Genomic DNA, 72089 nt, shown 5'->3' on the forward strand with positions numbered 1-72089 from the left:
TCTCAGTGGACAGAGCTGAGCACGCAGTAGGCAAAGGCTTGACTCTCAGATGTAATATATATTCATATTATTATATTAACTCATTTATATTGATTAATTTACTTTATTACAACTATATAAACATAATATATAAATAATATATAATATAGCAATACTATAATAATATTTATATTCCAGTAATATATGTTAATATTGATAATGTATAGGCTAATTTAGTTAGTGACATCACTGGCAAGAAGAGTAATGAAGAGGAAATAAATCAGAAGAGCCCAGAACTTTGAAGATCTTTGAGGGAACGCCTTGCCCATGATGTAAATGGAGAGAAGTATATGGAAGGTGTTGGCTAGGGCTGCCTGCACTTCTCCTTTTAGCCCCTGTTGCTGGGTGAACCAGGGCACCCCAAGTGTGTGGGCAAAGCAGGAGCCCAGAGGCCAGGGCAAATCCACCCTGGCCAAGTCTCTTCCTTCTTTCACCACATCGCAGTGCCCCTGTCCGTGCGCACCTCACCCCCTCATTTACACTCTTTTGAACAAATATTGTCACTTCTCCTACACAATGAACTGTACATGATGCAGGAGAAATGGCACCTACCACATGGTGACACACATCTTAAAGCTGGGGAGAAGGAGAGGGAGAAAGAGAGAAAGAGAGAGAGAGAGAGAAACACCAGTTTTATACTATAATATAAAATATAGGAAAATACAAATTGATGTTAAAACCGTTTATAACAACTTAGCCTTTATTTCCATCTATGACTGCACTATACATTTTAGTAGTCATCTAAGTAATCTGGTTCTAAAATCATAACGTAGGTTTTAAATTTTGAAATAATACAGTTTTCTACGTTACCAAAAATGTACCTTAGAAGCCAGTATTCAAATCATCCAGTGTCTTCTTAGCCAAAGCAGACCTTTTTAGCATCTTCAGAGACCCTGTCATCTTCAGTGCATGTCTATTGAGTGACCTCCCTGTCATAATGTGCCCTGTAGGTTAGGGGGAGTTTCCTGGATCACAGTCAGCCCTTCCCCTGTTGCCAATCAATGCGGGTGTTTATTGTAACTGGTTGCGAGAGAGCTATGTGAGTGGCTCTGGCACCTACACATGCAGGAGCACTTTGTCACCATCAACATCTTTGGCAGGTGTAACTGCAGCTTGTAAGCAGCCTTAGATCCCGACCACCAAGCAGGCCAAGCTGCCCCACTGTCCCTCTTACACCGCTGGTAACCCTCACCGGGATCAGAGTGCACTGGGCCCTCTTGTCCCCTCCTACCCTTCCCCACTCAGAGCCACGGCCAGTGTCCTGGTTCTGGTTCTGGTTTGGGGAGGAAGAAGGTACAGTCCCAGCCCGGGGGAAGTCTGCAGGGGGGACCCCATCTGCTCACACAGCCTGTGGACTTGTCATGGATGTTCGGGTGCATCGTGATGGCTGGAGGAGCCTCAGCGCCTGCCATGTGCGGGTTCTCACCTGCTGAACAAAAACTCAGAATCCCTCCGGGTGCGGGTGTAGCCGAGGGGAAGGTGAGACTCAGATGGGACAATGGTGGAGGAGAGGGATTTCTATGTTCCACAGCACAGACAAAACATTTTCTCAGTTGGAAATATTGATGGCTCAGCACCGGCCCCACCAAGTGGAGGGACTGGTGGATGTCCTGAGCCGGGGTTTCTCAGGGAAATGCGAGGAGATGTTGGGAGGAGGGGAGATGCCCGGAGAGCCTGGGACCTGATGTCCACCCGTATGACTTCAGCGCGGGAGGTGCGGGTTATAAATAGGATTTTCCCCAAGTCAGAGCAGCTGCTTTCCCTGGGCCTGATGTTGGCTCTTTATTATAATAGTGAGATACATGCAGAACAAGAGACCAAGACCTGCAGCCGAGTGTCCTCTAAACCCTTCATTCTCCATCTGGCATAATCTCGCTGATACCGAGCTCTCTCCCACTGAGTTCCAGGCCTGTTCCAGACACTGAGGTGCAGCAGTGGTGATGAAAAAGGAGGGAGTCCCCATTCTCATGCAGGCGACAGACTTGTGGGGGAGATAGAAAAAAATTAAATGGACACAACGTCCGATGGTGATATGTATCTTGGGGAGAAATAGTCAGGAAGGAAGGTTGAGCAAATTTCTGAGTGTGTTCAGTGAACAACAATGGAGAAGGCAGAGTGTTCCAGGCTGAGAGATCAGCAAGTGCAAAGACCCTGAGGCCACAGTGGGCTGCACGTTGAGAGTCTTAGTTACTAGTGTGGATTCTTAGATTTCTCTTGGGTCTGCATTTTGCTTTTATTTGTATTCTTCGTTTCACTTTCTTAGCTCATTAACATAAAAACCTCACCATCAATCTGTTGAATTCAGCATATTCTATTCCAGTGACTCAACGTGAAAACTTTGGTGACTTTGGGTCAACTCAGTGCTTGTCTATTGAGTGGCCTCCCTGGGCCCAGCGCTCTGTGAGGAGTTAGCAGGCTGTGGAATTAACTTGAGGGGTCGCCACCTTGATGACCCCAGTTCATGAGCTTCCTCTGTGTCCTCAGTCTCCTTCCACTCCACCTCCTCCCATCTCGTCTGGGTCATGAGTTCTGATCATGACACTCTCTCACACTTTCATCTTCTATGTCCAGCTCCTTCCAGAGGTCTCTGCCCAAAGGTCCGCCAAGCTTCTCAAAGTCAGTGCAGCCCAAACTGAGTTGCATTTTTTTCTTGGAAGTCCCTTTGCTAAGAAAGCCACTAATGCGCCCCCCAAGCTCCAGGAATGGCTGTTGCCTCACCCGACCCCAGCAGCCCGCACCATGATCCCACTGCTGCAGGACTCCCCACCATCCTCTCTTTCTTTTTAGTCCTGGGATGCACACCAAACTTTCCCTCATCGCAAAGGCCCTTCATGTGGCAGACAAATACACATGGATCACCACATGTGGTCACTGCTGGTAAGGAGCTACAGGATCCCAGAGCAGAGGACAGACATATCTCCCTGAGCCGGTAGAGCACAGGCCAATGCAGCAGCAAAGACCATGAAAGGAGTGAGGCAGGCATCATGCTGCAGCATCTCCCCACTCTTCCCCCAGTGCACCCTGTGTTCCCAAGCCACCATCTTGGTGGGATGCTGTCCTTGTGTGGTGTTAGGGGTATGCCCATTTATTCCTTCATTCTCTTCTTCATTCATCTTGTGTGTTTCCTGCTCAGTGTCACTTTGGCGAGAGGAGAACTCATCCTTCGGGTCCCAGCTCAGATGTTGCCTCATCCATGAAGACATGCTGATGGCCACCCAATCTTGCTGACTTTGGCCCCATGTGCAACACCCCAGGGCTGTGATCATGCTTTGATTACCTCTCCAGCCTGTGAACTCTGCGAGGACACTGGGCGAGACTCAGAGAGGAGCTCGTAAATGTGTGGTGATGACTAAATGACTGAACAGTGAAAGGATTAAACACAGGCCATGTGTAAGTCAAGTTCACCGAAGGTCAGTTTCCTCCTCCTCCTCCTCCTCCTCCTCCTCCCTCATTCAAGGACCAGGAGGCCGAGGGACGTTACTCAGCCTCACCTCCTCTGCCACTTCAGTAGTCTGGAGGTCTGTTATCTTTCATTTCAATTTGTTTACACTTTGAAGACATTTCATGGCTGTACCTCTCAGTATTGAAAAGCTTAAAGGCAGGAGTCCTTCTGTGGTGCCTGAGCCAGGAGAAGACATTATGGGAGCACATGGTGTTGAGGAGGACGTGGCCCGGTGTCTGGGCCCCTGGGCAGTGGGAAGTGGGGAAGCAGAAACAGAGGATGTTTCCACCCCTCCCCCACCAGGACACATTCCTCCCTCTTTGCCTTTAACCAACCTGATTATGATTACCTGGGGTTCAGTGTTTCTCCTTGGTAGATTTACCGGCCACCAGACCTCAGTTCTAAGCTTTCTGCATGGCCTACTTCAAGTCAATAGTGCATTTGGAGCCTCTGTTCCTAACTCTAAGTAAATCTGACAGTTATGCTGGCTGAGGTGGAGCCTGGATGAGTTCCTGACATCTCACTGTAAGATGCTCAACTCTTGCTGTCCCCTGTCACTGCTGTCCCCGTAACCCCAGCTTGCAATATGGTGGTGGAATGTTTTCATAGAGGAATGAAAGAGTGAGTAGGAGAAGGGCAGGTGGTGTCAGGGCGGCATTGAAATACAGGGGACAGGACTTTGCTATTGGCTGGTCCTGACCTTTTGCAACTGGCCACACACCCTGAGTGTGCACAGTCTCCTGGGAAATCAAAAGTCCCAGCCTGAGCGTGTGGTCCACAGAGGGCTGAAGGATGTGACACAAGCAGCCCACTCACAGGAGCCTGGGGAGCCCAGGGCTCAGAGCACACTGGGGAGTGGAGCCTCACTGGCAGTGTGCCCCCCTGGATGCCATCATCGTACACCACAACACTCTGAGGATAAGTGAGCTGTACTTGATTGGGAGACTGTGGGATCCGGGGGATCACGCTTTTGCCACCTCTGTCTCCTTTCATCTCTCTGTCCATTTTCCACCACTACCCCACTCCCTGCACAGGTGTTCTCTTCTTTGGCCGCCAGCATGAAGCACCCATTGGTGGAGTCCTGGTCGGGGTGAGTAATTTATGGGATTGTGAGAAAATACAACAGGACTGCGCTCGTGTCCGTGGGGCTTGGGGGAAGCTGTAGGATGGTGGAGCAAGTTGAGAATCTGCAGGAAAATATGACATAATACTGTGGAACTGTGTGCACAAAATGGTTATGATGGAATTTATATATTCTGTATGTTTCACATTTTAAAAAATGATAGAAAGTGTCTGTGTACGTGTGTATATCTTAATGATATAGAATGTCAAATTCTTATTTCTTTTTATTTATTTATTTATTTTTGGCTGCATTGGCTCTTTTTGGCTGTGTGCGAGCTTTCTCTAGTTGCGGCGAGCGGGGGCTACTCTTCATTGTGATGCGTGGGCTTCTCATTGCGTTGGCTTCTCTTGTTCCAGAGCATGGGCTCTAGGCTTGCAGGCTTCAGTAGTTGTGTTCGCAGGTTCTAGAGTACAGGCTCAGTAATTGTGGTGCATGGGCCCTCAGCACCATGTGGGATCTTCCGGAACCAGGGCTCGAACATGGGTCCTCTGCATTGGCAGGCGGATTCTTAACAACTGCTCCACCAGGGAAGCCCTAGAATGGCAAATCCTTAAGTGAAACAGACGAATGAAGCACAGGCTAAAACACGGATGAGACGCCACAACATGACACTAAGTGTGAGAAGCCAGACAGAGATGTCCAGAATTGTGCAATTCCAATTACTTGAAATATACAGAACAGGCAAATCCATAGACAAAAAGCACACAGGGGGTTGCTGAAGGCCAATGGGGAAGAGTGGGGAGGGGAAGTGGCTGTATAATGAGGTCTGGATTTCTTTCTGAGTTGATGGAATATTCTCAATTAGTACTGATGATGGTTGTACAACTTTCTATGTCAACTCTAAATCACTGAATTGTACACTTATGAAAGGGTGAATTTTATGATATGTGTATCTGTCTCGCTTTAAAAATCATCATGAGTAAATGTGATTTTTATAAGAGAACGTCAAAAAAACATATAATCCTGAGTTGTTTGTTTATTGGTTGGTTCTCACTCTACTAAGCTCTGTAGACATGATGAAAGACCTCCCAAGCGAGACAAGCACTATTTGTTCAGAGCCGGCGCTACAGACTGAGAGGCACAGACACCGCCTCTCACGTTACACTGACCCAAGCACACGCAGAAGTGCTTTCTGGTGGCAAAAAAGAAAGTTGTGATGTGAGGAAGCTGGAGGCGGCGGACAAGAAGAGGGGAAGCCCGCATGACTGCCTAGGACAACATATTTGGCTTTCCTACATTCTGCTCTGAATGCAAAGGATGAATAATGAGGAAGTTTTCAGTCGCTGAGCAAGCACTGACACTTGGGATCTGTTGCTGCACAGATTTGTGTCTGGCTTTCAAGATTGCGTCCTGCAGGGGGTGGGGCAGGACTTCATGATTACAGGGATGAGTTCCCTGACTCCCACGCGTATATAGAAAATTCTGTATCCTGGAAACCCTCTTTCAACATCTTCAAATACTCTTGGGATAAAGAATCTTTAGTCAGTGTTTTCAAAATTAACTGCAAACAGTGGTAATAATTACACTAGTGTTGAGTAACAAAAACAGTGGTAATTTTCATTACCAAAATCTCAGGATTTCTTATTTCATGAATGTCCACATTGTGGTGAGTCTTACACTGAAAACAAAACAAAACAAAACATTAATCCAATGCGTATTTTCTTTGTCCCCAATATCGTTGCCAAGACATCTGGTCGACCTTGCTGCAGGAGCCCCCAGGTGAAACTCCACTGGTGCGAATCTCAGCGCGACGAACCCGCGTCGTGCAAGGGCACAGGCGTACAGCCGCCGCCCTAACTCCTGGGGTCGCACCCAGGCCGCCATCCGTCGCGTTGCTCGGTCCGGTGTGGGCCACCGCGGGTCCAGAGACCGTTCCTAGGATCCAGAGAGAGGGCTTATTCCGTGGGGGGAGCCTCAGACAACCGCTTCCAACCAGGATTGCGCACGGGCTCGTGGCTCCTCCGGACCATCTGCGGACGGCCCAGGCCGCACCCCATTTCCCAAACGTTTGATAGGGGCTCCGACCACCGAGACACAAGTGGGACGGCCGCCGCCTGGAGCGTCCTCCCCGCTCGCCCGCGACACTCCGTGTCGTACCCCGCGGTGAGGGGACCTGCGTGTGCTGTCGACACACAAGCGCTGCGCCGAGGAGAACAGGTGACGGGAACATTGTATATGCAGCCTGACCTGAAGGGAATCCCATCTACGGAGCCCCGTGACCGCTTCGCGTGGAAGATGGAGAAACGAAGGTGGTCGCCGGGGAGCAACTCCACTGCCGCGACGACACCTGGACGGACACGGGTCCCCAAGGCGGCGAGGACGCACCGCCAGACGGCCTGTGGGTCGGGCGTCATGGTCCCACGGGAAGGAGGAAGAGGAGGCCCGCTGTCGCCCTCCCAGTGCTCCTTGTTTCTCCATCCGGGCCGGCTCCACTCCAGCGAGAGACGTAAAAAGTTGGTGAATAAGTTCGGGATCCAGCGGAGAGGCCGAGGAAAGCCAAGCGCCGTCCGAGTACATCCGTGTCGTTCCGCACCTTCGGATGACTCGGAAAAATTGAGAAAGTAAGACCACCAGGACGTGGAGGACGACGTCGGGCACGGACACCGTGTCCTATAACCACGCTCAGTCTTGCGGGCGGAGGGGTACCAGGGCGTGCTGGTAGACCCACCAGGACCACCCCAACCACAGCCCCGAAGCGCAAGGCCGGCCTCACACCACATGACTCTGCTCGGCCAATCTCCGGCTACAGCAGGAAGCGCCCACGCCTCGGCGCCACCGGGACAGTCGCCGCCAGCATTAGCGCCTCCCGGAACTCTGCCTCGCGCCTGGCGGCCGAGTCACAGCCCTCGCGAAAGTCGCCGAAGCTACGGAGGGAAGGGACGATCTCAAAGCGGCCGCTAGGTAGCGGCCGGCAAACGACTAGAACGGACCCGGGAAGGATCCCGATCGCCGGCCGGCGAGGGTGCAGGGCGGGCCGCCCAAACGCCCGAGCTTTTCCCGGGGCGTCCGCCTCGGAGCTAGCCCCCGGCTCGGTACGACGCGGCCCGACCCTGGCAGCAGACAGAAAGGGGGAGGAAGCTGGGAACATGTCGCCGGGTGGCTGCAGCGAAGGATCCCCGAGCACACGGGCGGGTCCCTGCTCCCGGGGCGGACTTAAAGATATTGCGGCGACTCGGACTGTGTGGAGTGAAAAACTGAAACGATGACTGTACTCGGTGAAAACATGTATGAATAATTTTTATTTGTGATTTCATAGTGGAGTCCTTGTGAAGCATTTCTTTAAAAAGTCCAGAAGCCATCAAAGCAATGAATGGTAAACTTGACCACAAATTGATCTTTACATATTCCACAAGCAAAGTCAAAAACAAACGGCTGTGTGGGTAACATCTCTGCAAACTACATGTGTAATAAGAATATTGATATCAGCTTTACTTAATATAAAAACAGAGTATTTCAAAAACATAGACATTAAGAGAATTTAGGTAAATAAATTCCGGTTAGTGCATCCCCACAATGCATTATTATCAATTGGTGTTTGGGTTACTGATATTTTTTAAATGAGGTAGATCTATAGGTACTGACTTAGAAGGATGTTGATAATGAACTATTCAATGAAAATAGCCATTTGTAGAATTTCCAGGGCAGTTAAAAAATAATAATAATAAAGAAAAGAAAAGCCAGCACCAACAACAGGATATACATTTATCTTTTAAAGAATCTGAGTTGGAAAGGCAAAAGAATTAGAATAGCTAAAACAACTCTGAAAAACAAGAATCAAGTCTTCCTTATAGCCTGGTGTCTGGAGCCAGAAAGATGAGTGTCTTCAGAAACAAAGATGGGCCGCACCTCCTGCTTTTCTGCCCCATACTACTACAGCTCCCAGGCAGGAGCTGGCATCCCAGCCCGTAAATGTCTCTGCTCCACCCAGGCCCAGATGCAAGTGGGGACCTTGTGTAAACTTGAGTCTGCAGACCTGGCCTCCTCAGCCTGTTCCCTCATCCTGGGAGACCCTAGACATTCACTCAGGCGCCCCAGTCATCCCCACCAGTGGCTGCTGGCTCGATTCTCCATGGTTTTAGCTCTTCACTTCATGAGCCATGAGTTGCTTTCCCAAGGGAAAGAATTCCCCTTACACAGCAGTTGTGAACCAAGGGGACAACTGAACTTTGCACCTGGACTCATCATACACACTTTGTCCTCACATCTGGTGATGAACACTGATGAGAGTGGAGATGATACAGGCAACACCTCCTGACCCCAAGTTTACTATAAAACTTGTCCAGTCATTCAGAGGCGTGCACATTGCCTCAAAGCTCTCTGACTTTTTAATGACAATATTCCTGAACAAATAATAAATAACATATAATAATATATAGCTTTTATTTATTGGCTTTTGTTATGTGAGAAGCACTTACCTATTAGATCATGTAATCACTCAACTCTCTCAAGAGGTTATGAAACTTATTCACACCTGAAAATTGTGAAGTTCAAAATGGGAAATAATTTGCCCACAATCAAAGCTGATTAGTGGCAGAAGATGGATATTTCTCGCCTTGTGTTGTCTGTAGATTTAATAAAAATTGGTGGAACACAGGGTTTATTTATTAATTCCCAAGTACAAATATTATAATTGCTAGCCCGGAACTCAGAACTTACATTCTGTCATAGAATGTGCTGGTTATTTCACACCACTTATGTGATATTCCTTAATCATGAAAACTGTTGTGTATTCAGAGTGTGCACATCTCTGTGATGCATTTGAAAGACATAGACCAAGTCAGCCCAGAGAAATATTGGACTTGGCCTCAAGAAGGGTTTGAGCTTTTGATACACATAGCTGCCTTATCCCAGTGCAGTCACCCTCAACCATTACCTCTGGATACTCTTGGGCATGGAGAAGCCTGAACCAGAAAGTCCAGCATGTTTTTAGGAATTAGCCACCTTCAAATTGTGGCTATAATCTTCATCAAAAAAGGGAGACCTGGGCTTCCCTGGTGGCTCAGTGGTTGACAGTGCCCCTGCCGATGCACGGGACACGGGTTTGTGCCCCGGTCTGGGAAGATCCCAGATGCCACGGAGCGCCTGGGCCCGTGAGACATGGCCGCTGAGCCTGTGCGTCCGGAGCCTGTGCTCCACAACGGGAGAGACCACAACAGTGAGAAGACCACATACCGCAAAAAAAAAAAAAAAAAAAAAAAAAGGGAGGCCTCTTAGAGCCATCTCAGAGGAACCTGCACAGGGATGTGATGCTGGAGAACAACAGTCATCTGTTCTCTGTGGATGACACTGTCAGCATTTATTTATTTAATAAAAAATCATCCAGAGTAGCTTCCCCAGAGTTCACTCCCCTCCCCACCCTGACACATATACACTCATAAAGCACTTACTAAAACCTGGGCGAAATGATCTTGTTCATTTGTTTACTTCATCTTTGCCATTTCAAAAGATAGTAACTTTCCGATAACTGTAGTATGTCTTTCTTGCGGCTCCATATCTAACACTCAGACCAGTGCTGGGCGCTCACTGCATGGAGGCCTTAAATGGATAAATAAATGCATTAAATATTTTCCAAAAACCATTCTGCTGTGCAAACTCTGGTGGAGTTTAACCCTACAAAGTTACACAGAACAGATATTGTCCCTTTAAAATTCAAGTCATAGGGTTGGCATTGAGTTATAATATTGGATTTTTTTTTTGAAAATAAAGTTTAATCCACTATAGAACAATTGATTCACACTGGTCAGAGGAAAGTGGGAAAAAATGATCCTGCAGTCTGTCAAAGTGCTGGGACCTACACATCAACAGACAGTTCCTTAACATCTGAAGAAATGGTCAGCGTCCTTCTGTTCTGGGGATGGGCTGGTGGTGCTGCCAGAGCTCAGGACGCCCTTCCTTGTGCTGCTCTTTCCTGTTGGCCTTGCTTTCCTCCTGATGTGAACCTGAAGGCCACACGCAGATCCCAAATCAGAACTCCAAATCTATATACATTTTTCCACAAATGGTTTTTGCCTCTACAAGTAGATGTGATTTCCCAGCCGTAATCAGGAGAAGAGGTGTAGAGGAAGAAAGAGGATTCCCAGAGTCCCAGCTCTAGGTGGGTTCCAGGCTCTTGAGATTCTATGTGGAGAGGGGCCTGGTCAGTGAGAGAACAGGACCTGTAATGTCAACTGCAGATTTCCTTGAAGAAGAAGTCTTCTCACACCTTGTAAAGCCAATGCAGAAATACCACTCCAATGGTGTCCTAATTCTTTGAGCACATTAATCTCTATTCATCTAACTTTATGTACATTCCTTGGCTTCTGAGAAAGTGCTCTTTCTGTTACTATTATTCATGTAGCAACTTTTGTTTCAGTCTCTCCCTTTTGTTGATTTACTGTGTCTTAATCTCCTTGACATCCCACCTTCATTTTATTTTTCAGTCATTTTACTCTTAAAAATAGTATACATCATCAATGTTCTATATCATGTATCTAATTGTTGCTATATTCCTCCATTTCACATCTTTTCTCTGTGTTAAAGTCAATACTTGACACATACTTACATTAGCCTTGTGAGCATTTGCAAAATTTTCCTTCCCCTAAGTCACTGTAGCTATTTCTTTTCTCTTTTTCTCAGACATGGAAGGTGACCTTAACAAACATGAAATGATACCAATACAACATGCGTTCAGGAAGGAGCCATTTATCTGCAGGTCAATGGTATGTTTCTTGGGGATGAACTCAGTCGTCACATAAGAGACCTGGTAATGGGATAAAATAGGAGTTCATGACAATCTGCTGATGGATAAAACGCCTGAGCATAAATTCTGTCCCAGTAGAATATTTGGAATACTTTAAATTTTGGAATAACATTTCCCTGAAGACAAACTGGAACTTCAGTTTCAATAAAAGGGGAATTGCCTCCACATAGCTCATGTATATAACGTGTGAAAAATAAAGAAGACTTAAAATTTAATCAGAAAGTTATGCAGGCGAGAGGCTACAAAATAGAAAATCAGTGTGAATTCACCAAGTAACACTGCATGTGAATAGAACGAACATGGGCCGTTTACTTTAAAAGAAGACTACCAGTGAGAGAGCAGACTAGAGCTAGTACGTAGAGAAATGAGTACATGGACGTGCGTGAACATCTGTAACAGCCTCTCCTTTCCTTGCACATAGCAGAGTCTTCACTCTGGAGGAGAGTCCATGGAATGTAATGCATGTGAGGAGATTTCACACGCAACAACGTGAATTTCACAGGTATTAACTCAAACAGGGGAGAATCCCTATAAATGCTATGAATGTGGGAAAGAATTCAACTAGAGCCTTCACCTTTATATACACCAAAAATTCACACAGGAGAAAAATCCTAAACTTGTCACTAATCTGGAAGAGCGTTTGGCCAATATTCCTTTTTTAAGTATCAATAACATAAGGTGAATTATACTGCAGAGAAACCATATAGATCCTATCAATGTGGGAAAGCTTTAGTCAATGCTCTAAACTTAGATGGCATGAGAGAACTCACCGTGGAGGGACCCCTACAAATGTTATGACAGTGAGAAATAGCTCAGCTGGAGTTTTGCCTTTACACACATGAAAAATCACACTGGAGAGAAACCCTAAAAACGAAGTGAATGTGGAAGACCTTCATCAGAGGCCAACTTTCATTCACATATATGAGCTCAAATAGCAGAGAAGTTCTATGTCTGGAATAAATATGGAAGAGCTTTCAGTTGAAACTTGGTTACTTCAAAATCGTGGACTCATTCACACTGGAGAGGAAACCTTGTGAGTGTCATCATGTGGGAAAACATAAGACAAAGCCATGACCTTAGACATCATGTGAGAAGTCACATTGGGAAGAAGCTCTAAATATAATAAATGTGGAAGACCTCTTAGATGCTGCTCTCACATTTATATGTATCAGAGAACTCAAGAAGAGACACTCTATATCTGCAATCAATGAGGTAGAGCCTTCAGCTAGAATTTCTCTTTCTTAAACCACCGGGACACTCAAGTGAAGAGAAACTCTACACCTGTACTCATGGTGGAAGAGCCTCCAGTTGGAGCTCCAGTCTCAGAACACACAGAGGACTCAGAGTCAACATTAATTCAACTAATCCTGTTACTTCAATTTTTAATGTATTATTTCTCTCATAAATTAAAAGAAAATTATAAATTAATTTACTCTTTTACAAGCCTGCTACTCCTGGAGAACTGTGTGTACCTGGACAGAAAAATTCCAAGAACTCAGAGTCAGGCAGTGGTTTATCCCCTATATTAGAATTTTGGAGCCAAAGGATTTTTCTCACAAGAAGGGCAGATACCTATCTCGGTACTGAGAAACTGGCAGGTCATTGCAGACATGGAGCAATCCATTTCCAGATTGTTTTAGAACAGCAGGCTTGAATGTACTAATTCATGGAAACATAAAGCACCGTTCCCAGGATCTAGAGAGAGAGCTTATTCCGTGGGGGAGCCTCAGACAACCACTTCCAACCAGGATTGTGCCCAGACTCAGGGCTCCTCCCGACCACCAGCGGATGGCCCAGGCCGCACCCCGTTTCCCACACGTTTGTTAGGGGCTCTGACCACGGAGACCCAGGTGGGATGGTCGCGGTTCCTGGAGAGCCCTCCCCGCTCGCCCGCGACATTCCATGTCGTCCCCCGCGGTGAGGGGACCTGCTGCGTGTGCTGTCAACACACAAGCGCTGCACCGAGGCAAAAAGGAGACAGGACGCCGGTTGCTGCCAGTGTAGACGCAGCCAGAATGCAGGGGAATCCCATCTACGGAGATCTGTGACTGTTTCCTGTGGAACATGCAGAAAAGAAAGTGGCCCCCGGGGAGCAGCCCCAGTGCCACGACAGCACCTGTACGGACCCAGGCTCCCAAAGCAGCGAGGACGCACCGCTGGATGGCCTGTGGGTTGGGGCGTCATCGTCCCGTGGGCAGGAGGAAGGGAAGGCTCGCGGTCGCCCTCCCAGCGCCTCCTTGTTTCGCCATCCGGCCCGGGCTCCACTCCAGCGAGAGACGTAAAAAATTGGTGAATAAGTTCGGGATACAGTGCGGAGGCCAGGGAAGGCCAAGCGCCGTCCGAGTACATCCCTGTCGTTCCCCACCTCCCGATGACTTGGAAAAACTGAGAAAGTACGACCACTTATATACTGTTGAATTCTTTTTGCTAGTATTTCACTGAGAATTTTTGCATCTATATCAGTAATACTTGACAGTTTTATTTTTTCTTGTAGTGTTCTTATCTAGCTTTGGTATCAGGATAATGCTGGACTCATCAAATGAGTTTGGGAATGTACCTCAAAGTTTTTTAGAAAAGTTTGACATGGATCTGTTTTAATTCGATTTAAATGTTTGGTTGAATTTCCCAATGAAACCATCTGGACCTAGCCATTTTTTTTGGAAATTTTTTATTACTGATACAATCTTTTCACTCATCGTTGGTCTGTTAGGCTTGTCTATTTCCTCATGATTCAGTTTTGGTAGTTTTTATGTTGCTAGGAATTCTTTTCCTCTAGGGTATCAAACTTGATGGTATATATGTGTTGATGGTCACCTCTCATGAGCTGTGGTATTTTTGTTGCATCAGTTGTAATGTCTCCTTTTTCATTTCTGATTTTATTTGAGTATTCTCTTTTATTCTTCATTAGTATAGCTAAAAGGTTAATTTTGTTTTCATTTCAAAAACCACCTCTTGCATTGATGTTTTCTATTGTTTGCATGGTCTCTGTTTTATTTCTATTCTCATATTTCTTATTTCGTTGCTCTGCTACTTGTGAGCTTAGTGGTTTGTTCCTTTGTTTGCTAGTCCCCTGAGAAGTAAGGTTGTTTATTTGTGATCTTTCTTTTTTCATATTGTAGGCATTTGTTGCAATAAACTCTCTTATTACTGTTTTTCTTGCAGCCCATAAGTTTTAGCAAGTTGTGTTTCCATTTGCTTTCAATTTTTTTTTTTAAATTTAAAAGGCATTATTGTAAAGGTGTTGTAATTTTCCCCCCAGTTTTATTGAGATATAATTGAACACAGTACTATTTAAGTTGAAAATGCACATTATAATGATTTCACTTCCATATATTGTGAAATTGTTATTACAGTAAGATTAGTTAACATACATCATCTTATATAGATGCAAGAAAAGAAAAAAAAGGAAAATATATTCTCCTGTGATGAGAGCTCTTAAGATCTACTTGCTGAACATCTTTCAAATATACCATATGGCAGTGTTAACTCTATTCATCATGTTGTATATAACGTTCTCAATACTTACTTACCCTATAACTGCTAGTTGGTACTTTGGGACTTCATCAAATTCTGCCTCTTCCCACTTCCCTCCTCTGGTAACTAAAAATCTGATCTTTTTCTATGAGTGTTTTGTTGTTTTATTTTTTTTTTCCCCACATGTAAGCTTGGTCTGACTTCTTTCACTTAGTATAACGCCCTCAAGGTCCATCCATATTTTCACCAATGACGGGATTTCCTTCTTTCTTATGGCTGAATATTACTCCTTTTTCTAAATATATCACAAAGTTTATATCCACTCATCTGTTGATAGACACACGTTTTTTCCATGTCTTGGCTATTGTAAACACTGCTGCTATGAACATGGAGGTGCAGATATCTCTTCAACATAGTGTTTGTAATTCTTTTAATATATTCCCATAGTTTAAAATGCTGGACCATATGGTAGCCCTATTAAATTTTGAGGATCTTCTCTAGTGTTTTCCATAGAGGCTGAACCAATTTATAAGACAACCAAAAGCATACAAATCATCCATTTTCTCCACATCTTTGCTAGCATTTGCTAGCAGATCTCTTGTCTCTTTGATGAATTCCATTCTAACAGTCCTGAGGTGATATCTCATTGTGGTTTTGATTTAATTTCCCTGATGTGTAGTGACGTTGAATACATTTTCATGTATTTGTTGTACATTCACATATCTTCTTTGGAAAAATGTCTGTTGGGGTCTTTGGCACAGGTTTTAATTGGCTTATTTTGTGCTACTGAGTTCTATAATGTATTTTGGATATCAACCCCTTATTTGGTGTAAGGTTTGAAAATATTATTTTTGATCACATAGGCTCTTTTCATCTTGTTGATTATATATTTTGCTGTGTAGCAGACTTTTAGTTTGATATAGTTCCACTTGCTAATTTTTTAAATTGTTGCTTGTGCTTAAGGTATCATCAAAAATAATATTTAAGACCTGTGTTAAAAAATTTTTTATTGTTTTCTTCTAGGAGTTTTATGGCCTCCCGTCTTTACCTTATCTTATTTCTATTTAATTGTCATGAGTGGTGTTAGACAGGAGTCTAGCTTTATTCTTTTGCATGTAACTATGCAGTTTTCCATGCACTGTTTAATGAACAGATTGTCTCTCCACCGAGTGTTCCTGACTGTCTTATCAAATATTAGTTCACCTTATATGTATAGATTTATATCTGGATTCTCAGTTCTATTCCATTGTTGTGTATGCCTTTTTACATGACAATACCATACTATTTACATTACTATAGTTTATAATACAGTTTGATAACATGGAATGTGATACCTCCAGGTTTGTTGTTTTTTCTCATGATCGCATTGCATATACAAGTTCTTTTGTGATTCCTCATACATTTCTCTGTTGTTTTATTCTACTTTAAAAAATGCCATTGGATTTTGATAGGAATTGCATTAAATCCATAGATGGCTTTAGGTGGTGTGGACATTTTAAAAATATTAATTCTTCCAATCATGAACAAGGGATAACTTTACATTTATTTCTGTCTTTTGCAATTTTTTCATCAATGTATTGTAGCTTGTATTGTAGATATCTTTCAACTCCTTAGATAAATTTATTCCTTATTATTTTATTAGTTTGGATGCTCTTATAAATAGAATGGTTTTCTTTTTTCCGATCATTGTTAGTATATAGAAATATGACTGATTTTTGCATTTTAAATTTTTATTCTGCAACTTTACTGATTATGTTGATTAGTTTTAATAGATTTTTGGTGAAGTTTTTCAGTTTCTATATATAAAATCATGTTATCTTAAAATAGACACATTTTTACCTCTTAATCTCCAATTTTGATGCCTTTTATTTCTCTTCCTTGACTGATTGCCCTGGCTAGGACTTTCATTACTATGCTGAATGAGTGGTGAGAGTAGACTCCCTTGTCTTGTTTCTGATATTAGACAAAAATTTCACACTTTCATTTTTGAGTGTGCTTTGAACTGCGACTTTGTCATATTTGGCCTTTTTTTAAAAAAAATATTTACTTTTGGCTGCATTGTGTCCTTGCTTCTGCATGCGGGTTTTCTCTAGTTGCAGTAAGTGGCAGCTACTCTTTATTGTGGTGCGTGGGCTTCTCATTGCAGTGGCTTCCCTTGTTGCTGAGCATGGGCTCTAGGCATGTGGGCTTCAGTAGTTGTGGCACACAGGCTCAGTAGTTGTGGCTCACGGGCTCTAGAGCGCATGCTTAGTAGTTGTGGCGCATGGGCTTAGTTGCTCCTTAGCATGTGAGATCTTCCCGGACCAGGGCTTGAACCCATGTCCCCTGCATTGGCTGGCAGATTCTTAACCACTGTGCCACCAGGGAAGTCCTGATATTTAGCCTTTATTATGTTGAGTTACATTCATTTTATACCTCACTTAACAAATGCTTTTTCTGTGCCTATTGATATTATATTTTTCCTTTGTTCTATTAATATGATGCATCCCATTTATTTGATTTGCTAGTATTTATTCAGAATTTTTAAATCTATATTCATCAGTGTTATTGGCCTGTAATTGGCAGTGTTCATTTCAGATTATTTTATCAAAGAAATCCTGGCCTCGTAAATTGAGCTTGGGAGTTTTCTCTCCTTATCCATTTTTCTCTTTCTTTTTTGAAGACTTTTAGGATTGGCATTAATGCATTAAATATTTGGTAAAATTTACCAGTGAAGCCATTTGATCTTGAGTTTTTCTTCATTTGAAGAGTTTTCATTACTGATTTAATTTCCATACTACTAATTGCTTCATTTAGATTTTCTCTTTCTTCCTAATTCACTTTTGATGGGTTGTATCTTTCTAAGAATTTTTTCCATTTATCTAGGTTGCCCAGTTTGTTAGCATATAGTAGTTCAAAGTAACATGTTATCCTTCTTATCTCTGTAGTGGTGTTGTAATGTCTTCTCTTTTATTTATAATTTTGTTGATTTGGGTCTTCTCTCCTTTTCCTTGGTTAGTCTAGCTAAAGGTTCGAAATTTTATCTTTTAATGAACCAACTCTTAGTATCACTCTTCTTTTCTATTGTTTTCCTCTTCTCTATCACACTGATTTCTTCTGTAATCTTTATAATTTTCTTGCTTCTGCTAATTTTGGGCTCAGTTTTGTCTTTTTCCACGTCCTTGAACTGAAGAATTAGGTTTTTTATTTGAGATATTTCTCAATTCGGAAGGTAAGAATTTGTTGCAATAAACCTCCCTCTTAACACTCCTTTGCTGCATCCCATAGCTTTTAGTGTACTGTGTTTCCATCTCAGTTTTTCTCCATATACTGTGTTATTTCTTCTTAAATTTATTCTTTGATAAATTAGTTGGTTAGGAGAGTGTTGATCAATTTTTTTGTATTAGTTAGAGTTCCAGTTTTCCTCCTGTTATTGATTTCTAGTTTAATAATATTTTCAGATAATATACTTGGTGTAAATTAAGTCTTCCTGAATTTATTAAGATTTGATATGTGGTCTGTCATATGGTCTTTGTTAGAAATTATTTTTTCTGCACTTGAGAAGACTGTGTATTCAGCGTATGTTGGAGAGAATGTTCTGTATATGACTCTTATGATCATTTGGCTTTTAGTGTTGTTCACATCAACTGATTCTTTTTTTTTAACTGAAATACAGTTGAGTTACAATGTTGTATTAATTTTTGTCGTATAGCAATGTGTCTCAGTTATACACTTATATACGTCTGTTTTATATTCTTTTCCATTATGGTTTATCTCAGGATATTGAATATCCTGTTCCCTGTGCTATGCAGTAGGACATTGTTTTTTATCCATTCTATATGTAAGAGTTTGCAGCTACTAATCCCAAACTCTCAGTCCATCCTTCCCCAACTCCCTCCCCCTTGGTAACCACAAGTCTGTTCTCTATGTCTGTGAGTTTGTTTTGTTTCATAGATAGGTTCATTTGTGTCATATTTTAGATTTCACATATAAGTAATACCATATAGCATTTGTGTTTATCTTTATGGCTTACTTCACTTAGTATGTTAATCTCTACTTGCATCCATGTTGCTGCAAAAGGCATTATTTCATTCTTTTTATGGCTGAGTAATATTCCATTGTATATATGTACCACATCTTCTGTATCCATTCATCTGTTAATGGATATTTAAGTTGCTTGCATGTCTTAGCTATTAGAAACAGTGCTTCTATGAACATTGAGGTGCATGTATCTTTTCGAATTATGGTTTTCTCCAGATATATGCCCAAGAGTGGGATTGCAGGACCATAAGGCAACTTTATTTATAGGAACCTCCATACTGTTCTCCATAGTGGCTGTGTCAATTTATATTCCCACCAACAGTGTAGGAGGGTTCCCTTTTCTCCACACCCCCTCCTGTGTTTCTTATTTGCAGACATTTGATGATGGCCATTCTGCCTGGTGTGAGGTGGTACCTCATTGTAGTTTTAATTTGCATTTCTCTAATAATTAGTGATGATGGGCAACCTTTCATGTGCCTATTGGCCATCTGTATGTCTTCTTGGGAGAAATGTCTCTTTAAGTCTTCTGCCCATTTTTTGATTTGTTTTTTCGTTTCTTTGTTATTGAGTTGTATGAGCTTTTTGTATATTTTGGAAATTAAGCCCTTGTTGGTCACATCATTTGGAAATATTTTCTCCTAGTCTGTATGTTGTCTTTTCATTTTGTTTATGGTTTCTTTTGCTGTAAGAAAACTTATAAGTTTGAGTGGGTCCCATTTGTTTATTTTTGCTTTTATTTCTATTGCCTTGGGAGACTGACCTAAGAAAACACTGGTACAATTTATGACAGAGAATGTTTGGCTATGTTCCCTTTTAGGAGTTTTATGGTGTTATGTGTTATATTTAAGCCTTTAAGCCATTGTGAGTTTATTCTTGTGTATGGTGGGAGAGTGTTCTAATTTAATTGATTTGCATGAACCAACTTTTCCAACACCTCTTGCTGAAGAGACAATCTTTTCCCCCATTGTCTATTCTTCATCAGAGATGAATTGACCATGGTTCTGTGGGTTTATTTCTGGGCTGTCTATTCTGTTCCATTGATCCATATGTCTGTTTTTGTTCCAATACCAGGCTGTTTTGATTAGCATTGTAGCATTGTCTGAAGACTGGGAGGGTTATGCCTCCTGCTTTGTTCTTTTTCCTTAGGATTGCTTTGGCAATTCTGGGTCTTTATGGTTCCATATACATTTTAGGGTTATTTGTTTTAGTTTTGTGAAAAAATGTCATGTGTAATTTGATAGTGATCACATTAAACCTGTAGACTGCTTTGGGTAGTATGGACTTTGTCATTTTAAACAGCTGCAGCCTGTTCTCACTGTCAGTGGAACCAGCTCCCCTCTGGAAGCAGGTGTCCATGCAAGGCTCTTAGAAATAAGACAGACAACACTACCCACGTGGACTCTTCATACACACCTCTGACCAATGCACCTTTGCTTTCTAGAAGTAACCTCCTTAATCAAGTGGGTGGCATCTGGGGATGAGGCAGCAATCATCCTCCAGGAAGAGTCGGTGCCCCTCCTACCACTGAGGAATGAGTGGTCCTGTGCCTCATTCCCACCAAGGGTTCCAGTTTCAGGAGTTTGGGGAGCTTTTGTTTTGCTGCTTTAGTGGATGAGAAATGACACATAACCCATTGTCTCCTTTTCACTTCTCTTCTGATGAGTGAGGCTGAATTTTTGTCACTTTCAGTTATTTCCAGAATGCAGCCACTTTTCCCAGTTCTGGGGGAGACCACTGAACATGCCTTCCTGGGTGTTCCCAGCCACAGACTGTGATCCACATGCAGCGATGAAATTCTTTCTGCAAGTACTAAGTAGCTAGTGACTGGGTTCTGTCCAACAGAATGTAGAAAATCAGGGGAGGTCAGTGTTAAGATTCATTGACAGAACCTCTGTCACTTCTATTTCACTTGCTGCATCCTGTGTTCTCTCTCTGTTTCTGTCTGTCTCTCTCTCCTATCCCTGGACCTGGGGAAGCCTGCATGGGTGTTACTAGGTGCCATATGGAGAGTCCCACATAGGAGAGAACACAGGGAAGTCCCAGGCCTCCAGGCAGAGGCACTAGGCTCTCAGCTCAGACTGCATCCTGCCAGTACCCATCTCAGTGAGTCTTCGAGAAAATCCTCCCTTGTGGAGTGACAGCTGAGACCTCAGCCCCAGCTTCATAGAGACCTTGAGTCGAGGGCACCCAGCTAAGTGCTGTGGGAGCTCAGGAGTAGCTAGGTGTATGTATTTTGTATGTTGGGAAACCCTCCATATGATCTGCAGTAAATCAGACAATCTGTAGCATAGAGCAGGTCTACTCAATGTTATGTAAAAACAACCACAAAGATAATGCATATTAATAAAGGTAAGAAAATGCACTAAAAACAATAATAGTGACAATTATGATGATATTACCAGTACTACTGTTAAAGAGAAAAATAAACATAGAAAGATTGCAGATTTGCGTACAGACTCCTCTAAGTAAATTTCAGGGTACCTATATCAGATGTCCTCTGGGGTATTGTAGAGTCAGAATGCTAGGTTTGCACAAAGAAATTTGTTCTGAGAGGAGAAAACAAGCAGGTGATCCTGGGTCAGCAGGGAGGATGATATGTTGGCACAAACAGTGCAGGGGCTCCCTGGGGGAGTTAGAAAAAGAAATGATTACTTGAGCAGGCAAGTCACCATCTCTATGTCTGCCAGTGCTGCACCAGCTTTTCCTGGACCCCTGAGTGAATTTGGAACATGTCCCTAGGTTCAGGCATGCCAGTGATACTCTCCTTACTCCTCACTTATCACAATGTCAGTTCCTGGGCTGACTTTTCTAATTCGGAGGACTGGACTCCAGGAGGGACACCCTCTCCAGCCTTCCCAGGAGACGTGAGAGTGGTTCCTGGCACAGAGTTGAGGTGGAAAATCCTGTGCTGAGTCTGGCAGGACAAGGGTATCTTCCAGGGCTCTTGCACTGGTCCCTCTTTTTGGTCACTTAAGAGGACTTAAACATTGTACTAGAGGCTCAGGAAAGTCAAGAATGTCCTCCCTGGGGTTCACAGTAACAACTGTCCCTTCCTCCACTGGGTAAGTCTGAGTATCTCAGGAGGCTCTCTGACCCACAAGTACCCATAAGTACAGCAGGAACCAGGAAGCACCATGTGTATGTAAGTCTGTTGAAAACCCTCCACAATACTCTTCAGTAAATTGGATACATTCATGAGCAGAGAAACTTAATAAGAAATGCAATAACAACAATAGTGATAAATAATAATATCGATAGTGATTACTATCATAAAGAAATTAATTGTACTACTACCAATCATAATACTAATAAACTTAAGGACTGAGGGATTACAGACTTCCCTTATTGAATGACAAGTTTCTTGGAGTATTTTGAAATCAGAGTCCGAGTTTAGCACATGCTTTGGAGCCACAGTTGTAGGTTTGCATAGTGAAGGTATAAATAGAGCAAAACTAAACAGCAGCAGGTAAAAGAAATCCATGGGAGGACTTGGGCTGACTTAAGTCTCATATTCCAAGCCCAGAGGAGAGCACTATGTAGAAGAGAAAAGTTGATCCTGGGCTTTCCTGACACATGGATCCAGCAAATCTCATGAGTTCTGATGACTGGTGTCTGCGGCTCTAACCCGGGAAAGAAAAGCAGGACTCCAGATACACCTTCAATACGTGAAAAAAACACGTAAAATGTACATGGAGCTTCAACTCTATCTCTACCCTCACTGCCTGACAATTGACAAAGTGGCAGATCAGGGCTATTGATTGCCTTTTGATGCATCTACAGACTTACTTGGAATTGGGAAGAGAAGATTACTTATGAATTTGCATGTAAAATTTTTATAATAACCTATCCGAAAGTTGAATTACTACTTCCTTGGGAAATTGATAGGTTATTTTACACAACACCTCATATGTTTCCTTTAGTAATATTTGTTCACAGTATATATATTTCTGAATATGTATGAAAGGCACATGCCGTATCAGCCCAGAGGAGCCATTGACGGGGCTTTAGAGATCAGTGACCTTTGAGCTCGTGTTTGTAGAACTCACTCATAAAGAGTAGGACCTGCTGGACACATTGCAGACAAAGATGTACACAGATGTGATGCTGGAGGACGCCCGTTGTCTCATCTTCTGAGTGCGTCTCTCAATATTTATTTACTTCCTTATGCATGTCTTATTGAGATAGGCTCTGCAGCTTCCACATATGCTGCTGCACTCTTGTCCCTGACTCATGCTTCTGTAGCACTTAGAGCAACCTGGAACGAATGTGTTCCTTTACTAATCACAGCACATGTGCCCCTTCATGGAGATACAGTCTCCATTACCACAATCGCACGTACTCCTTACTAGTCTGCCACCAACACACATAATAATGCTGGACACAGATAAGGGCTATTTTATCTAACAGACAAGTGACTTTATGTTGCTAAGTAATTCTTCTGCTCGGGGAACTACCATGAGGTTTGAACACAGCAAAAAACACATAACAGCTTGTATCCCCCTTTCTACATGAACTCCAAGTAATAATCTCATGGGTCTTATGTTTATTGGATTCTGTTAGAAAGCAGTGTTAACCATATTATGAAAACGTTGCTTCCTTCTTGGCTGAGACGTCTAGGCAGCGTGCAGACTGTTTTTCCTCTTGGGCAAGAACAGCAGCAGCCAGAGACTTTTACTGTCTTTGAGTGAAGTGTCGGGTGACAACCTTCAGTGTTTCCCTTCTTCAGCGTGCTCGAACCTGCACTGCCATTGATGCCCTCACACTTGAGCCTTAGCATGTTGTCCTGCACTTGCATTGCATGCACTGTTCTCAACACAGAACTTTAAATCCATTTAGCATTTCCCACATGTATCAGGGCATCAGCTCTGCAAACCAGATGTAATTTCCCAGTTGGAGCAAGAAGAGTAGGTGTGGAGGGAAGAGGAGGGTTTCCCCAGGCTGGGATCCAAGTCAGCTCCAGACACATGTGCTCTGTGTGGGGAGGGAGCAGGACACTTGGAATGTCAACTGGAGGTGGCTCGACTAAAGGATATTTTTAGAAATGTATGTGAAGCCACTGAGTCAAATTATCCAGATTCTGTCATTATGCATCACACATCAATTTCTCTTCACGTTTCCCCCTGTACTTTTCACCTCAGAGAAGCAAAATTCCTGTCCTCGTAGAAGTTAAAATTTCATGTTTTTGTCTCTGCCATGGTCCCTTTAATAATTTTTCCTCTCATATTCCCTGTAGCGTCTGAATATATTTTATTTTTCTTTTACCTAAACACTGAACATCTTATTAACATTTTTCTAAACCATGTTTCTATTCACTGGTGTATTTCTGAAATTCATGTTTTTTCCCCATGTAATGTACTTTTCAACAATTTAATCCCCCTAATGTCACATGTGTCGTTTCTTATTTATTTAATTTAATTATTATTTTTGCCTTATTTCAAGCAAAAATTGTGACCATTAAAAGCAAGAAATGATATTCAGGCAAGTTATTTCCCTGTGGACCAATGTAGCTGTAAGAAAATAGTAAATTTATTCAGATGTGAACTCTGGTCATCCACATGTGAAACCTGGGAATGAGGTAAGTGAGGAATTCAGCAGATTCATAGAACTCAGTTATGGTGCAGTGTAAACACTAGCCCAACATAAAGTGTTCACTTTATAGACTAAATTAGACTAAATTTTGATGATATCTAGTAGAAATGTTACAAAGAGGGGATGTCCATGCAGAAGATTTACATACTATGTGTATGTAACTGACATGGAGATCATTTTAACTGGAGAATATCATTCAATAGACTTACATACACATGATTTTTCACAGCATAGAAAACAATTTTACTGTAATGAATGAAGGAGAGCCCTGAGGGATTTTTAATTCCTTAGTCAACATTGAATCCTCACACTGGATCTATCAATGCTAAAATCAAACTGAAAAGCCAGAGTTCATATCAAAATTCTCAGACATGAAAAACTCTTATCAAGAATGTTTTACCACACATTTCAGCTATGAATTCATAATTTTGGCTAATAACCTCTTATTTTATAAATAAGTAGAATAAAATTATTGATTTGTTAAGTTGTCTTGAAATGATAAATACAAAAGTTTGTAACAATAAGTACTTTTGTAAATAGGTTAGCATTAAGAAATATATATAAACAAAGTTATATGTGACAATTATTATGATCCACTTAATTGTGATTGTCAGTAAGATTATCTGTTGTTTCTCATCAGAAATTTTGCAGGCCAGAAGAAAGTGAAATGATACGCTTAAAGCATGGCGGGAACTACCTACCAACAATTCTATATCTTACAATATTATTCTTCAAACATGAGGAAAATTAGAGACAGTCTCAGGCAAAACCTGAAGGAGTTCAGTACCATAATACCTATCCTTCAAGAAATGCTAAAGGGAGTACTTCAAGTTCAAATGGAAGGACACCAGAAACTTGAGGCCATATGAAAAAATATATTTCTCTTATAAAGGTAAATAAATGGACAAACAGAAGAAAAAATCTTTAATTTTGACTTGTAACTACAATTTTTATTTCTAGGATATTTTTTAAAACCAAAATATTAAAATATAAATGTATTGCTATTGCATGATTTTTTTCCCCTAAAATTCATATGTTAAAAATAAAACCTCCAAATGTGGTGGTATTAGGATGTAGGGCCTTTGGGGGGTGCTCAGGTTATGAGGGCAGAGCCTCCAGGAATAGGATTTGTGTGCTTTTATTTATTTTAAAATATGTATTTATTTACTTATTTGGCTGCATTCGCTCTTAGTTGCAGCACGTGGGATCTTTGTTGTGACGCACAGGCTTCATATCTAGCTGTGGCATGGGGGCTCGGTAGTTGCAGCACACAGGCTCTGTAGTTGTGGCAGACAGGCTCTAGAGCCAGCATACACGCTCAATAGTTGCGGCATATGGGCTTAGTTGCCCTTTGGCATGTGGGATATTAGTTCTCTGAACAGGGATCGAACCCATGTCCCCTGCATTGGAAGGCATATTCTTAACCACTGGTCTACCAGGGAAGTCTCTTGTGTGCTTTTAAAAGAGACCTCAGAGAGCTCTCTAGCCCCTTCCTCCAGGTGATGATATAATGAAAAGTCTATGACTCAGAAAAGACCTTTACCTAACCACCTTGATCTCACACTTCAGCCTCCAGAACCATAAGAAATAAACTTCTGTTTATAAGCTACCCAAGCTGTGGCATTTTGTTATAGCATCCCCAAATAACTAATTCGTACATCTACATTAACAGAAAACAATGTATACATATGTGCCTTGTGACATTAATAATATGTAATTAATGTGTAATGTAATAGGAGATGTAATAGAGATTTTGCATGTGATTAAAATTATGTTGATATCAGTTTAAGCTAGTTTGATAGGATTTTATATGTAATCTCCATGGTGTCCACAAATTTAATATCTATAGAATATACACAGAAGGAAATTAAATGTAAGTCAAGTCAGGGGACTTTCCTGGTGGTCCAGTGGTGAAGACTCAACGCTCCCAATGCAGGGGGCCTGGGCTCAGTCCCTGGTCAGGGAACTAGATCCCACTTGCCACACCTAAGAGTTCGTACGCTGCAAAGAAGATCAAAGTTCCCCCATGCCACAACTAAGACCTGGCACAGCCAAAGAAATTAATTTAAAAATGAGTCAGTACAAAGAGTAAGAACAAAGGACGTCAGTATGTGAGAAAATGTGGGACAGAAAAGCTATATGACATTACAGAAAACAAATTGGCAATTAAATGTCATTTCATATCAGTAATTATATATATATATATATATATATATATATATATATATATAGCTTAAACTCATCAGTTAAAAAACAAAGATGTCCCTAGCCTTTATCCGGCATCCGGGCCTGGAGGGGCTGCTCTGAAGACGGGCGAGCAGCATGGAGGCCCGCGGCGAATCCCAGCCTGACACGAGTTGTTCGTCGTTTTCCTGGGACGGCTCCGGGGTCTCGGTGTCCAGGGAGGTGCTGACGGCGGGCAGTGTCGGCCACGGAGGTATAAGGGACAAGTTGGTCATCAACTCCAAGCCTAATTCCAGAAAGAATTCCACTCTTCAAAAAGTTCGGAAAAAGAGGAGTCCCCTATTGGACCAAGTACAGAGCTTTCTCCCACAGATGGCTCAGGCAAACGAAAAGCTAAGGAAAGAAATGGCAGCTGCACCACCTGGTCATTTCAATATTGAAAATATTGACACTCTCGGAAAAGTTATGCAAATGGTTATGGCCTTGTTTGAGATGAATCAGTCTGATTCAAAAGAGGAGGACAGTTCAGAAGAGAATTCACAAGGCAGTTCAGAGGACAGTTCAGAATTTGAGGATGAAGATGATAGCACCTCTTCTGAAGGTGAAGTCACCATCGATACCATTAAGCTTCCTAATTCAGAAGATGGAAAAGGCAAAATAGAGGTTCTGGACCGTCCTGCCAGTGAAAAAAAAGAAAACAGGGACATAAACAATCTGAGAAACAGGTGATAGTTCCCGCTAATTCTGTGAAAAAGAATGTGGCTTGCTGGTTATTTTGCATTTCAGATACCTATGGTGCCTGTTTGCAAAAATGAATGTATTTTGCTTCTTGGAGAAACAAGCTAGCTTTTAAAGAGTTGGAAGAGATAGCATTTGGGGATCTTCTAAGAGCAGACTGTTTTTGATCTCATGCTAAAGAGATTTAGTTTAGAAAGCTTAACTTTATGTATGGTGATGAGTGAATTTGTTGACATCCTCTTTCATCAACATAGACTTCAGAAATCTCAAACTTATTTTAAAGTAAAAATACAAGTTACCCGTTTGTTTTTGTTTTAAATTGGCCTCTTGGGGCTTCCCTGGTGGTGCAGTGGTTGAGAGTCCGCCTGCCAATGCAGGGGACACGTGTTCATGCCCCGGTCCAGGAGGATCCCATATGCACGGAGCGGCTGGGCCCGTGAGCCATGGCCGCTAAGCCTGCACATCCGGAGCCTGTGATCCACAATGGGAGAGTCCACAGTAGTGAGAGGCCCGCGTACTGAAAAAAACAAAACAAAAAACAAACAAAAACTTATGTTGGGGTTTTTTTTAGGCTATTTTAAAGTCACATTTATTTGTTACCATCAAAATGGGTTCAGTGAGGGAGAATTTTTTTTTTAAACATCTTTATTGGAGTATAGTTTCTACATAATGTGTTGGTTTCTGCTCTGTAACAGAGTGAATCAGCTATATGTATACATGTGTGCCCATGTTCCCTCCCTCTTGCATCTCCCTTCCACCTTCCCTATCCCACCCTGAGGGAGAAATTTTTTACAAAGAAAAGAATTACTTATATTTAGATGCCCTCAGACATATCTACTTTAATTAAAAAAAAAATCCTTTCCAGTTTTAGCTGGAAAACTGGTGCTCTGTTGTTTAATCACTGTCAGTGACTCTGTAGCCTCTTAATGCATGTAAAATTTTCTGGCTGGAAAATTTTGTTTTTTTTGGTTTTCTTTTTCTCATAAAGGAATTTTTTGTTTGTTTCGGCTATTAACATTATTCTTTCCAGTTGCCCACAGTTTTGAAACCTATTCAATTGTAGAGAATAGGGACATCCCAGGAAAATAGGTCACAGTACATAAAATGGTAGTAATAGGTTTTCCCTTTCAAAAGGCAAAATTATCCTGCATTGGAGTTGCCTTTCTGCCACATTCTTGATCTTATTTAACTTGTTTGGGACCTCATCTGCCATGGGACTGGCTTTGCTCAGGATATAGACCTGAGAGTTTAAAGGACTGTCTCCAAGTGCATTGAGCTCATGAGACTTTGTTGCCTAATATTTTAGGGGTTTGTTTTAACTATTTTTTCCTACTCCTCTCATTAGCTTATGACATCTTGTAAATACTCTGAGGATAATTCTCCAAGTTCCTTCTGGTATTTTTCATTGGGAATTGGAAATCGGCTGTGCACTCAAAGTATGCAGAAGTGAACAGATCTGGAAACGAGACTTCTCAGCTGCAAAGGGTATACTTTGTAGCACCAAACACAGCTGTGATGGATTACTGGTGTGACTATTTAAGGATTGTCTTCTACCAGATAATATTCATGCCACATTATGGGAAGAGTTGTATTTGTCTGGTTCACTCCTTAGCTTGGTGCATGGTACACAGTAGGCACCGAATGATGTCGATAAATGTATTTACAGGTATATTGAGGATGTACAGGGCATTTTAAGCCATGCTATCCATGCGGATATGAAAGTGTAACTTCACTGGAAATACAAAGCCAAGTAGAAATAGTCTGATGGTCAGTGAAAGAGACTATTCAGTCTAGAATACATACTAGTGTGTAGAATTATATTTCTCTCCTGCCATGGCCTTCTCATATAATACAACTAGGTATTCTATACAGTTAAAGAAGTCAACTAAATTCAGTTCCTCTGGGCATTCTTATGACATAGGAGGAAAAGGAAAAACAAAAATTTAATATGTGATAGGGATGTCGTTTTAAGTTAAGTGTAAAATGGTTGAATTATTTAATACACAGAGTCAGGGGTGGCTGTTTTTAAACCAATTTGGATACTAAGATAAATTATGTAGGTCTTAAAGATTTAAATATAAAGAAATAAAATAAGTTTCATACTAAAATATAGGTGAGTATTTAATAACATTAAAAGAAACAAAGATGGACAAGATAGACATAAAAAGGGTCCAACTATATGTTGTCTACAAGAGACTCACTCAGAAGTAAGGACATTCATATGCTGAAAGTGAAAATATTGGAAGAGATATTGCATGAGAACACTAAGCAAAGAGAAGAGGAGTGGCTCTTCTGCTTCTGCAGCTGAGGCTGTGGCCCCTACTCTTCAGGGAGTAAACAGAGGCAGGGGCAGGGGCTGGGGCACCCCTCCCACCCTCTGTACCCTGAGCCAGGGAAGTCAGAAGGACTTGGTCCCCCTCCCGAGTTCCATTCTTCCTCCAATGAGAATGGTACTAATCAATAAGGACCAGGCTATAGAGTTGATTCACTTTGTTATAAAGCAGAAATTAACACACCAGTGTAAAGCAATTATACTCTATAAAGATGTTAAGAATAAAGAAAAATAAAGACCTGGGGAAAAGAGATGGTCCCCATGGAGAATGCCTATGTCCTAAGTTTATCTGCTGTCGGGTTGGCTTGAGAAAGGGCAGGAGTTACATGATGTGCTCTCTCCCTTCAAATCCATTAACTTTTTCTTTCTTGATGCACACACACACACACACAAAACCAGTATAAAGCCCGTATATATAGAATGCTAAAGGGTTGGTCTATGAGCTTGGAAAGAGGGAAATAGAACACTTGAGGCCAACTGCAGCAATGTGTTTGTGTCTGTGCATGTGCATTACTAGGTGGAGGGTCCACAGTATCCATCAGATACTTAAGGGAGAACATATCTCCCAAGTGTTCTGGATTTTGTAAATTATCATAGGACAAGAGTCTTCAAGAAAAATCAGGTAGCTCTCTCACACACCACTCATTAAAGTAACAAATATTTATTGAGAGTCTCCAGGATTCCAGCATGTGGAATTTTCTGGAGACTAAGACGTGAAATGTATAAATTGCCACCTTCACCAAGTTTATAGCTCAGTGGAGGCAATAAGAATTAATATCTCACAGTTTTTCTATTTAAGTATGACTCAGGGTTTAAGGTAATTTTTCTGCATTGTGTCCACAGTGTCCCAGGACTGACGCCCTCCTCAAGCTCAGCACCTAGAACAGAGATCTGATTGAGCTAAACTGGTGATGCACCTGCTTCCCAGCAAGGCTGTGGCCTCTAATGGCTGTCTCCTGCTCCTGTGTCCGTGGCCTGATCAGGATATGGGAGACACTTAGGCTGATTCCTCAGTGTGTTGTGTACTTCCACAGCCGAGAACTTGCTGAGCAAAACATAACTTCTTTACTTTTGTGAACACATGGCCTCCAAAAGGCAGAAATATTTAGTGATAATATACTGAGGACATAATTCCTTAGTCATTCCCTGACCTCCACTCTCTGTCACAGAGACATGCAAAACCACGGAATCAGGCTTATGGGTCATGACTTGGCTGTGTCAAGAAGTTCTAGGCCATGTGGGAAGACTCCTCTCTCCTCTGAGATTTCTGCTTCAACCAACGGGGAGCAGCTTCCCTTCAGGTCTGAACTGAAACCCTGTAAGTTCATATATTGAAGTCCAGACACTTGTACCTCAGAATGTGACTGTATTTGGGAATAGGGCCTTAGGAGAGATGATGAAGTTAAAATGGGTCACAAGGGTGAGCCCTAATCCAGAGCTGTGCCCCTATGAGAAGATTAGGACACAGCCATGCACACTCAGCTCATAGAGTTAAGTCCATCTGCGGATGCAGCAAGAATGCAGCCACCTGCGAGCAAGGCCTCAGAAGAAACTGAACCTGTAGACACCTTGATCTTGAACTCAAAGCCTCCAGAGCTGTGAGAAAATTAAGCCTCCCAGTCTGCACTATCTTGTTCTGGCAACCCTAGCAAAACCCTAATACAGCTTTATTTCTCCTCTATCCTCTTTCTTGCAAATAAAACATGAAAATAGCAGCAAAAAACACAGTGTATAAAGTATTTGAAAGAAAAACGCAGGGGAGCCACTGCAGGGGCTGAGGAACTACACAGCCATTGATTACCCTGGTTTTCTTTGTCTGCTACCAAAGTAAGGGAAAATAGTCAAAATCACCATGGAAGGCTTGAGTAGACATTTTAGAGAAGGCATAGCTCTCCCTGGTAAAACAAACTTGACATGTACTCAGTTGGTAGAAATAGTAAATGCATTTTAATCCTTGGAGGTTTAAAAAATTCAATTTCTTGGATTTCTAGAGAGGTTGTAATACATGTACATGGTTGAAGGTCCTGAAAATTGCATTACATTGTGCCCCGCACCGCCTTCCCTCTTTGCCCAGGAGCCCCTGCCCTCCACAGGTAGCCATGTATCTGGTTTCCCACAGCAAACTTCCAGAGTGTCTTTATGTGCATACAAGCAAATATGAATATACATTTCTCCTTGGCACCCTAATTAAAAAGACAAATAGTAGAACACTGGGCACGGTGTTGTTATAGCTTGCTTTTATTCATTTGACAGTATTTTGCAAATTATCCTCTATCAAGACATCGTTTCCTGCATGACAGTGCACTGAATGGATGACGTAGTATAATGCACTTTGCCAATCCACGTTGGGATGCACACTGATATTCAATAATCTGTTTATATTACAAACAATGCAGCAATGCATAATTCTGCTGCTAGCAAATGTGTAGGGTATGTTTCTAAAGGATTTATAACCTAGAGTTTTTTTTTTTTTGTTTTGTTTTTTGCAGTATGCAGGCCTCTCACCGTTGTGGCCTCTCCCATTGCAGAGCACAGGCTCCGGACGCGCAGGCTCAGCGGCCATGGCTCACGGGCCCAGCCGCTCCGCAGCATGTGGGATCTTCCCAGACCAGGGCACGAACCCGCATCCCCTGCATCGGCAGGCGGACTCTCAACCACTGCGCCACCAGGGAAGCCCCCTGGAGTGTTTTTAACAGCATTTGATAAGATACTCTGCTGCTGAATTCTTCTGTGGAGACTAGCAATGAGCCTTTCTCTTTCTGTAAACTGCAACTTATCATATCTATCCCCCCACATATCTTTAAGAATGCTTTCCAGCCTCTTGTACCATTCAGAACCCCTCCATAATCTTCTCAGCACCTCTCTTTATTCTCACACCCGTCACAGCCTTACCTGGCACATACCTGCTGTCTCCACCTTGACCTCTGCCCATTTAGCAGCATTTAGAAATACTGAAAACCCCTCTTTGATCATCTCCAATTAATCAGCTACTGTGTGACTCAACTTTACTCAGTTTTATCACTAATTACAAACAATGGTAATTACAATGCTGTTGAGTAACGACAATAGTAATTTTCAGTTCTGTAGATCTCAGAATTTCTCACTTCACCAGTGTCTACACTAATGGATCTCCAAACAAATTCTCGTCACTGAATTGTTTCTTGCCAGGACAACGCTGTATGGTCTAGTCTTCCTTGCAGCAGCGGACGCCAGGTAACAACCAAATGGAGGAAAAACCACCGGTATAGATCTGGATGGCACGGAAGAGAAGGTGCGCCTCCACTCCTCCAAACTCATCCCCTCTGGCCCACCATAGGTCCCATTTCTCTCTCCGGGTTGTCTCCTCATCCACACGTGCGTTCAGAGGCCATTCCAGTACGAGAGTCTCACGAGGAGCTTCTGACAACCGCGCCCACCCAGGACTGCGCATCGCCTCATGCCTCCACACGACCATCACCAGACGCCCCAGGCAGCTCCCCATTTCCCATTTGTTAGGCTTCTCCGACCACCAAGCCACAGGCGGAACCGTGGCTGCGCCTGGGGCGCCCTACCTCTCGCCCGCGACTTTCCTTGCTCTCACCTGTGGTGAGAGGACCTGGTCCACTCAAGCGCTTCGCCGACGTGGCCAACAGAAGTGGGACGCCGGTCACTCCCGCGTAGACGCAGCTCGGCCTGCAGGGGAATACCGTCTGCGCAGCCCCATGACCGCTTCTCGCGGATTTCGGAGAAAGTAGACGCAGGGGAGGAGCTCCACCACGGCGACAGGACCGGGACGCACCGTTTTCCCAAGGCGGCCAAGAAGCAGCACCGGGCGTCCTATTGGACGGGGCGTGGCGGTCCCGTGGGAAGGAGAACGTGGAGGACGTGAAGGCCGTGGTCCCACTTCCAGTGCCTCCTCGTTATGCCATTCGGGCCCTACCCACTGCGGAGAAAAACATATTTGGGAAGAAGGGCAAACGGGATCAAGAGAGAAGGCCGGCGGAAACTTGTCGGCGTCCACGTCCGTAGGAGACTTTGAACCACTCCCAGGCGACACTTGTAAAGCGGAAGTACGACCACCGGGCCACACGGACGACTCCGGGGATGGATACCCTCTCTTGACCATGTGCTTCAAAGTGGGCGTTTCACGCGCAAGGGACACAAGGGAGTGGTGGTCGAAGCGAGCAGACCCACCACTCAACGACTTCTAGGGAGCGCAGCGCCGGCCTCACACTACACATGTCTGCCCGTCCAAATCCCGCGAGAGCAGCAAGCGCCCATGCCCCGGAGACAGGGACCCAAGCGCGCCAGTAAACAAGCACATCGGGCCCTCCAACGGCCTCAACGCCCGTGCCTGGTGCGTTCACCACGTCCGGAGTGGGACGCTGGTGGACCGAAGTGGCAGAAAATGAACGCACCTAAAGTGACTCAGAAGGACGGACCATCAAGCCTCAAGCGCTCCGGAGGGCTCGCAAGAAGCCCTCCCTACACAACGCGGCGGGTGGCCCAGGTAGGGTCGAGTCCGCTCAGTTCCCGTGGCTGGAGGGCACGGGCGGTTGCTGGTCGACCAAGCCAGGCAACCCTCACAACTCACTAAGGAGCGCGGCAACGATCACAGCCTCGTAAACCTACACACCCAATCTCCAGCGACCGCAGGAGGAGCCCATGCCCCGCGACCACCGGGACAATCGCCACACGGATAGCCGGCGTCCCGGAACGCTGCCTCGCGCCCGGCGTCCGAATGTCAGCCCTCGCGAAGAACGCCGAAGCTCCGGAGACAAGGGACGATATAAAAGCGGCCGCCAGGTGGCGCCCGACCACCGGCTCGAACGTCCCCGGGCCGGATCCCGATCGCCGAACGGCGAGGGTGCAGTGCCGGCCGCCCAAACGCCCGAGCTCGTCTCGGGGAGTCCGTCTCGGAGCTAGCGCCCGGCTCGGCACGACACGGCGCGACCCCGGCAGCAGACGGGAGACGAGGAGCTGGGAGGATGGTGCCGGGAGGCTGCCGCGAAGGAGACGCGCTCTTCACGCTATTCCTGGGCCGCCGGCCGCTGTAAACAAGGAAAATTCTGCAGGGGGATGGACTGCGTGAACTGTAAGCTGAAACCATGAACGTACCAATAGAAAACACGGACGACATTTTATTCTGTAATTGCAGAGTGGAGATGTTACTAAAACATAAAAACCAGAGCCCAGAAGCCATAGAGGAAATGATTGATAACTTGACCACCTAATTGATCTTTACATATTCCACAAGCACAGTCAAATGACAAGAAGTGGGTAGGTGGGAATATTTGTGCAAATACATGTGTACTAAGAATATTGATATCAGTATTACTTAAGAACAGAACATTTAGAAAACAGCCATTGAGAGGGACCAGGTAAGTAAATTTCAAGTACATTCAGACAATACAGTATTATCACTTTGTGGTTTGGTTTATTGATATATTTTTTTTAATGAGCTAGATGTATAGCTATTGACTTGGAAAAAATGTTGATGACAAGCTGTTTAATGAAAATAGCAAGTTTATATATATCTTTTGAAAAGAGTAAATGGAAAAGTAGAGGATTGGAATAGGTAAAGCGACTTTGCAAAACAAGAGTAAATTCCTCCTTACAGCCTGGAGTCAAGAACCAGAACGATGAGTGTGTCAGAAACAAACATGAGCCACACTTCCTGTTTTTCTGCCCCCTCCTTCCGCAGTCCTGGGACAGGCGGCTGGCATCTCAGCCCCTCAATGTCTCTCCTCCACCCACACCCAGAGCTACCTACAGGCAAGAAGAACTTTCACTCTGCAGGCCTGGCCTTCCTATGTCCTCAGCCTGTTTCCTCATATCAGGAACCCTTAGCAATTCACTTGGTTTGCCCAGTCGTCCATGCCAAGTGTTGCTGGTCCCAACCTACACATGTGCAGCCTTTCTCTCCAAAACCTTTGAGCTGATTTCCCAAGGGAAGAATATTCCCCTGGCATAGCAGGTATGAGCCAAGAGGAAAACTGGAAGTTCGCGCCTGGATCCATCATACAAATTTTGTGTGCACTCAACTCCCAAAGACACAAGAGCGACGGAGGGTCCACTGTATTGTTAGCGCAACATGGCCATTCTTTTCTTAAAACACGCAGGCTCAATCAGCAAGTCCAGCTGTGGCACGAAGAAAAAAGAAACACACACGCACACACACATATCGGCAGGTAATCCGTACTCCTGCCAGGTCTGAGGGTGGTGGGAGCAGAAAAGAGATCATTGTTGCCACTTCTTGGGTCCCCTGTGCTGACAAACCCTGGTTTTTGTATTGATGTCACTGGCGGGGAGTGAGGGCTTCGAGCTCCCTAATGTGTCATTTCCTGTCCAGTGCCCTACATTTCATTCTGTCTATCATACACTTTCTCAATACACAGTTACAATTAAGAAAATAATAATCTGCATATGTTACATTCAATTTTCAAGTTTGAACAAAGGTGAAGAACACATAGGGAGGGACCTCCCTGGTGGCGCAGTGGTTGAGAGTCCACCTGCCAATGCAGGAAACATGGGTTTGATCTCTGGTCTGGGAGGATCCCACGTGCCGCGGAACGGCCAAGCCCGTGAGCCACAACTACTGAGCATGCGCGCCTGGAGCCCGTGCTCAGCAATAAGAGGAGACACGGCAATGAGGAATCCGTGCCCCTCAACGAAGAGTAGCCCCCACTCGCAGCAAGTAGAGAAAGCCCGTGCTCAGCAACAAAGACCCAACACAGCCAAAAATAAATAAATAAATAGGAAACTCTTTAAAAAGAAAAGTACACATAGGATAATTGAGTTATTGTGAAGGAAGGAAATTTTATTTGTCTTCTTTTGTAGACTTAAAAATGTTCAAATATAGTCTATAAAAAGTTCAATATTTTAAAAATTAGAAATAGTAAACAATTCCTCATTACTCTTTATTGTCCAGCATCCACCTCCACCCCAGCACCTTTCACATCTGCTCCACCCCCCACCCCCCCACCCCCACCCTGGGTCTGCAAACTTGTTTCTCTCATTACTATCACCTGTGTTCACCACACACCTATGGCTGTTGTAGTCATTCACATGGTAATTAAGGAATTTTTCTTTACTGAGGCTAAGGGCTGTATTTATTGTTTTTAGTGAAAATCTCTCCCATGTCTTCTGTGAAGTCACAGCATTAATGGAGTCTGGAACAAGTGGGTGTGAATGACGGAAGGAGATTATTTCCACATCAGTCTCCCTAACAGGGTGGTGAACATAACTGGCATTAGTATTTCATGGGTGTACTTAGAAGATCCAAGCCAAAAGGAGAAACCTGACCATTTGGCAAAAGACGGACCAATTCAAGAATAAAAATAAGTCTCTTCTCACATGTTGTTTCATTGTAAGGAACTCAGCCAACACTTGTCCGCCTCTGCATACTTATGCAGGGTCAGATGAAAAACTGAGCAGGTAAAGATGAGGAAAGGGAAAGCAACCAAGAGAATCCTGGCATTTAAAGCATTGTTAGGCATTCCAGGCATGAATCCCCAGCCACTCACCTGGGAATGAGCTCTACCACCTAACCCCCAGGCATGTGTAGATATGGTGAACCCCCTCTCTCCAGCGTCAACAATAAGGCAGTGTAGGCTACTGCACATAATCAAGACAGTAATATTTTCATTTACACATAAAACATGAAAATCCTTGGGTGTTGTACTTTTATTAGAGCTACTTTTTCAGAGTTATTTCATTAATGTTCAGTTCCTAGGAGTTACACCAAACTGCAGGAAACCCGCACAATGATCAGTTGGGGAATGTTGACTCCACAGAAAGAACACCACTCTCAAATGTTTCATGAAATAATTCTTGATCAAACGCACCAGGATTTTTTCTCCAACACCCGCCCCAGTGCTTCAGAGGCCCCACCCTCCCTGCTGTGCCCTCTCCCCACACCCCGGATGCCCTTGCCCTTAGTCACCTTGGTTCCTCCCCATGTGGGAATCAAGCAACATGAGGGCCTCAACCCTATTGCTGCCCTCCATGGCCTTGGACCATGTGGCCAGGCCACTTTGGATCTACTTCATGGTGGGGAAAACAATCCAGGGACTCATGTCTTGTTGGAAGGTCTTGTCACACAAATCAGGACTAAAAACCCCTTGCACAGGAAAGCAGCAGGAGTACGCACATCATAAGCCCACTGTTGGGTACCACAATCCACACAGAGCAGACACGCTCATCAAATATAGAGTGAAGTTTAATTTGGGGTGAAATTTAGTCGACACCTTCAGATACATTAGCGAAAGAGTAGGTGGAGTTCTGTCCTACTAAATGTCATGGGGAGAAATATTCTTCACTTCATAATATTTCTATAGGAAAGTATGTGTCAACTGTCAAGTGCTACCTAAGTCAATGTTAATCATTAACTACTGCATAGACAAATACTGATAATGTGTCATGAACAGGGGTGGATCACAGCCCTTTGATCCTGAGATTCTGAAAAGAGAAAACATTCCTTTTGAGACCCTGTGATTGAGATTTACCTACGTTTGCTTATTTATCTTTAGTACAACCCTGTTACTTATAGATTAGTTACCTTTTAACAAGTAACATAAGCTAGGTTCTGAAATTTTGCTTATGTGAGAAGATCATGCAGCTAGAAAATGACAGAGCTAGAATTCAAACGTAGCTCAGGCTGTTTCTGAATCTCAAATTCCTAAATATACTGGTGTTGAGGTGTGGATCCCAGATTCAAATTTCACCTGGATATGTCGCCTATCAAATCAGTGGCTGGAATCCTCCCTGTTATCATAACACTTCCCCTCCAGTCTGTTCACACAATGACTACCGTGCTTAGGTTCTCCCAACACAGGAATCCTCCAGTGCATTGACCCAGCCTCCCGATCATTCCCATGTCTCCTGAGTTTTATGGAACAATTCTCAGGTCCCTCTGACCCCTCAGCACAGCTGATGATCAAGACCCCAATGAGAGATGACAAAAAACTCCTCTTCCTATGGCTGCATCTATCATACGTATCTCCCAATGAGTTTTATAAATATCTGCATCCTACCAGGACATGATCATAAACCATTCTCCCATGCTTTGCACACACTTTGAATGTTCCCCTTGTTTCTTTGAATCCCTGAAATTCTCACCTTTCCTCACTTTCAACAGTGTGTTCACCTCCTACCATGCAGATGAAGTAGAATATTCGAAGAAATGTGTCAGCTCACTGTCATGAAGTCAACACCTATTCCTGAATCTTCACCCATTGGCGATGCTGCTCCTGTTTAAACTGAAAGTCATTTCTACGCCTGGATAAGCCCATTTTTCTCAAATGAATCCCCTTCCCTCCTGTTCTCTGGAGGTTGTTTTATTATTAATTGTAAACTGAAGCTCTTCTACCAGCGAACACCCCTCTCTTCCCAGTCCATTCCCTTTCATCTTTTTCAGTTTCTTCATTCTTGAAACAAAATCTCTGAACCAATTTTTCTCTAGTTCCTGCCCAATGAATTTCCTCTTTCCAAAGTAAACTGAAAGAGCAGTGCAGGATTAGTGACAATCTCTGGGCGCCCCTCCCACAGTTTGATTTACTAGGGTTGATCTCCCTGTTACTGTTGACTTGCGTATACATAAACCTTTATAACATTATAGTTATCTCTCCGTGATTAAATCCAATGAATGTTTCTCAGTATTTTACTTGAACCCAAGCAGAATTGGACTATGACCTCCGTCAGGAAATTTATATTTCCAAGGTCCTCTGACATCACAAACTCCCCACTGCCTTTAAACTAGTCAGTTCCTGCCAGTGTACTGTGCGCAGTTCTCCTCAAACAATACTATTTCAACATCTCAAGACTCCATTCTAGCCCTCTTCTCTCTTTTTACTATATACACCATCTTCGAAAACTGTTATAATTATTCAGTCTTCTCCTGTTACCACTATGATAATAATGCGTAAAAACGAATGCTAGATTTCATTTCTGACGTCTCATCCATAATTGCATGGGAAGCGGACACCTACAATGAAATGTATATCAGACAGAAGCCAGGAACTTCCTCCCCAAATAAAAACTACTACTCCTCTCGTCTGCAGTTTCAGGTAGCGGCTCCACTAATTATTTGGGGCTCAGTCATTGACATAACGTCCCAGAACCACACAAATAGAACCAAGCATCGATTTTATCTCTACAATGAGCGCTCTCGTCTCTGTTCATCTCCTCCCTGATATACACATACATAGTTCCAGCTACATTTATACTGCTTCACTTTCAGGTTAAATGTCAGTGCCTCAGAGATTCCTTCTTTAAATTACTAGCTAAGTAACTCTCCTCTCTCTGTTGTCTTGAATAGAACGTACAGGCAACACACGTAATATTTCGCGATATCTCTACTCATCTTTATTTTTTCTTTTTTTTTTTTCCTGTTTTCCTCTCTGCACCAATTGCAGAAAAGTAAACTGTAGAGTCATAAAGCAAGTTTCTCTTGACTATTACATAAGGATTGTAAATGCACAGAAATTCCATGTACACAGTAACCTAATCTACTCTCAGATGGCCTGTGACCAATGTTCTTTAATCAAATTAAATAACTATCTTTAAATTAATAATTCTTTGAATAATAAATGACTTTGATTCCTCCTGGGGAAAATTTTATTTAGTCATCACCAGAAACAAAATGTGTGGGAAAACTGTGTTTGTGTCTTTACTTAAGTATGCAACTACCACACTTCTGAGTTCAAAGTTTTAGTCTCTTTCTATAGAATCAGGCATAGAATTGTCTGTGGGCTCCTGTTAATAGATCTGATAACCTCATATATTGTATAATCATAAAGAAAGAACGCCTTTAATCTGGATGCCAATCAGGATAAATCTAATCAAGGAACAACTTCCCTAACACAAACTTTTCCTTCTCAACACGTTAACCACTTAGATACATGTAAGGATAGTATAAGAGATTCCTTTAATTTGCTAATATTCTAAAAACCTCCAAAACCAGTCTTGATGCTTTGGCCGGAGATCTCACTGTTTTGTGAATTGTGGCCAGTTCTGGGAAGAGAATTGCAGCTGGAGGATTAGTCTTTATATAAATATGTTTAACCTACAAACAGCCCATCAGGCTGTTGGTTTTGTGTGGCTTTATATAAGGACTGGTGTTGTTTGATGATATCAAACATTCAAGGAAGATATTTTTAGGGTTTTATAGCATTTGTATTTTAATACCAAGGTAAATAATAATTAGATTATAATCAATTACATGAAGTTTCCAGGGAGGCAGGAGAGAAAAGAATACAATTGGAGAAATTGAGCTTGGCCAAGGAAGAGATGATTCCTCATTTCTTACTATGGGCTTGGGAATAAACCGTGAGGAATATTTGTAGATTTTGTGACAGTGAGCTGAAGAATGTCCTCAAATTATCTGATTAATGTGTCTAGTAGAAGGTGGTCCCTTTTGTGAAAAGTGGCGAAAGTACTGAGAATGATTAAAAATCAAAAGATATAGAGAATGTCTGAAATATTTGTGAGGCATAGAATAAGACTTAATCATCTAGATATAGTACAATGGCCAGCGATATTTGAAAGATGTTGGGAGATTTGTGAACCCTACCAGATTTAATATCCTAGTTAGATTCAGTCATGGAAGAAGCAGGTACTTGGAGCCCTCCAAGATTGGAATCTTGACCAGCAAATGTGATGAATTTGGAAGGAATATGGAAAGAGGAATATGGAAATTGTTGGTCTTCATAACTATATGTTGAAATTACTTGATTTGATTAATTTGGAATAAAAATGAAGACGGTTGGCACACATGTTAGGAGAGTGGGGTCAGTGCACTGGAGGTTCTCCTAGCATTTGGGGCGAGGGAGGAAACTGACTAATAACTTGGAATATCATGGGTTAATTACCTTTAAAAACTCTTTGATTTTTATTTCCTAATAAATAAATTTGGGATACTAATATTTCCCTTATAAGAAGGAGTAGCCAAAGCCTTCTTAGTTTGACCGTGGGAAACAAGATTACTCCTCTTTTCTCATAGGCCAGTTCACATTTGCAGCTGGGGTGGTTGTTCACTCCCAGGTAAAGATTTATGGGTTCATGACTCTTAGGTCTGGAAACTCTAGATAGGGTTCAAGTCTCATGGCTTTCTTCTCTTTCCTTGGATTTTCCTGCTCAGAGTAAACAGTGTCTCTGAGACAGAATACTAGCAGCTGAGTTCTTGGCAATGTGTCCCCATGTGAGTGGGGACTTGTTCTTTCTCCTGAAGTGGTAACTCTCTTTCCAGTGGATAGAAGGGGTCACCACTTGGACTGAGTGCTCTAAGTGTATCCTGGTGCAAGTCAAGGCTCTGAGCACTAGTCCTGTCATCTGGCGTCTCTGTGAGTATCGTGGAGTAGGGCAAGGGCTAATACAGCAACCATCTCCTTTCCAACATTTACACTGACGTGCTCCAGACTCCATGAAGGCTGTGATGGTAAAGTGAGCACATGAGAGGTTGTATTTCTCTCCGCTCAGCCATGGGTTTGACGGGGGTGTGACTCACTCCATAAGCGAGTCTGCGATGCAGTGAGCTCTGTCATGTGATGGACACAAGTGGAAGGATGAGCAAGAACAGAAGTTCAAGGTCTGGAAGGGGAGGAGGTGTGTGGACAGGTGAGATCTATACGTCCAGGGTCAGAGATGCTAGCTAGAGGGCTGTTCCGGGCTGAGGGGGCAGGAGAAAGAGAAGAAGCCCTTCAGCAGGACTGGCCCAGAGAGGACAGTGGAGCCAAATTTGCTTTTTTTTCTTTGTTTTTCCAATTTTTAATCTGTTTTCTGAGAATACAATTGACTATTTTGAAAACTCTAAAAAGTCACAACAAAATATGCCCTTTCATTCTTGTTCCAAACCAGCCATTTTCCCCCTGTTTAGGAACCTTTGTTCAGAAACTGGAAGCACTATACAGAAATCATTTTTTCCTTAATTGGTGCATTGAGTAGGATATAGTAGGTAGAGGAACACTTAGAAAACTGTGGCGATATGTGAAGCCCTGGAGAGGCCTGAACCATCGAGAGTCTCCGATTAGTCTCTGAGCAGGGAAGACAGGAGGAATCTACAGGAGAGACCATGATAGTCAAAGTGGTGAGGTCCCAGGAAACGAGGAGGGAAAGAGGGACCTCAACCCACAGGAAAGGTCAGTTGGGGATCATCTTAGAGTTTGGCAACCCCGGGACCACTGGCTTGTAAAGTTGAGCCCGTCTGTCCTCATATCTGGTGATGAATGAATGGTCTCTGTTGAGGTTAGGTACGCAGCAACTGCGGACCCCAAGTTGTATATACAGTCTGTTCACTCACACAAAATGGTGGACATTGTATCAAGGCTCTCTGACATTTTAATGACTCATTCACCTGTAGCTTTTATTTATTGGGTTTTGTTATGTTCAAACATGTCATGTCAGCTCATTTAATCACTCAGCTCTCTTGAGAGGTTATTAAAGTATTTCCCACATGAGAACAGTGAGGTTTGTATTGGGGAATACTTTGCCTGTAGTCACTGCTGATAAGTGGCGGAACATGTATATTGCCTGTCTTGTGCTAAGTCTGTAGATTTAACTGAAAGTAGTGGGGAGCAGGGATATTTATGAATCCCCAAGTACACGTTTTTTAATTGCCAGTCAGCTCACAGTTAACATTCTGTTGTGGACTGTGCAGGTTATTTCACACCACCCCTCATGTGATGGTCCTTTACCATGAAAGTCACTCTGTATTCAGAGTGTGCCCATCTCTGTGATGCACATGAAAGACATATGCCAAGTCAGCCCAGAAGAACATTGGATTTGATGTCAAACAGGTTTGAGCTTTTGATACACACAGCTGACTTTTCTCAGTACTGTCACCCTCGACCATCACCTCTGAACATTTGGGGAAAGTGGGCAGCCTGAACCAGAATGTCCTGCATGATTTTAGGAATCAGTGACTTTCAAGACCTGTGACTGTGAACTTCATCCAGAACTGGGGTAATGTCAATTGCAGGTTTCTTTGAGTGAAATGTCTCTGGAATCTTGTTGAAGTCAATGTGGAAAAATCCCTCCGATGGTGTCACAATTCTGTGAACGTATCAATCTTATTAATCTAACCTTCTGCATATTCCTTGGCCTTAGAGGAAAGGATGGCTCTGTGGCTACTGGTGCTAAACGTCAACGCAGTACCCATTGTTTCAGTCTCTCCCTTTTGGTGCTTTTCCTCATCTTTATCTCGCCAACATCCCATCCATTTTATTTTTCGTTTGTTTTACCCTTAAAGATATATGCTAATTGTCAATATCCTATAATATGTTTCCAATTTCTTATATATTGCTCCATTTCATACTTTTTCTCTCTGTTAAAGATCAACATTTTAAAAATGTTCACAGACAGTAGTTTCAAGAAGAAGCCATTTATCTGAAGGTCAATAGTAAGTTTATGGGGATAAACCCCGCTGTCCACATTAGAGACATGATCTTAGGGTAAGAGGAATTCAGCCCAACCATCTGACTGAAAGTTGACTTAAACCCTGGCCTGGCAGAGGCTTTTGAATAGTTTGCATTTGGAACCATTTTTCCCCCCCAGAAAAACTGTACCTTGAGTTTCAAAAGGGCAGTTGCTTAAATGTAGCTCGTGTATATAGTGTTTGAAAAATAAAGAAGACCGAAAACTTAATCAGAAAACGATGGCAGTGAGAGGCTACAAAATAGAAAAATCTATGTGAATTCAGCAAAGTGAGACTCTATGTGAATATAAGTAACATGGTGGGGGGGGTAGTTAGTGGAGACCATCACTGAGGGAGCAGCCTAGAATTCATGTGTAGAGAACTAAAGAAATGAATTTTATGTGAGCAAACTTTTAACAGTCTTTCCTTTCCTTATCAATAGCAGAGACTTCACACTGGAGAAGAGCCCACTGAATGTAACAAATATGAGGAGATTTCACATAGAATTCAACTATCATGCCACATGAGTGACCTCTCAGAGGACAGAAACCCTATGCTTGCAATCAATTTGGAAGAGCCTTCAGCCTTTATTCATCATTGAATTAACATAAGATAATTTATACTGGAGTGAAACCATGCAGGTCTCATCAATGTGAGAAGGCTTGTAGACAATGCTGTAACCTTAGATGTCATGAGAAAACTCACCCTGAATTGAGCCCCTATATATGTTATAAATGTGGAAGGTAGTTTAGCTGGAGCCTCATATTTAAATACACCAGAAACTCACACTGGAGAGAACACTTAATGAGATAAATGTGGGACACACTTCAGCAGAGCCTTAACTTTTATTCACACTGATGAACTCACAAGGTGAGAAGACCTGTGTCTCAAAACACTGTAAAACCTGGTGCCTCAATTATTCTATTCCATTTATATTTTCTATTAATGTGCCTCTCGTGACTTAAAATTGAATTACAAATACATTTAATTTTTCACAAGAGTCCTAGTCCTAGAGAATTTGTGGACCCGACCATGAAAATTCCAAGAATTCAGTCAGGCAGGGATTTATTCCTGCAACAGAATTTTTTATCCAAAATGTTTTCCCCCCACCTAGAACAGATAGATATGTCAGAATGAAGAAGGTGGAAGATCATTCCAGAAACACAATATTGTAAAGCAACTATACCCCCAATAAATAAAATAAGGTAAGATAAAATAAGATAAATCATTGGAGACATGGAGAGTTCCATTTTCAGATTTGGAGAGTGTAGGGGCTTCCTGATAAGGTCGGGCTCCTCTTCAGGTACATTGCTTTTACTTTGTTGGCCTAAAAACATTCATTATAACCCTAAAGTCCACGGATGTCTAATGGGTGAAAGCATGGTATTGTAGGGGTCTATAAAGCATGGGATGTTACCTGCAACATTTGTGTGTCTGTGCTCCTGTCTGTGTACATGCACACGCACACACACAAACGTGCAAGCAAGGCAGAGAGCATATAGCATCCATCTGATCCTAAAGAGAAAATGTGAGTCTGGAATCAATGGTATAAATGTGTCATCAGGAGAGAGAGCATCTAAGTTACCTCAGTCACTAATTTATCAAATTTTCAATTATTAATGAATATTTACTGAAAGCTTCCAGGATTTCAGAACTTGGCTTGTTATGAGGACTAAATTGTAAATAATACAATGTTCCTATCTTCGTAGAACTCTACATTCTAACGCAGTCAATTCAAATACACTGCAATATAAAATTTCTGATATTGAAAATCAAACATACATAAGGGTTTACAAATTGTGTAACTAAAAAATGTTTGCTACTATTTACAAAGAAAAGTTGCCACTTTAAAAAATAAAATTGAGATTTATAACTGTCATTATAGATCTTTGGAAGGTCAAAAATTTTCAAAAAGACTGGGCTTTTAAAAAATATTTTACAAAATTCTGAACCTTTGAAAAGCTATTCTGCAAGATTTGGGAAGAATAAACATAGATTTCCCTTTCTAACAGCCAAGATAATTGTTCAAAATATTATGAAATAAGTATTTTAAATTAACTGTTCAATTACAAAATACACTTTTGAAAATCAATAATGTTTTTTATTAGAATACAAAAACTGCTGCACATGCCCACTAAAATTCCATTTAGCATCCATTTTAATCGAGATTCAATGGGGCACCATTTTATTTATTCATTTATCTTCTTCCAGTTTTACTGAGATATTACTGACATAGAGCACAGAGTAACTTTACAGTGTATAATGATTTGACTTACATATGCTATGAAATGATTATCACACTAAATTTAGTGAACATTCATCATCTCATATAGATACAAAATTAGCGAAATAGAACAATGTGTTTTTCTTGTGTTGGGAACCCTTATAATTTATTCTCTTAACCAGTTTTATGTGTAGGAGACAGAAGTATTTATTACCTTTAACATGTGCTATATTGCATCCCTGGTACTTCATCTCTCGGCTGGACGCTTGCAGTTTGGGCCACCTTCATCCAGTCCCACCCCTTCCCACGCCTGCCTCTGTTGACCACAAATTGGACTGTTATTGGATGAGTTTGTTTGCTTGTTGGTTGGCTGTTGAAATATAACTGATCTACAACACTATGTTACTTGTTACACAACAGAGTAATTTGGAATTACTATACATTTCAAAATGAGCACCGGGTCTTCTGCTTGGGGAAGGGCCAGGGCACCGTCGCGTCTGAGGCCCTGGGCCCCGCCGCCAAGCTCAGGGACAGGCCCCTGTCTGCGGAGGACAAGGCAGCCTCCGGGTGCCAGAGGATATGCTGGCATCACGCCCCTTCTCTCTGTCCTCTGACCCCACGTTCCCTCGGCGACGGCAGAGACAGCGGGCTGAGATGTACGCCTAGGGAGGGAAGCAGGTGCTGTTCCGGCCCCGCGGGGCAGAGCCCGGCCGGTGGGAAGCCCTCTGCCGGGCCGAGGACCCGCTCTACTGTCCGTGATGCTCCTATGACTGCCGCTTCCCCTGAGCGCAGAGAAGCGGGACAGTCTCCTGGGCCTGCAGGCCGCCACGCTCCTCTCCTCGCAGCCTCCAAGTCTCCTGCCACGCATCCAGCACCTGCGACGTCAGCGAGGGGGGCGGGAGCTCGTGCGGGGATGGACCCAGCCGCAATCGCCGCCCCAGCCCGGAGCCCTGTCGTGTGCTCCGCCCGACACACGGTCGCTCCTTCCCGGACCTGCCGACCGAGCTGCAGGAGGAGCCGTGGAGACACTGACGCCAGAGGGGCCGTCGGGTTTTCTGGGCCGGTCCTGGGACACCGGGCCGCTTCCACTTCTGGCTCCACGTGCTTCCCGGTCTGTAGCTTAATAGCCGAAGGACGCAGCGCCGGGCCGCTTCGCTGGCTGCACGTTGCGCGCAGGGTCGGCACTGGAATAACAGCGCGGTGGTCAACTACACAGTGCACCCCGCGTGCTACTTCTTTGATCTTTGTCTCTGGTGTGAAAGGGCTCAGATTTCCCATCCTGGGCAACAGAAATGTTCTTTATAAATGTTTTGTAGAAGATGTTCTGTCCCCTACCAAAATAAGATATTTGGTGACTTGAACTGTCAGAGTCATCCGCTGATGTTGGCCGTGAGGTTGAAGAGTAGGTCACTGCCGCAACCACATTTGGGTGCACAGAACCCACAACAGCTGTCAGACTCTGGCCATTAGCCCTCAGAGAAGGTAGACCCGTAGCGGCTGGACTCCAAGCCAGGGGTGGGGCTGGAAAGGTGGCTTCTGTCCCTCTGGGAGCCACAGAAGTTAGCGGTGAATTGATGGATGAGGATCTGTGCCCAGCAAATAACTATTGCTCGGCACTCTTTGGTCCCATGCATGCGGCCGGACAGGGAGCACAGGGTCAGGACAGTCTCACTCACTGCTGGTGGCTGGGGACGCCAACAGGAGGGGACCATACATGAGCAGGGGGCGCACCCTGGGGGAGGAGTAAGTCCTCTCCCATCTTGGGCAGATTTTGGTAACTTGTTTTTTGTTTTGATTGTAGTTTTCATATTTTCTGGCGGAGGGCTAGTACAATCAATTCGTTTTGAAATGCTGGTCTCCAAGGAGGGATGTTTGCACTGTAATTCGAGAGAACAAGCCATTGCATCCTACATCCCATTGGCCAAATTCCACACCCAGCTTGTGCTGGTAGGAACTGCAAGCTAAGAGTGGTTTTTATATATATAAATGGCTGAAAATAATTCATAAAAACATTATTTGCAACCCACAAAAATTATATAGCATTCAAATTTCCTTGTCAATAAATAATGTTTTATTGAAACACAGTTATACTCCTTTATTTACGTTTTACTGTAGCTGCTTTTTGGCTACAATGACTGAGATGAGTAGAAATAACAGACATCCTATGACGAATCTAAAATATTTACTCTCTGGTCCTTTACACAAGTTTGCCAACCCCTGCTCTGGAAAAGCGGGAAAAAAATTTTTTTGACACTCATATGCTGGGATTTATACTTTTAAAACAGTTAAACTTTTAGCGAATTTTCTCCCTGGAAACAAACTTTAGGTAGATGTAAATATGTTAAATTACTCTCAGTAATCTCAGTTAGAATAAACACTAATTCACAATTATTCCTGCACTGAGGAAGGGAATCCACCTGCAGATAATTTTATTTTCATCTCAGAAATAATCACAAATTAGTGTAACTAAAACCTAGCACCCACACAAATTAACATCAACTGCATAAACTGCTAGATATTTCTGAGCCTCAAAATAGAACATTGTAAGCCATAAAAGTATTTACTTTAAATTTTGGTTTGGCGACATCTCTTGCCTGTGGCAGTGTTTACCAAAGTTAATTGATCACAGAGAATTTCATCAAGAATCATTTTCTAATAGAAAACTATCAAGAGTTAATGCACTATAATTCACACTGGAGTAAAATAAACCAGAAAACAATCATATTGATGAAACAATGAATATGTAATTTACATAAGAATATAAAAATGTATAACAACAAAAAAAATCACTTATTACCTTATTTTCTGTTATTAAATATAAAAACATATTATGCAACTTCCAGGTATTCTTTCATCTGGTAAGCCATTTCTTTCTTAAAAGGGCATTATTGCATAATGAAATATATAGGTAAATGCATTTTTAGATTTTTATTTTGTATTTAGGAATACATTTAACTTCAAATTTACCAATAGTGTATATAATCGCATTGGGACTCTATACACTACAGAACACCCTGGGAAATTCTAGATTTTATGATAATAATGTGTTATTTTGGATTGCTTTGGGTTATCAAAAAAAATAGAAAGAAATTAAGAGCCCAATATAAAGAGGAAGATAGCAATCCTCTTGTCTGTTATCCTTTAAAATGGTATCCGGTTGAATTTTGAATAAAATGGATAATGAAAGGAATTTTAACAGGCACGTACAGGGAATTTTTATCCTTATAAAAATCGGTACTGATTTTCAAACATATAGTTTTGAATTCTGACAATTTAAAAAATACTTGTTTTGGAATATAGAGAAGAGCAAACCTGGTTCTTAAGACAGGAAACCTAGCTTTGCTCTCCCCAATTCATGTAGAGAAGATTTTCCAAAATTGAGAATTTTGTAAAATATTTTTACTGACCAGTATTTCTAAAAATATATAACTTTTCAAAGTTCCAGAATTGAGACTGTTTTAAATGTCAATTTTATTTTATGAAGTGCCAACTTTTTATTGTAGACCAGTAGTGATATTTTGTGACTATACAATGTATGAACATGTCTTTTTTTTAATGTCAGAAATTTTGTTTTGCAATTTATCCTTATTGCCTGCGTTAGAATATAGAGTTCTATGAAGAGAAAGGCGTTCTGCTATTTATGTTTAATCATCATAACAATCCAGGTTCTGAAATATTGGAAGTTCTCATTAAATATTTAATAATTAAAAGTTTATAAATGAATGAACAGGGTGATTTATCTTATTTTTCTCCTGCATGAATCCTTTATGCTAATAATTCCTGAATCGCATTTTCCCTTTATGATCAGATAGTTGTTACACTGTCCCTCCCTTGAATGGGTGTCTGTGTGTGCGTTCAGATGCATGTACACACAGTAATGTTGCAGGTAACATCATGGGTTTTTAAAAAATTTTTTTTAAGATTTTTGTATTGATGTGGACCATTTTAAAAGTTTTTATTGACTTTGTTACAATATTGTTACTGTTTTATGTTTTGGTTTTTTGGCTGCGAGGCATGTGAGATCTTAGCTCCCCGACCAAGGATCGAACCCGCACTCCCTGCATTGGAAGGTGAAGTCTTAACCTCTGGAATGCTAGGAAAGTCCCCATGATGGGCTTTATAGGCCCTAGAATACCATTTCTCAACCCATTAGACTTCAATGGACCTCTGGGTTATAACGAATGTTTTGGCCAACAAAGAAAAAGAAATTGAACTGAAAAAGGTCCAGAACTCATCAGGCAGCCTGTACACTCTCCCTAGCTAGCTTTCTTGAAGGTTTAATTGACAAAATAGACGTTGTCTCTATGGTGATCTTTCTCCCGGAACATTTTTTAGTACAATTTTTCTACATCAAAGAGTAAAGCTTTAAAGGTAGACTTACCAATGGCTCTGTGAGGGATCTCCTTTGTGTTTACATGATTTACTATATGCACCCCTCAATGTTCTAATACATTCTTAAAGTAGAACTCTTTTTATGTCTTCAAAGATCTTTCACCTTCTCAGTCCTGAAGATATCTATCTGTTCTTTTTGGACAAAACAAACAAAGAAACCCTTGGCTACAAAATGCTATGTAGGGGTTAAACCACCATCTGACTCTGAATTCTTGAGTTCTTCCTGTCCATGTACCCACAATTATTCACCTTTCTTTAAATATAATTAATGTATACATTTTTTAAAGTCATACGAGAAATAGTAAATGAACGTTAAGTAATAGAATTAATTGAAGCAGCAGAGGTTAATCACAAAGTATGTGTGTATTTATTCTTGAAGCCATTCATCCGGAATGCGTATAAGGATATTTGGACCCTAATGTACGAGTTAACACACATCATACTATGTTTTATATTTTCAGTTAACATTCATCGTTGTTTCCTGATTGATCCCAGTCTTTGTAATTATGATTATAATTTTATAAAGTCAGAAAGTGTCTAACTGATCAACAGTGACAGAGTATTAACAGAAAATGGATTCATTCTTACTTATCACAATATTTCATGGTTTTGAATGACACATACCCACTCAGTAGCGCTTATGTATTTGCAAATCCTGATCTACTGAAGCAGGTTTGCTTCGTTTCTTCTTACTTGATACTGAATATTGCTTGCAGCACTTCTCAAAACCCTTCACCATCTACATTTTTATACTGTATATTTAATAATAAGACAATTGCTGAAGGACTGAATTATTGACTCAATTGCATGCTAACACATTCTTTATAGACTATTTTCCCAGTATGAGTTTTCTGATGAATAGCAAGTGAAAGATTTTCTACATTGTCTTTAGAATTGGCATCTCCTCAGTGTGAGCACATTCTTGTTCAGTCAGGAATGAGGAATCACTGAATAATGTCCTTCCTTCATTACACTGAGACTATTTTTTCGGTGTGAACCCTCTCACGTCTAATGACTCCATGACTAATGGAACTGTAGCATTCATTTCATTGGATTTCTTCTACAGCAGTGATTAGATGGCTTACACCAAGAGGGCTCTCCTCGTAGTAAACCTTGGGATGTCTTCTCTACTGTGTCAGGGATGCAGTCCACTCTGAGTTCTCTGTGTATTCTGAGGCTGGAGCTCCAACTGAAGGCTCTTCCACCATGATTACAGGGTCAGGTTTTCTCTCCACATGACTTTCCTGGTGGTTTAAAAGGGATAATTTCTGGCTGAAGGCTCAATATCCTTGATTACAGACACAGGGTTTCTACTCAGTATGAATTCGCTGGTGTTGATAAAAGTGGGAGCTCTGGGTAAAGGCTGCACCACATGGATTCCAGACATAGGGTGGCTCTCCTGTAAGTTTTCTAGTGCGTATAAGCGTGAGAGCTGCGTTTAAAGGCTTTTCCACATTCATTGCATTTGTAGGCTTTCTCATTAGTGTGAATTATCCCCCATGACTAAGGTTATGGCTTTGACTAAGTGTTTTCTCACATAAATGATATTCCTTGTGGTTTCTCTCCTGTGTGAATGTGCTCATGTTATTGAAGCGTTGGAGGGTCACTGAAAGCTCTTCCACAGTCATTCCAAACATAGGGCTTTTCTCCCGTGTGAGTTTATTGGTGTGAATAAAAGTCAGCTCTCTCGCTGCATTACCTTTATAAGGTTCGTATTCTCCAGTGTGAGCTGTTGGTGTATAAATGCGAGGCTTCAGCTGAATTATTTCCCACGTTCAGGACATTTGCAAGAGTCACTCCAGAGTGCACTCTTTCATGTTGTCTAAGGTTGGAGGGTGACTAAAAACCTTCCACATTCTGAGATCTGCATGGTTTCCCTCTAGTATAATTAGCTTATGTTAATTCAGTGGTGAATAACGGCTGAAGTCTCCCATTCAGGCTGAAAGTGTAACACACGTGGAGTTAAGGTTGTTGTATGTGACATGTCCTCATATTCATTGCATTCAGTGGGCTCTTCTCCAGCATGAAATCCCCGCTATTGACAAGGAAAGAGAGGCTGTTAAAAATTGCTCACATAATAATCATTCAGTCATCTCTCTACATGTGACTTCTAGGCAGCTTCTCAGTGATGGTCTTCATTGAAAATCTCCCCATGTTAGTTACATTCACAGGTAATGTTACTTTGCGGAATTCACACAGATTTTCTATCTGGTAAACCCTCACTGGTCATAGCTTTCTGATTAAGATTTAGGTCTTCTTTATGTTTCAAACACTATATCCATGAGGTATGTTTAATCAATTACCTTTTCATTGAAGCCCAGGTTAGTGTTTGACATGTAATGTCAAAAGACATGGGTCCTCAGATTGTTCCATCCTCCATTAAATTGATAGAAAATCTCCTGGCCACATGGCCAAGGACATGGAGGGCAGAGCTAGGGTTGAGGCTCTGATGTTACTGATTCCCACATGGGGAGGAACCAAGGTGACTAAGGGCAAGGGCATCCGGGGTGGTGGTGGGTGCACCAGGGGTGCTAAAGGCCTGTAATTGGTGTTGGAGAACAAATGATGGTGTCTTTCACCAAGAATTATTAAATAAGAATTTTGTGAGAGGTGTCCTTGCTGTGGAGACAGGACTCTCCAGGAGACCATGATAAGGGTTACTTGGGAATTAGTGTTAATCCTAGGAACTGAATATTAATAAACTAATAACTCTGAACAGTAAGTCCAATCAAAGTATAACACCCCATAACTTGCATTGTTTTCTGCAAAATGAGGATATTATATTCTCCCTACATGCCTAGTAGCCAATGCAGCCTTGTTCTTGACCATGGGAGGAAAAAGCGTTCCTTCTGTCTGCGCATGCCTGTGGGTAAGGTGGCAGGGGTCACTCCCAGCTGAGTGGTTGGGGATTGATGCTTGATATATCTAACAATACTCTGAAAGGCTGGGTTCTCATAGCTGTTTTCTCTTTCTTCAGATTTATCTGCTTGATTTCCGGATTGTCCCTGCATAAGGATGCAGAGGAGTGCAGATGGTGGCAGAGTTCCTGATAATGAAACAACAGGTGAGAAAAAAATTATTTTGATTCCTGAATTGATCCATCTTTTGCCAAGTGGTCAGGTTTCTACTTTGGGTCCAGATCTTCTAAGTGCACCCAGGAAATATTAACGCCAGTTATGTTCACCACCCTTTTAGGGATATGGCAGGTCAGGGACCAATGTAGAAACACTCTCTTTCCGAACATTTACTTTCACTTGCTCCAGCCTCCATTAAGGCTGTGACCTCACAGAAGACGGGAGAGGTTTTTACCTTCTCTTTTTTTAAAGGTCATCCCTTGGGCTCAGTGGCCTCCTTCATCATGTTACTGGCTGCAGTGGACTTAGGAATGCGGTGAACACAGGGGATAGAGAATGACTCAGAACAGAAATCTCTACGTCAGTGGGGAGCAAGCGTTTCATCAGGTGAGTCCTGTGTTATAGGTGCTGGGGTGAATGGACGCTTGGTGAGAGATAGCAATAAAGAATCAATTATTTTTCCTAATTTTAAAATGTTTAACTTTCTACAGACTACTCATAAACATTTTGATAGTTTTATAAAGATAAATGTAAGTTCCTTAGCAAAGTTATTCACATAACTCTGTTCCTTTGTGTTGTTAACCTTCATTCAAATTAGAAAGTTGAATGCAATGTCTGCAGATTCTTATTTTCTTAATTGTGACTGTGTATGGAGGAGAAGGGGCATAGTACATAGAACAAAGTGTAGAGCACTGGACAACAAATGACAGTCTGGGGAGCTCCAAGACCTCACTCCCACACAGATACATCAGTAAAACAACCAGGATCTGCCTGAATGACCTGGGATTCTAGCCCAGGGAACCCCAGAGGTGGGAACAATGGGCTTTCTGCTCCCACCATTGCCAGCCCTGGTAAGTGTTCCTATTAGACCCGGGGATGTGTGTGTGTGTGTGTGTGTGTGTGTGTGTGTGTCTGTTTGTTTCTTCTTCCTGACACCCCTGGACTTGCCGAGTGTGCATCACTGTTTCATGAAAACTATGCTCATGTGGTGCTAAAGGGATAAGACCCTCTCAGTCTTGTATCTTCCTGTGTTGGATACATAAAATTTATGTAATAGGTCCAGCTGCAAATGTTCAGTTTTCTCCTTGGCTCCTACCTGCAATGGCATGGGGATGTCTTCTTTGGGAAAGCAGCTCTAGATTCATGGAGAGAAGAGCTGCACAGGTGTAGGGTGGGCAGAGATAATTGGAGCAACCAAGTGAATTGTTAAGGTCTCCTGATAAGGAGGTAACAGGCTGGGCACTAAGGGAACCCAAGTCTTCTGAGTCAGAGTTCTGACTGCAGAATTCTCCACATTAGCGTGAGGAGCACCTCTCCTTCGCGGCAGCCTCCTGCCCAAATCTTCCCAGCCCCGCCCGCTGCTGGGGTCGCGTCATGCCAGGCCGAGCCTAACCAACAGGGAGCTCCTAGGCGGATGGCCCGAGACGATCTCGAGCGTTTGGGCGGTCGGAGCTGATCCCTCGCCGGCCAGCGATCAGAATCCATCACGCTGACGTACGAGCCCGTTGTCGGGAGCCACCTGGCGGACGCTTTTATATTGTCCCTTCCCTCCTGAGCTTTGGCGACCTTCGCGAGGGATGTGACTCGCCCGCCAGGCGCAGGCCAGAGTTCCGGGAGGCCGGCGACGCAGGCAGCGACCATCCCGGTGGTGTGGAGTGGTGGGCGCGTCCTGTCTTACCGGAGATTGAATGTGGAGAGAAGTGTGCTGTGGGGCCGACACTGAGCTCCCTCGAAATTTAGGGGGGAGGTCTGCGCCGGTCGACCAGCACTCCCTGATGCCCCTTGGCCCCCCGATACCTCCTACCCTTCTACGCGCAACCAGGAGAGGATGTCCGTGCCCGACGTCGTACTCCGTGTGGAACGATCCGTCGCTGCGTCCTCGCCGCCTTGGGGGCCCGGCTACAGCCCTGTGTTGTCGAGGCGGTGGGGCTGCTCAACGGGTCCACTTCATTTTCTCCGGCATCCAGGAGAGGCGGTCACGGGGGCGGTTCTTGCCCCGAGGAAGGGGCACGGGATGCGGCTCAACAGACGGGAGCCACCCGCCAGATTGAAACGACGTCTACGCAGGGACCTCCCGTCCCCTCTCCTTGGTCGCCTCGTCAGCGTGGCGCTTGCGTTTCCTACCTGTTCAGGTCCCCTCACCGCCGACTGTTGAGGGCAAGCGTGTAGGGCGCTCATGGAGGGGCGGCAGTTCCTCCTAGGCTTCGGTGGTCCTAAGTCGTAGTCATTTCTATTTGGGAAACAGGGACTGGCCGGGGCATACGTGATGGTCGGGAGGAGACACGAGCCTGGCCGCGGTCCCGGGTGGGCATTGTTGTCGGGAGCTTGTCTGAAGAAGCTCTGCAGACACTGAACGGCCTACAGACGCGCGGGCAGAGGGGAGGACCCTCCAGGGCAAGAAATGGGACCGATGGTGTCCTGGGTCGAGAACGGCTGTCATCGGTGTGGCGGTGCGCCTTCGCCCGTGTGCGATCTGGATACTTCCTGTTGAGGTTCACACGAGTTGCACGTCACTTGGCGTCTGCAGTGGCAAGGTCGACCAGATGGCCAGATTTCGGTATTGAGGCAAGAAAAAAATTGAATGAATTGACACTCTTTTTGTTGTGAGATTCATTACAATTGAACATTAGTGAAATAAAAAATCCTAAGATTTACAGTAAATTCACATTACTGTAATAATTACTATCGTTTGCAGTTTTTTTCACAAAATGTTTATGAACTTTAAAATATATTTAGTACAATTTTTTGTGATACAAGTCTGCTAATGAGAAAAATGGAATTCTTTTGCAAGGGGGATGCCATTTAGCTTATTACATGTTCCTATCATCAAAATTTCAGCTGTTAATGCTCACTTATAAGGAGATTTTGCCTGGTTTGCATATTTCATATTTGAAAATTCTTTTCACACAAATATGTACTACCAAATACTGAAGTTCAGGAGTGTGTGATTTTAATTGAGCATATTCATTTCTTGGAAGGAATTTATAAAATTCTATTTGATTCTTCTATTGATATTTGCCTTTTAGTATGTCATTATATTGTACATTAGTCATTTATAATTCTGTTTGCAGTTAATTTTAAAAACATTGATTCAAGTTTCTCTATCCACAGAGTATCTGATTGCTTGAAGATGATGAAGGAGGGTTTTGGGATGCAGAATTTTCTAAATCCACCTGGAAGCCTGGGAAACTCTCCCTCCAGCCACAAGGCCCTGCCCCACACATGCAGCAACCAATCTGGAAAACCAGACTCCAACCTCTGCAGCAATAGGACCTAAGGGTCAGGACTTGGTCAGTGACTCACAGCTTCGAAATTTTCAGTCCTTTCCATGTAGAACCAAATGTGGGGAAGGCCAAATATGTTCCCCTAAGTAATCACGTAAGACGTCCCTCTTCCTATCAGCTTCTCTCAAGCCTCCCTGCATCACAAGCTCTCGGGAGGACATGGCTTCCTTTTTTTGCCACCACAAAGTGTCCCCACTCTTATGTGTGCCCTGAGTCTCAGCCTGATGTGAGTGGTGGTGGCTGACTCCCATGCTGAATAGACAAGTTCTCAGTAAATAGTGCTTGTTCTCATTTGGGTGTGTGTGTGTGTGTGTGTCTTTTTTCATATCTACAGAGCTTAGGATGGCAGGAAGCAAATAAAACTCATGATAATGTTTCCCATGTTATTTTAAAAATCACATTTATTAATCACCATTTTTTAAGTTGAGACATAATTCACATACCATAAAATTCACCCTTTGAAAAGTGTAGAATTAAGTGATTTATAATCTATTCACAAAATTGTGCAACCATCGGCACTAATACCAGAACATTTAATCACCTCAAAAAGAAACCCCATCCCCATTAGTCTCTTCTATTCCACCAATGCTCAGGCCGTGGTCACCACAAATGTGCTTTCTGTCTCTACGGATATGCCTATTCTCAATATTTCATGTGACTGGAATCATACAATATGTGCCCTTTATGTCTGGCTTCTTATACTGAATATCATGCTTTTGAGGCTCATGTTTTAGAATGTATCAGTAATGTACTCCTTCGTTTGGCCTAAGAATTTTTCTTTTTAATCCATAAGATTTCACGTACATTCACATGGCACCAGGGTTTTTGGAGGTTGTTTTTTTTTTTTTTTTTTTGGAAAATATATATTTTCAATTTTAACCATTTAAAATCTACAGTTGACTAACATTAAGTACTGCTTCCCTGCCTGGCCCCAACATACCCCCACTCACCTGGAGCTTCCAGTAGGCCCAGAGGACACAAGCCCAGCCATGCTGCCCTTCCTTGGAAAACCGAACGTCATCCATCATGACCATGATCCCACTATTAGTGCCCCTCATTGTAGCAAAAAGAACCCCGGACATGGATAGACTCTAGTGAAGAGGTCAGCTGCCCCCAGGCAAATTGTTGTGCTTGGGACAAGGAAGCAGTGCCCTGGGACCTGCAGTCACCCTGGGGTCACATGAGGTACAGTGCTGGTCTCCTGAGGGCATATTCTGCTGAGGTCAAGGACAGGCCCCTATGGAGGAGAACCAGTGAACACTTAGGGACATCTCTTGTCATTCTTTTCTTCCTTCCTTCCTTTCTTTCTCTTTTTCTCTTTCCACCCGGAAGAGGTAAAGCTTGACAAGAAAAAAGTAAATGACTTTCTAGACCATCCATATTTCAGGGCTGCCTCATGGACCTGTCCTTATTTTCTCAATAAAAACCCTCCAAGGAACTAAGATGTTCTATGTGTTCCATGCACGCTCACCTGTGTGCCTGCCCCGCACAGTCCCCCATCTTCCCTTCCCTCTTCCAACACTTCACTCCCCTATGGGGGCTTATTCAATGGCAAAGATTGCTGTGAGTTCCAGCATGGTGTCTGCCTCACCCCCTTCATGACTGTCTTGCTGACTCAATAGCCTTTGTTCTGGCTGTTCGGGAACCCTCATCTGTCCTCTGCTCAGGGACACTGCTCATCATTAGCAACACCCACCTGTATTCCTCACTGTTCAGGCCCTGGGAAATCGGCTGTCCTGACCTGGGACAGCTTTAAATATAAGAAATTGCTACCTTCCACCGCTGGGGTCAGAAGGCTGGGTGTGTGGTCCAAGGCTCTTGGAGGTGTTTTGCATCCTCCCAGAATCTCCTCTCACCTCCCTAAGAAACTCTACTACCAGGACACCTCCAAACAACACCCTCCATTAGGTGCTGAGCTGTCAATATTTCCAGCCCAGAAAGACCACAGCCTGTGCTTTGCAACAGGGAAAACCCTCCCCTCTACCTCCAGTCCATCCAAGTGCCCCCACCATTCCTCAGCTCGCACAGCCCACAGACGGTTTCTGAGTCTGTACAGCAGGGGAAGTCCCATAGGTGTCAGGTCCTGAGTCTCTTAGACCAGCTACCATGTTCCACTCAAACCTACATGACGAGTCCATGGTCCTCTGGTAGTGCAGGGGCCCCTCCCATGTTCCTCTTCTGGCACTGTTGCTGGATCTCCTTCCTCCTTAAGTCAGGGGAAAGAGCTTGGTTTCTCTGGGCCTGCGAGTGGGGAAAGGTAGGAGGAGATGAGCGGGCTAGAGTCCAGTCTATTCTGCATCCTGTGGGCCCATGACTCTGGTGGGTGGAAGCAGAGGGGGTAATGGGACAGCGAGGCTCTTGGCCTGCTTAGTGGCTCGGGATTTAGGGCACATTCAATTGGAGGCTGAACCTAGTGGAGCATGTTGGTCAGCAAGCAATTTCTGCATGTGTAGGAACTGAACCAGTTCACCAAGCTCTCTCAAAACTAATAAACACTCTTACTTCTGGCAACAGGGGAAGGGCAGACGATGTTCCAGGAAACTCCTCTTTAACCTCCTGGGAGCATTCTGACAGGGTCTTTGAAGATACAACAAATGTCTGCTTTGGTTAAGAAGACATTGGGTGATTTGAAGGTACATTCTGGTAATGTAGAAAACTACAGTACTTCAAAATTAAAATCCTATTTTATGATTTAGAATCTACTGTACTTAGATGACTGATAAATTGTTTAATGAAGGCATTGGTAAAAATAAAAGCTGAGAGCTACAGAGATTTTTTGTTTTTGTTTTTGTTTTTGCATTACCTGGGCCTCTCACTTTTGGGGCCTCTCTGGTTGCGGAGCGCAGGCTCCGGAGGCGCAGGCTCAGCGGCCATGGCTCACGGGCCCAGCCGCTCTGCGGCATGTGGGATCTTCCCGGACCAGAGCACAAACCCGTATATCCTGCATCGGCAGGCAGACTCGCAACCACTTCGTCCCCAGGGAATCAGGAGAGCTAAAGAGTTTTAACATTACTTTCTATTTTCATAAATTTTACATTATAGTCTAAAACTGTGGCATGCTTACCTATTTGTCCATCTATCTCTCCTTCTCCCTCTCTCCGTAGTGTCAAGATGTTCGTCGCTATTTGGTAGGTGCCAATTCTTCTGCAACACGCACACTTCATTGTGTAGGAGAAGTGATAACGTTTGTTCACAGGAGTGTAAGTGAGGAGGTGATGCGCGGGCGGGCTGGGCCACTGCAATGTGGTGAAAGAAGGACAGGCATTGTCCACGGGGGCTGGCCCCTGGACCCTAGGCTCCTGCTTTTATCCAGACATCTGGGGCACCCTGATTCACTCTTGACCCAGTAAACAAGGAGCCTAGAATATCTCTGTGAGCAGTCCTGGCCAGGAGCCCTTCACATACTTCTCTCCATTTACATCGTGGGCATGGAGTTCTCTCAAAGATCTTCAAAGTTCTCAGTTCTTCTGATTTCTATAGTCTTCGCTTTTCTTCATGCCAAGGATGTCACTAAATAAATTAGCCTATGTATGATTAATATGAACATATAGTGTTGATATATTAATAAATATTATTATATTAAAATAATATTAGTATATCATATTTAACATTTTATTTACATTATATGTACATTTATTTATATAGTATTATTTTATTATAATAAATTAAATATAAATAAGCTATTAATATGAATATATATTACACCTGTGAGTCAGGATTTGCCTCCTGGGTGCTCAGCTCTTCCCACTGAGCCAGACTGTTTGCCTGAAAAAATGAAGACTTCAGGGCAAAGTGAAATGTGAGGGGGAGGTGGGCAGAGAAGACACAACCTGCAGTCACAGTGAAGAATGAGGTGTGTTCTCAAGACCAGCTTGAAGTGCACATTCTTAGTGAGGAGAGTGGATGCAAACACTGTCGCCCGCCCCGTGCGCCCCATCTGGAGTGGAGAGGGGAGGAAGCCTCCTCCAGGTATTTCTTCACTGGTTCCTCCCACCGGACCCCCTCTCCTCCCCAGTCTCTGCTGTGACACTTGTTTTTTGACATCTGGAGGTGAATTTAACCCTCCCCCACTGTTCTCCTCCCTCCTGTCTCTCTTTTCTTTCCCTTCATTGAGACTCTCAGGCCTGCTATCAGGTTGGCTGGGTGCCACAGCCAGTCGTAAGCACCTTCCCTGCAGCCAGTGAGCTGGCCTTGCCCCATCTTCCTCCTTTTAGAGCTGTGATAACTGGGTACCTGCTGTCACTGGAGACTTTCCCTGCTGTTATTCTCCCCTCGCCAGGTGGTCGGATGTGCAGAAAACTAAAGGCGACTCTGACTTTCCCCGGGTGTGCATGGTAGCACCTATTGTAGTTTGCTAAGGCTAGCCACCTAAGCACAGGCTGTGCGTTGTTTTAAGATATAGCCCAAAAATACAATAAGAAAAAAGCTCCCCTGATAAGGTTGGCGTGACTAAATATATTCAGAACTTCATTGAGCCTATTCTCATACACTCAATTTACTACAGCTTTAGAGGTTTCTAATTTCTACTCAGATTTGCAAAGATTGGTCACTGCGAAATTTATTAGCTGTCATTGTATTCCAGATGGCAGAGTAAACAGGGACTAAAGGTAGAAACACCTGCAAAATACCTAATATGGTCAAAATTGTCCGACTACTTTTAAAATGTTATTGATTAACCATCCAGACAAATGAGAAATGCCAGAGAAAAGTCAAATAGAGACATGTATTCATTCAGCCAAAAAGATGAACGAAGTGAGAGGTGAGGTGAGGAAGCTGGCCCAGTGTGGGCGGTGGGACCAGGCAGCTGTGGCGGCAGCTCTACCACATCCTTCACAGGGCTGCTCTCTCAGCCCCCCAGACGGGCAGCTTTTCTTGGTAAACTCAGTGTAAGGATATCAGCCATTCATCAGGCACTTCTTTGGCTTCACACGTGAGCAGGACCCTTGTAGCTGCAAGGTTTACAAATTAGATCCTCTGTAGTGGCTAGTCTGTGTTCTGTGCTCTCCTCAACTGAGGCTGCTTCTGGTGTCTATCACAGAACCTATAACACGTCCTGAGTGTCCAGGCTTACAGCGGTGCTGCTTGAGACTGGGCTGTGACATATCCATGTCTGGCATGTAGCAGGCATTGAATGAATATTTATTGGGGACAAGGAGGTTAAACTGCACAAGCATCTACTCCTAAGCTGCTTCACACAGCTTGTGACTGCAGCTGAGCTCCAGAGACCTCACTGCCTGTGGTGGGGGCTAAAGCTCTCACAGCTTGTTTCATCTGCATGTTGCTTTCCCCCTGATAATATGATCCTTTTAGCGTCTCCTCCTAGAGTTTTGCATTGACCAAGTGAGAAAGACCAAAGTTGTTCCAGTCTTGTGTCAGGCTTTTAAAGCTCAACTACACTGAAAGCTCATGAGAGGTACAGTATCACGTGGGGGTGACTTTCAACAAGAGTTGTCACAGTGGCACTAACCTCAACAAGTCTATTCACTTTTTGTATAGAGGTTTTAGTCCAATACTCTGCTCAAAAAGTTCAGAAGGCACACTTTGTGATATTTAAGCCCTTTGCTCTTGCTCTAGGGCAAGATTTCTCAACCTGGGGATTAACGACATTCTGAGCTGGATAACTTCTCACTGTGGGAGCTGTCCCGTGAATTCTGTGATGTTGAGCAGCAGCCCTGGCCTCTACCCACTAGCATCTCCTCAGGCGTGACAACCCAGAATGTCTCTAGTTACATCCACTAGTCCTCTGGAGATAGGGGATTGAGGAAAAATTCCTCAGCTGAAAATTTTTTCTCAAGTGGCACCAGTAGATTGCAAGGAGAACAAAAACGACACCAACAAAAGACTCACCAAGACTTGCCCAGTGATGGAATTATGACAAACTAAAGAATAGGCTTTCCTTGTGTAGTATATTCAGGCTATTTTTGGATACTTCTGTGCAGAGCTGACTCGAAGCCCTCCATCCCTTAGTGGTATTTGGCCCAAGGCCCCAAGATGTCTTTACCTAAAGTGTGTTTAATGTCACGTTTGTTTAATATATTCCCCCAGATGTGCCCCTCTGTGTGCCTGCATCAACAGCGTGTATCTACTTAGATTATACAATGTGAGAAAATAGAATCCTCATTATTTCAATAGCCTCCAGGGTAACAACTCACAATGAACCTAAACTAATTTTACTGATAATAGTGAGATTTTGTTACAAGAATATGTAGTAAATATTAGGAAACAATCTATTTTACAATAATAATTCAAAATGAAGTTAAAGAAATTTAATCATCATGACTGTTTACCACCAGAATCAGGTAGTGTAGCATGTTAGGTGGTGCAGCAGGGTGAAGATGACAAGACAAATATCTCTAACGTGTTCCCCACTTACTCATCTCTAATATATAGAGCACCACACAGGGTGCACACAGATGTGCCACCCACACCTCTGGCCCAGAAAACACTCACTGCCCAGCTGCTGGAGTGCCATCAACAGGCAACTTCCAGCCAAGATCCCCTCAGGCAGCGTCACCCATGCATGGGTCCCTCTCAGGGCTACCACACCCAATGGTCAAGTGCAGAGAGGCACTTACAACACCTGTGATGGCCACATATGCTTCAGAGCCCCCATGGGCTGAGCCAAGGCTTCCTCGGGGCCGGACACCTGTTCAACTATGTCATCTGGCCAATACGGCTCCCTCTCTGCCCTGTCACAGAGGTTGACACTTAAGTTGCACTCTGCTTGCCAAAATCCATGTAAACATTCCCTTCCAGAGAAACTGACATGTGACGGTGGGGAAGCAGTGATGAGAGGGAATTGGGAGCTAGACTGCTCCACAGTTGGAAGTAGCAAGGACCCCTCCACGGGCTAGGTGGGGCACCCATAGTGTCTGGAATAGGCGATGGTCCAGGTGTGCAAACTCTCACAGGTGACAGGGTAGTAATTGCTAGTCACCATCGAAACAAGAAGAGGAGCTTCCGGGTAGAAAGAAAACAGAAAAAGTTGAACCCCCCACCCAGACCCAGGATTTTGACAAAGATATTTTCACATATTGAGGTATGGGGACGTCGTCTGGCTTATACAGGAGTTAACTTGAGTGTTATGCATACTAGAATAGCCTGCGTGTGGCCTATCAAACATACATTGTGCTTCTGCTTTAATTATTAAAGAAAAGAGTGCATTGACCAGAAGTAAAGAATGTACATGTTAAAAATAAAGATGAAATGCCTCCCTTCCTGGGACGCCAATCCTGAAGCTCCTTCAATAATAAGCCTCATTTCCCAGGTGCCAAGGCCATGCTGACTCTCTGTGTATGAGCTGATCTGTTTTTTGTTTGTTTGTTTTGTTTTTGTTTTTTCCCTGAAACCTTAAAGGAAAGTATCCCTGACTTGTTTAATGTTCTTTGTTCTGACAATATATAAAACTTTGCTGAAAACCATGCTTACCTGAGACAGGTCATCAGAGCTATTTTAGCGGTTGTCTTCCAGGCTGTAGTCCACAGTTTGGCTCAAATCAGATGCTTTTCTATTCCTATTATAGATTGTTTATTGATTATTTTCATCAACAATTTATTAGTTAAAGTAGCCAGGCTCCAAGTCCCAGACGAGGTTAGTCAACCACTCACCAGAGGTCTGCTAGCCCGTGGGACGTTAGCGCCGTGAGAGGGACCCTAACTTGGTACTGGAATTCAGGAGGATGCCCCTGAGCATTGAAGCCCACACTCTTCTGATCCCTGTGAGCCTGCAGAAATGGCCAACCGTCCCTGTGTAGACCAGGTGCCGCCCGTCCATCCTGTTCTTGCAACGAGAATGAGTGCTTGGTCCCTTCTTACTGCTCAACTTCCACTCTTTCAGCTACCAGCCCTAGGGAGAAAGTGGTAACCCCAAAGAACACCACAAATTGCCTCAGTGCTCATATGAATAGTCGGAGGAAGTAGTTGAAGGAGCAGAAGGAGTGAGATTTCACCAGAGCTGGAAAATTGCATCCAGATGCGTCACCTGTGAGTAACGACCCCAGCTGCCACCATCCCTTTTGCCTTCCAGGTGTAGGGGGTCTGCGGTATCCTTGCTAAGTCTATTTTTCGCCATTCCCGGCCCTTCCCTATCATCACCCCTTCACCTTGAAACATGTTCAAGAAATTTGATTAAAAAGAAAATGTGTTCAGCTACAGCCAGTGGAAAACCTGCTATTATGGGTATTAAGAACAAGTAGAACCATTCCCAGGCATTGAACTATGGCTTCATCCAATCGTGCCTAAGAAGGAACCAGTTAAAAGAGTGGTATGCTATGAACAGAAAGAAATCTTTACAGTGACTGGAGAGTTATTCTATTTAGAAAAAGAGAGGGTCTTTTTATCCAACCCCAAGGTTATTCCACACAGAAAGAGATAAAAAAAGACCCTTTTTCCACACCAACAGGTGGATAAAGGAGCCATCAAATTTGTACTCAAAGGAGTTGATATCTCGTGTCTACACTTAGCTTCTCGAGGAGCTAAGCTTTGCTCCGCTTCAGCAGATAGGATTGTTGCAATTGAGGCAGAAGGAAAACAGCTTGCTCTGGGTGCTGCAGTCGTGAAGATGTCTGCAGATGATGCTGAGAAAGTCAACACAGCAACTGGCATTGAAACATGTATTATATAAAAGGTGGGCTGTGGCACATAAAAGCATATAAGTAAGTCTCAGATGGAATGCACTTGGGCTCCACATGGATGTGGTGCAATATCTGTGTTTGTGTGTGTGTGTGACAGCATGACTACAACGTCCCTGTGATTATGCTGAATAAATTCTACACATGCAGAAAAGAGAACCCAACAAATCAACAACTGTTGCCGCCTTGCTCGGAAAGAGTGCAGACCAGCTGCCCCTGTGTCCTCTCCTGGCCATCAGGCTATAACTCTCCCAAAAGAGCTTCATGACCCAGCCAGTGTGCTGGTGGGACTGTGAGAAGACAAATGGGACTGAATTCTCAGTGTGTCACCTGAGATGCCCTCATGTGAGCGTCTGGATAGGACCGAGCATGGAAGAGTCAAGTGTAGGGGCACTGAACTTGCTGGAGGGTTTTCCTCTCGACATCCCTGCGGAGTCATAGCCCTCTCAGCCCTTCATGGTGGAGAAGGGAAATGATGAGACGCCTTAGCCCCTACACATGGACAGGCAGCTCCCGGCTCTTGCGGACTTCCAAAGCCTCATGCTAAGAACTGACTTGTAATAACTTTGTTTTTGTCATTAATGTACTAGATATTTTTAGTAGCATTAATCTTAAAACGGGTTATTACCACCGATGTCAGTAATGGAATTAGCTGCGCTAGAGATAACCTACAGTTTAACCTAAAGTTTACAACGAAGTTTTCGCCTCAAAGTTTTAAGGAATTCAAGACGAGGCTAGAATAAGACAAGACACCACAGAAACTGCTTGGTGACTGGGCTTTATATTCACTTTAAAGAAAATTATCTCTAAAAACTTAGAAACGTTTAATTATGCATATTGTTATTAGCATGAAGGTGAGAGATAGAAATGAAATATGAACCTAGATATGCTTATAGCAGTGTTATGTGGTTCTGTGGAAAGCTTTCTGCAGTGTTCTCAAATAGCAGTGGAAAACCCCAAAGCAGGAAATCGTGACACCTCAAAGTCATGCTGTTACCCGACAAAAGCAAGCTGCAAGGCAACACACAGTATTTAAGACAAGTAAAAATGAAACTTTATTATCTGTGAGTAAATAAAAGTATATTTGAAAAATTTTTTTTTAAGTTGTCAGAATATATACAAATGAACCATGGATACCTTGATACGTGTGAATGAGAAATTGTACTTTTACTCTGAAGTATTCAGGGGTTTTTTTGTGTGTACTTGGAACTCAGGATGAACTTGAACAAGAGTGTACACTGTTTGTATTTTAAAACACGCGCACACATGCACAATTTTACATGTGATAACAGAAATGTCTTGTCATACAGCCTACAGTCAAGTCAAATAGTAAGTTACGTGGAAGAGAATGGGTTTTTATTTAAGGATTAGAGACAGAACACACTCGAAGCACAAATAATAAAACCCTCACTGCACAGTAGTCACTAGAACATTCCTTGAGCACTCGCTGGGTTTAAGCCAGCTTGGAAATCAGTTATTTGTCTAAACTAAGTGAGAATTTATGCCCGGTTCCTAGAAAGCATATGTTTTAATTAACTTGCCTGCCAGTGTCTCTCCAGGGAAGAAAATATACATTTTATTTTCAAAACTCGTCTGGGCCTGTTCTATCATGGATTGGTCCATTAAAAAAAAACACCCAAATCAATATTCTAAAATACTATTTTTGCTTACCTGAAACCTTCCTCCTTTTTAGAGCTTTTTATTTTCTGTCATCTGTTCAACACAGTGTAAAGTAAATACAGTCGAGTCCACAGCAGGGGCCGCTACTCAGGGGGCTCGGGGCTTCGGACATCACTAGGAGTTGAAATGGCAAAGAGCATGTTTGATGCAGAGCCCTAAAGGCATTTTGGTACTGGATAATCTGCATCTACAGAAAGCACATGATAGCCTGATACTGTTTCCTACATCTGCCACAATTTAAAATAATTTTCTAATGTTTTATTTTCTGTAACCTGAGATTGGGAATGTTGGGGAGAGGGTATAAATATAACTATTTATGTAACTCATTCTAAATAGAGTATAATTAGAAAGTATAATTAGACTTGAGTCTAATTCCCCTTCATATCCTAGTTTCTGTGGCTCTCAGTAGATAAGGCTCAGGTTCCAGTCCCAGCTCATTTCTACAGAGAGGACAGTAGGTGGCACCATCAACCAGTTTAAAACACAGTTCACTGGTTTGGTTTGTTGTTAACCAGTTTACCACACTTGAGCAGGAACCTAAATAGTTTTGTGCATAAGTGCATTAAGTCCTGGCCATTGTCACGGGAGAATAATCCTAGAAGAGCACAAAGCCATTTAAATAGATCTGTATGAAGTATTTACAAATAACCACAGGAAGAGACTTTGCCTCTCTGTAGATCGAGATTATCCAATAATTAAATGCGTTTAGGGTTTGTGTCATAAATACTCTTTGCCACTTTAATTTCTGGTAATGAGAAAAGTCTGCCTGTGACCATCCCTAAACTAGTTTGTCCTTTGACCCTGGCCAGACACATAGACTTTATATATTTAGGTTTTCTTGTCTGGGGGAACAAAAAAACTTGACCTAGCTGCTCACAAGTGGAAAACAAAGTATTAGACCTTAAAATGTTCCAGTAGAGTGCAGATCAAACACTCCCGATTCTAGACACTTCATAGGATGTTTTTAAACCTTTTCAGCCACCACTCGCTCTTGACTCAGAAAGCTTACTTTACTAGGTACTGTTCACAATGGAAATGTGTTGAAATCACTGCAGCTATGTTCTACTCCAGTGCACAAGGATCTCTACAGACTAGGAACAGTGTTAAATATTCTGAAAGGGTAAATCCAGGGCATTTAATTTTATTTGAATAAAAACTTGTGCACAAACACATTTTATACATGACTTCAGGGAGGCCACAGGCTCCCTGGGCTCCCTAAGCCCCTCAGATTAAGATCTCCTGACCTGGGAGTGAAAGAAAACAAATGCACCCCTACCACCTTCCCCATTCAGACCTCTGGTCCCACCCCAGCCACACCCGTGGGAAGGCAGGTCGACACTCAGCACACATACTGTCCCAGCTGCAAGGCGGTCAGACGTGTTATATGAAGCAGATCCGCCACAGAGCACCTCTGCTTCCTACATCCTCCTGGCCCAGAAAAAGATTTAGAAAAAGCACAGAGGAGAACATCAGCTCAGCAGAGCAGTCTCGAAGCACAAGGGAGCGGAGAAACAGGAAGCACAAATAAGCCCAGGGAATGACTGACTTCTGACGTTTTTGTTGATAACAGATCTGAGTGAAGTTTTCCTGCTCCCTGCTGATGGCATCTCTGTATCTGCAGGCACTTTCTCTTTGCCTCGCAGTGAAATGCAACTGCTTGTCAGAAGGCCGATCTCTTCTGTCATCCATAGGTCGCCTTCTCGGGGCTGTCATCCCTGTAACCCTGGACTGTATGCTGATTGTTCCATTGGTTGTTAACACTTCTATAAACGGAGATCTAACTGCCAAGAGTTCAAAATCCCAGTGGTCTGTCAGGTCCCACCACCAATTCACTCCCCAGAGTCATCTCTGAAGTGGGTAAAAATGCCACAAACTCAGGACTGAAGATACTACTGTGGGAACATGAAATACATTTAGAACCTTAGAAAGTCTAAATGTAAAGGTATTTGTTTTCCTTTAAAGTCTGATAAGAAGATGACCCTCTTGCTTATCTTGTCTAAAGAATAAAGATGGACAGGTACTTATCTGAAGATAAGCTACAAAATTTGAGACTGAAGAATGGAATTAAAAGAGAATTGTCTCATGCAGAATAACTACTCGGGTTTGAGAATTTGAGAGCAAAAAGAAAAGGATTCAAGAAAAGATCTTATTATTAGAGCTGAGACCATATGCGATTTAGTCAAATTTCTTTTTCTGAAGGCCAGATCGCCTTGTACAGACTTGTACAGACACAAGGGTGCAACTTTCTTCTCTACTGATCTACAGAGGGGTCCACAGCCACCACTCCAGACCACCGCATTGTGCAGCACTCGAGATGCTCAGGACTCTCTCCTATGTATCCCTGGAGAGTGACTCCCAAATGATCCATCCACTGGGCTTAGCTCTACATGCTTTTAAACACTCTTTAAACCTCTGAAGAGAGCTCTCCTCTCTTCCACATGAAATATCCCCTCACATCTCCTCACTGTTAACATGGCTGCTGGTTTTACAATCAGTCTTAAGATATGGTCTCCTGACTAATGTTTCTTATTATAATAAAGTCAACGGTTTTATACAATATCTTACTGGCATTATTAATATGTCAGATGCAGAGAAAGAATTCAAGTATTAAGGCAAATAATTGTCCTCCTAGCCTTATGAATTATCTAAGTATTGTCTCAACTGATAATGAATGTACAGAGCCTTTTCATAGGGAAAAATGGGGAAAAAGGTAAGAAAATTAGATCAAGCTTAATTCATAAAATTAGCAGCGGTAGATGTTCTTTGAAAGGAAGAACACAAAGGATTATGAATCAGAAAACTGCTTCCAAAGTGAAAGAAAAGAAGCAAAAGCCACCAGAAAATTCTCATGAGTAGACATTTTAGGGAAGCCGGATAATCTTTCTGGAAAAACAAATTGGACTTTCATTCAGTTGGTAGAAATCGTGCTATAATTTTTAATTTTTAGAGATTTAAAAAGAATTTAATGTCCGCATTTATGAGAAGTTGATAATATGTGTAGAAGGTTCAAAAACCTATAAATATTATATACTTTATGTTGTATTCTGTCACCCGCCCTTGCCCAGGACCCCTGTCTTCAAAGTCAGCCACTGTGGTTGATTTTCCAGGTATCATTCCAGAGTGTCATTTTATGGGTATACAAGAAAATGTGAATATATATTTTCCTTCACTCCACATTTTAATACATAAGTAGTTGTATAATGTTTCATTACATCTTCCTTATATTCAGTTGAAAAATATCTGGGGAAAAAAACTTCTATCAAGACGTTGTTTCCTACAAAGCAGTCCACTGAGTGGATGATGTACTATAATGCATATTGCCAGTCCATATTAGGATAAACACTAATAGTCAACCATCTTTTGACATTACAAACAATGCTGCAATGCATAACTTTGGTCTATGTTATTCCACTGCTAAAATCTGTATAGGATAGTTTCTAAAGGATTTGTAGCCTAAAGTATTTCTAACTGAAATAACATTTGATAAGATGTTACCAGTAAGATAGCAGGTACTGAGTTTTTCTGAGGAACCTAGAAGTGGTCATTTCTCTTTATTTTATTATAAATTCAACCTCTCCTCTACCAGATTTCTCCCCGATCTGTATTAGAAAACATTTTCCAACCTCTTCTACCCTTGTGACTTCTCTATAATCTGTTCCTCTTCTTAGCAGTGTCATTCATTCTCATGCCCACCACAGTCTGACATGGTCTCTAACTGCTGTCTGCTCATCTCTCGTTGTCCATCATTGCTCAACCCACTCCACTGGAGAAACACTCAACATGGCCAGACATCTTGTTGAGTATGAAAAAATGGATCATGGATGATTCTGACTCACTGAGCCTGGATGAGAGGAGACATCCAGAGGGGAGTTTAAAGTAGCTGGGGAAGGAGAAGAGGATTTAGGTTTCATCCATGGTCATCATTCAGGGGAAGATGCTACTGAGACTTTACATAGGAGCAGGAGAAGACAGAGTTAGATGCAAATACTTTCAGTGGCCCAGAAATTACAGGTGAACTGAGAGGAAGGGACTCCAAAGGAAGAGCAAGGGAGAGAACACAGTGAGTTGGGAGGCCCAGGGGGCGATAATTTGTGTGGCAGGGCATCCAAAAGGAAGGAGCTACCCAGAGAGAGACCTCCACCACTGCCTGATTATCCCTCTGAGTCTCTGTCGAGTACTGATCTGAGCACACACAGGTGAAATTTCACAAGGCTGGGAAGGAACAATTTCTGCAGAAAGAACAATTACTGGAGAACTGTACATTAAATAATTTCCAAAGTTCATGTATGGCTGAGAATCCTCACCAGCCAGAGTGAAGAAACCTCCTTGAATACATGGGGCATTCAATTAAGACACCAGAAATTGTGCATATTAGAAGTGGAACTAATCACAAGCCCTAGAATAAAGGATACTCTAGGATACTCTAGAACTGCACTAACAAACCTTAAAAATGAGACTTTAAAGGGTCTAAGTGATATGCAAGTAATCGTTTCCTACCAGAAAAAAAAATTTAAATTAACACTTTAAAAAACATAGAAAAAAGCCCCACTTCTATCACCCAGGAAACTTCAAGGGATTTAGGGACATTGTGTGAGACCCCAGGTCAGATACACACACACACACACACACACACACACACACACACACACACACACACATATATATACTGCAACTACATTAGAATATTCAAGAAATTGACTACTTTCTGGAAAAATATGAATTCTCAAGAGCAATATT

General features: G+C 42.9%; 1 pseudogene; it reads left to right on the top strand.

Moving 5' to 3' along the window:
• The first annotated feature begins 26748 nt into the window (after positions 1-26748).
• Positions 26749-27339, top strand: LOC132595314 (NOP protein chaperone 1 pseudogene; annotated as a pseudogene).
• The last annotated feature ends 44750 nt before the right edge of the window (positions 27340-72089 follow it).

This window comes from Globicephala melas, unplaced genomic scaffold, assembly GCF_963455315.2.
Source record: "Globicephala melas unplaced genomic scaffold, mGloMel1.2 SCAFFOLD_75, whole genome shotgun sequence".
NCBI classification, from domain to species: Eukaryota; Metazoa; Chordata; class Mammalia; order Artiodactyla; family Delphinidae; genus Globicephala; species Globicephala melas.